The sequence below is a fragment of the Hyla sarda genome, chromosome 2 (genome assembly GCF_029499605.1).
Source record: "Hyla sarda isolate aHylSar1 chromosome 2, aHylSar1.hap1, whole genome shotgun sequence".
In the NCBI taxonomy this organism is placed as follows: Eukaryota; Metazoa; Chordata; class Amphibia; order Anura; family Hylidae; genus Hyla; species Hyla sarda.
Genome location: NC_079190.1, coordinates 26,831,825 through 26,903,913, shown reverse-complemented (window position 1 = coordinate 26,903,913; position 72,089 = coordinate 26,831,825). Strand labels below are relative to the sequence as shown.

At 47.1% G+C, this 72,089-nt stretch overlaps 1 protein-coding gene across 1 annotated transcript; it reads left to right on the top strand.

Moving 5' to 3' along the window:
• Positions 1-28,748: 28,748 nt before the first annotated feature.
• Positions 28,749-63,924, top strand: CHORDC1 (cysteine and histidine rich domain containing 1). Its single transcript, XM_056561427.1, is given in 12 exon segments — positions 28,749-29,040; positions 32,822-32,871; positions 32,960-33,016; positions 36,140-36,300; positions 38,637-38,740; positions 48,506-48,564; positions 51,156-51,226; positions 54,585-54,690; positions 59,948-60,067; positions 61,113-61,175; positions 61,469-61,581; positions 61,583-63,924. Coding segments are annotated over 12 exon segments (1,191 nt in total). The 5' UTR covers positions 28,749-28,790; the 3' UTR covers positions 61,620-63,924.
• Positions 63,925-72,089: the final 8,165 nt, after the last annotated feature.

Below are 72,089 nucleotides of genomic sequence, written 5' to 3'. Positions count from 1 at the left end.
GGAACCCTCTAGAAGAGAGGGAGGAGCATGTTCTGGTCTAGCCTCTCTACTGAGAGGAAGAGAGTGTTTAGATTTAAGCCACTCTCTCAGAGGAGGAAGTCGAGAGTAGCCTCTTGTCTAAGGGGTTGTAAGAGAAAAGTAGCCCTAGATATCTTGGGGCAACACGAACTCTTGCTAAAAATTCAATCCAGGATTTATTCTTATCTATTCGTTATCAGACAGCAGCAAGGAGAGGGGTAAAAAGAAGAGTGCCTGAACAGCAGGGATAGTACACTAGGTTTTAAAGTCAACTGTAAAATGGGCCTTACCGCTTCTATACTAGGACTGAAGGAGGCTCCGGGGCAGGCCTAGTGTAACTTGTCTTCTGTGTCACAAATCTTCAGACCTGCACTCTGCCATTGGGAATTGCAGTACCTTTGTGACAAGTTGATGTGTTTTCTTACCTCTGAGCTTTGCTGTGTTCATGTTACTTTTACAAAAACTGTGAGCCTAGTAGTTACAGCCTACTTCAGGGACAGAGCTACAGGACAAGAGAGCAAGGGCTACGGTAAAAAAAAGGACCAGCTCCGGGAACCCTAGGAAGACACTTACACCTTGTGTAATCCTGCCACAGCTAAGCCTGTTAACTTTTATTTACAAAAACTGCACCTCTCTCCTGGATCAGGGAACTGCAAATACCCCCATCTTGGGTGCAACCTTCTTTATATTGCAATTTAGACCATGATCGGTGAACTACAAGCCTCAGCAATCCCACAGTCCTTCATTGTTCCATCTGCGCTCTTTCTGGGCTGCCGCAATAGACCTGCATTTTTTGTCAATAAACAGGATCCTCCTTATTAAAATGCAGAAAGAAATGCTTTACTTGGAGGAAATACTTGTGTTTTTGCACAGGATTGCAGGATTCGGTATTCACATTATGCCACATCTGAATTTCAAAGCAGTTTAAATGGAATTTAGGGTCATGGTTTATTCCTATCTGCATAAGTCCATGTACAGCATATGTAAATTCTATAGGATTAACCACGCGCTGAGAGACAACCTCAGATTGTATTATGCATTAGTAAGTCATAACACAGGTTTATATATTTTCACTTTACACCTTGTGTTCGCATGGATTTATGAATAGGCCTGTCACGATCCCGGCTGGTAGGAGGTGGATCCTCTGTGCCAGAGAGGGATTGGCGAGACCGTGCTAGTGGACCGGTTCTAAGTCACTACTGGTTTTCACCAGAGCCCGCCGCAAAGCGGGATGGTCTTGCTGCGGCGGTAGTGACCAGGTCGTATCCACTAGCAACGGCTCAACCTCTCTGACTGCTGAAGATAGGCGCGGTACAAGGGAGTAGGCAGAAGCAAGGTCGGACGTAGCAGAAGGTCGGGGCAGGCAGCAAGGATCGTAGTCAGGGGCAACGGCAGGAGGTCAGGAACACGGGCTAGGAACAAACAAGGGAACGCTTTCACTAGGCACAAGGGCATCAAGATCCGGCAAGGGAGTGCAGGGGAAGTGAGGTGATATAGGGAAGTGCACAGGTGGAAACTAATTAAGCTAATAGGAAGATTGGGCCAGGCACCATCATAGGTGCACTGGCCCTTTAAATCGCAGAGACCCGGCGCGCGCGCGCCCTAGGGAGCGGGGCCGCGCGCGCCGGGACAGGACCGACGGAGAGCGAGTCAGGTACGGGGACCGGGGTGCGTATCGCGAGCGGGCGCCACCCGCATAGCGAATCGCATCCCGGCTGGAGGCGGGACCGCAGCGCACCCGGTCAGTGGATCTGACCGGGGCGCTGCAGCAACGAGGATGAGGCGAGCGCTCCGGGGAGGAACGGGGACCCGGAGCGCTCGGCGTAACAGTACCCCCCCCCTTGGGTCTCCCCCTCTTCTTGGGGCCAAAGAACCTGAGGAAAAAAAAGTCAATTTTTCCGTGATGAGGTCCGATGCACATTAGGAGGGGTTCTGTGCGGAAACGCATGAGACAGTCCAATCTTTTATTGTTAATACAATAGATGTAGAGGGGTCTGGCGAGACTGGTCACAGGGACGTAGAACCTGTTGATAAGAGAGGCCAAAAAATTTTTTCCTGCAGATCCGGAATCCAAGAAGACCATAGTAGAGAAGGAGAAGGTAGAGGCAGATATCCGCACAGGCACAGTAAGGCGTGGAGAAGCAGAGTTGACATCAAGAACTGTGTCACCTTTGTGCGGAGTCAGCGTACGTCTTTCCAGGCGGGGAGGACGGATAGGACAATCCTTCAGGAAGTGTTCGGTACCGGCATAGTACAGGCAAAGATTCTCCATGCGGCGTCGTGTCCTCTCTTGAGGTGTCAAGCGAGACCGGTCAACTTGCATAGCCTCCGCGGCGAGAAGCACAGGAACGGATTGCAGAGGACCAGAGGAGAGAGGAGCCGGGGAGAAAAAACGCCTCGTGCGAACAAAGTCCATATCCAGGCGGAGCTCCAGACGCCATCCGGAAGAACGCATGTCAATGCGAGTGGCAAGATGAATGAGTTCATGCAGGTTAGCAGGAGTTTCTCGTGCGGCCAGAACATCTTTAATGTTGCTGGATAGGCCTTTTTTAAAGGTCGCGCAGAGAATCTCACTATTGCAGGACAACTCGGAAGCAAGAGCACGGAACTGAATGGCGTACTCGCCAACGGAAGAAACACCCTGGACCAGGTTCAGCAGGGCAGTCTTGGCAGAAGAGGCTCGGGCAGGCTCCTCGAAGACACCACGGACCTCAGCGAAGTAGGACTGGACTGTGGCTGTGGCAGGATCATTGCGGACCCCATCAAATTTGTCCGGCAGGGACAAGCAGGGGTTAGGAGCGGCCGGTTGCTGCGGAGGAGTTGCAGGAGCCGGCGGAGGAGATGGTTGTTGTAGCTGCTGTGTCTGTGGCAGCAGCTGCTGTATCTGTGACTGAAGTTGCAGTGTCACGGTGGTCAAGTATGCCAGCTGGTGATTTCGCTGGGCAATCCGTTGGGCTTGCTGGGCAATCTGTTGGGCTTGCTGGGCAATCACCGTGGTGAGGTCGGCGACAACTGGCAGAGGAACTTCAGCGGGATCCATGGCCGGATCTACTGTCACGATCCCGGCTGGTAGGAGGTGGATCCTCTGTGCCAGAGAGGGATTGGCGAGACCGTGCTAGTGGACCGGTTCTAAGTCACTACTGGTTTTCACCAGAGCCCGCCGCAAAGCGGGATGGTCTTGCTGCGGCGGTAGTGACCAGGTCGTATCCACTAGCAACGGCTCAACCTCTCTGACTGCTGAAGATAGGCGCGGTACAAGGGAGTAGGCAGAAGCAAGGTCGGACGTAGCAGAAGGTCGGGGCAGGCAGCAAGGATCGTAGTCAGGGGCAACGGCAGGAGGTCAGGAACACGGGCTAGGAACAAACAAGGGAACGCTTTCACTAGGCACAAGGGCATCAAGATCCGGCAAGGGAGTGCAGGGGAAGTGAGGTGATATAGGGAAGTGCACAGGTGGAAACTAATTAAGCTAATAGGAAGATTGGGCCAGGCACCATCATAGGTGCACTGGCCCTTTAAATCGCAGAGACCCGGCGCGCGCGCGCCCTAGGGAGCGGGGCCGCGCGCGCCGGGACAGGACCGACGGAGAGCGAGTCAGGTACGGGGACCGGGGTGCGTATCGCGAGCGGGCGCCACCCGCATCGCGAATCGCATCCCGGCTGGAGGCGGGACCGCAGCGCACCCGGTCAGTGGATCTGACCGGGGCGCTGCAGCAACGAGGATGAGGCGAGCGCTCCGGGGAGGAACGGGGACCCGGAGCGCTCGGCGTAACAAGGCCCATATACATAATACATCATAAAGCTTCCTGCACAAATTACAATCAGCGATGTTGGATTAAAACACGGCGTATAATTCTCTCCTTCTACTTGGTATAAGAAACCTTAAAGGGGTATTCCGGCCTTATACATCTTATTCCCTATCCAAAGGAGCAGCACCCAGCATTCTGTGCCGGTTGCTGATTCAGTCTCAGAAACGCCATGCCCCTCCATTCATGTCTATGGGAGGGGGCGTGACGACCGTCACGCCCCCTCCCATAGACATGAATGGAGGGGCACGGCGTTTCTGAGACTGAATCAGCAACCGGCACAGAATGCTAGGTGCTGCTCATTTGGATAGGGAATAAGATGTATAAGGCCGGAATACCCCTTTAAGGTTTCTTATACCAAGTAGAAGGAGAGAATTATACGGCGGGATCCCCGCAATCAAACATCTTATACCCTATCCCTTTGATAGGGGATAAAATGTATAAGGCCGGAATACCCCTTTAACTAAAAGTGTGGTCATCACTAGGGCAATGATAAGGGTTGTGCTGGGAGTAGGAGTCTTTGATGTTTGTGTCAAATGACAATGTGGTACTAACCCGATGTTCTTTTGTGCAGAACAAAACTTTTTCCAATAATGCAATGGACAGGAATGAGACTTCTGACTTAAGGATTCCAAGAAACAACTGGCTTTAACTTTACTTAATGGGGTACTCCGCCTTTTTTTAATCTATTTTATATTTTTTTTAATCAACTGAGGCCAGAAAGGTAAACAGATTTGTAAATGACTTCTATTTAAAAATCTATATCCTTCCAGTATTTATCAGCTGCTGTATGCTCCCGAGGACCACAGTGCTCTCTGCTGACACCTCTGTCCATGTCAGGAACTGTCCAGAGCAGGAGAGGTTTGCTATGGTGATTTGTTCCTACTCTGGACAGTTCCTGAGATGGACAGAGGTGTCAGCATAGAGCACTGTGGTCAGACAGAAAGGAAATTCAAAAAGAAAAGAACTTCCTCTAAAGCATACAGCAACTGATAGGAAGGATTAAGATTTTTAACTAGAAGTCATTTACAAATCTGTTTAACTTTCTAGCACCAGTTGATTTTATAATTTTTTTTCCAGTGGAGTACCCCTTTAACATCTTTTGCTGATTCAGAAACATCCAGTCACTTAAATACAGCTTTAGATGAGAATGTAGATTTGGTCACTGTCCCTTGAAAACATTTTTAGATTCGGTCACTGTCCCTTGAAAAATTGATTTTTGCAGGTTAGCTGAATATTGGGTTCCTGGAATTACTCTTTACATGTGTATGTAAAATTATGTCCTCGGAAGATGTGTGTGCAGGAATTTAAGGTTCTCTAGCTCCAAATTACTGAAACGACTGGATTAGGATCTTCCCGGGTTGATTAACTGTGGTGTAAGATGCAATATAGGACTCTCCCTTACTCTTTAGGCGGCAAGCTGTGACGGCCCTTCCGACTTGCCGACTGAAAAGCCCGGAACAGAACAGTGAAAGACAGAAGGGTTCTTGTACAACCTATCCTTTCTTGAAAATACTCTCCTTCTGGGAGTTTAAAACAATATAGAGAAATGTATCCCAGCTGGAGGACTGGAACTAGGATGTAGGCCTAGCTATGACTGGAACTAGCTGAAACACATGTGATTCTCACAATCCACTAACTGGTTTAGGCCCTCCCATATTTCCATAAGAGGTGATTTGGACTAGGGACCTGCTCCTGCAATTATTGGCTAGGAAATGACATGTGACCAAACCACCACGTATCTGTACATTGAAATGCAAGATGTCAAAAGTATTAACCCTATGTACACTGGTTACCACAGTGTATGCATGAAATTAAAGTTCAATACAGAAAATATATTGTCAATGCAGAAAATCACAGTTGCAATACTATCCAGTACTTCATTTACTCACTATGCAGCAGCTGCTGGAACTTCTGTACTGGGACACCACAGAAGCTGAATACAAAACTTATGAACCAGACCTAATGGGCATTTTCTGGTCTGTTTTAAGGCACCTATCACCTATCCAAAGGAGGATGCTAGTACTTAGATGTCACGCCTCCTCCCATAGACATGAATGGAAGGGGCGTGGCAGCCCGTGCGTGGATGACTAGGGTGCCGCGACGAAGATCGTGGGGGTCCCCAACGGTGAACTCCATGCAGTGCTGGATGACTGGCGAACACAGCCGCCACACCCCCTCCATTCATGTCTATGGGAGGAGACGTGACGGCTGTGTACTAGCTGTAACGCCCTCGCCCATAGACATGAATGAAGGGAGCGTGGTGTTACGTCACAACCACGGAAGCCCTAGACCTCTGTGATCGTAACGCTGCAGTGCTGGCCCAGAGATCCCCAGGGACCCCCTAAAAGATAGGGGATAACAAGTATAGGGGCAGAGTACCTCTTTAACCATCTGGAGGTATGTACCTCCAGAGTTGTAGTTTTGCAACAGCTGGAGGCACCCTGGTTGGAAAACAATGCACTGAAGCCAGAGGCTGTAACATTAAGCACAGAAACCCTTATGGTCCAAATTCCTCTGACCTAGATTTATTGAAAAAGAGAATATTACAGACTGCCGAGACGTCCGCTCACTTTCTGCCTTAGTTTGTCTGCCGTCATGCCGCCTTCTTATAGTAATTACACTTTTCTTTCTTCCTCCCTTTATAACCGTCCTATTTTTATAGTGGTGTGCTTTATTTTTTATTTTTTTTTGATCCTTTAAGATGTATATCATAATGAAAAAAGTTAAAGCAACTCAACGTACATTAAAAAAAGAAAGAAAAACACAGTCAGTACTGCGCTTTGTCATTGCGGCCTCTGAATTATATAGTGACGCCTGTGGTGGCACGAGAGATAAAATCTGAAAGTTTTCGGCTGTAATAAAGTTGTCTGAATTGGGCTGAATATACAAGGAATTTATTTTGTTTCTAGGACACACATAGAGAGAACTCTGCTACCATCTACTGGACATTGAAAGAATGACAAGTCTATTCCTCTTGAAACAGGCCTTTGTACTGAAAGGGGTACTCCGGTGGAAATTACATTTATTAAACTCAACTGGTGCCAAAAAGTTAAACAGATTTGTAAATTACTTCTATATAAAAATCTTAATCCTCACAGTACTTATCAGCTGCATTATGCTCCACAGGAAGTTATTTTCCTTTTGAATTTCTTTCTAGTCTGACCCCAGTGCTCTCTTCTGACACCTCTGTCCATGTCAGGAACTGTCCAGTGTATGGCGCAAATCAGGGGCGGACACAGACAACAGAGGGCCCCTGTGCAAAGAATGTGCCTGGGCCCCCCTCCCAAAAAAAAAAAAAAAATATGCCATAAAATTGCACTGCAACTCACATTAATCTGCATTAGGTAGGCAGCAGTTCCCCCACATTAGGTAGCATAGTTTCCTCACATTATGTAGCATATATTCCCCACATTAGGTAGCATTGCATAATTTCCCCACATTAGGTAGCATAGCATATATTCCCCACATTAGGTAGCATAGCATATATTCCCCACATTAGGTAGCATAGCATATATTCCCCACATTAGGTAGCATAGATTCCCCACATAAGGTAGTGTAGGATAACCCCAACAAACAAACACACACACACTCTCACTCACCCACACACTCTTACCTTGCCTGCACTACTTACATCTGCCTGAGAGGACTTCCTGGCAGAGGTGCGCGCTATAAGTGACGTTATCGAACGCTCTGTGCTGGACGTCAGCGTCCAGGTGCTTGCGATGACGTCACTCACCGCACGCACCTCAGCCAGGAAGTCCCCATGGGCAGATGTAAGTAGCAGTTTAGTGACTGGGCAAGACTGGTTTCCCTGTCATATGTGCACTGGCAGGGCTGCCATCAGAAATTTCGGGGCCCCTTACACAACTCAAGGCCTGAGACTCCCACCGATCACCTTGGTTGAAGTGGTTCTCCAGCTGTTGGAAAGCTAAAACTCCCATCATGTCTGAAGAGCCTCTGGCAATGGGAGTTGTAGTTTTGTAACAGCTGAAGAGACACAGATTGGACACAGTTTTACCCATCATCACTGCAGAACTTACAAGTGACTACAGCTCTGATGGGACAGTCATAAGAACACACAATGATGTCAGTGACCTGAGTGACGTCTTCTGACTTAAGTGATATCTTCTCTGTAATCTTTTCTTCTTCATCTCGTCCAGAGACCAGGTCTTCCTCCAGCTTCATCTTCTCTGCAGAGTCTGACATCCGGACATCATTGGCTCCTCACTTTGTCAGCAGATCCTCATCCTCTGCATGAAGACAATAATCATTATAACCTTGCCAGAAAGTGTAACCTAAATAAAATACTGCCCCACACTGTACCCTGAATATAATCCTGCCCCACACTGTACCCTGAATATAATCCTGCCACACACTGTACCCTGAATATAATACTGCCACACACTGTACCCTGAATATAATACTGCCACACACTGTACCCTGAATATAATACTGCCACACACTGTACCCTGAATATAATACTGCCACACACTGTACCATGAATAGAATAGTGCCATACACTGTACCCACTAAATATAATACTGCTATTCACTGTACCTACTAAATATAATACTGCCCCACACTGTACCCTAAATATAATACTGCCAGACACTGTAACCTGAATATAATACTGCTGTACACTGTACCCACTAAATATAATACTGCTATACACTGTATCCACTAAATATAATCCTGCCACACACTGTAACCTGAATATAATACTGCCACACACTGTACCCTGAATATAATACTGCTATACACTGTACCCTGAATATAATAATGCTATACACTGTACCCTGAATATAATACTGCTATACACTGTGCCCACTAAATATAATCCTGCCACACACCGTACCCTGAATATAATACTGCTATACACTGTACCCTGAATATAATACTGCTATACACTGTGCCCACTAAATATAATCCTGCCACACACCGTACTCTGAATATAATACTGCTATACACTGTACCCTGAATATAATACTGCTATACACTGTACCCTGAATACTGCTATACACTGTACCCACTAAATATAATCCTGCCACACACTATACCCACTAAATATAATACCTCTTATCCTCTGTGTCCTCATCATTCCTCATCACCCCCATAACCCCTGCCAAACCTCTCCTCAACACTACTATAACCACCCCCGCACCTCTCCTCATCGCTACTATAACCCCCTGCACCTCTCCTCATCACTACTATAACCCCACACCTCTCCTCATCACTACTATAACCCCCCCGCACCTCTCCTCATCACTACTATAACCCCCCCAGGCACCTCTCATCACTACTATAACCCCCCCACACCTCTCCTCATCACTACTATAACCCCCCCGCACCTCTCCTCATCACTACTATAACCCCCCACACCTCTCCTCATCACTACTATAACCCCCCCACACCTCTCCTCATCACTACTATAACCCCCCCACACCTCTCCTCATCAATACTATAATCCCCCTGCACCTCTCCTCATCACTACTATAACCCCCCCTGCATCTCTCACCACCCCCATAACACCCCCCTGCACCTCTCTTCACCCCCATAACACCCTCCTGCACCTCTTATCACCCCCCATAACCCCCCCTGCACCTCTCATCACCCCATAACACCCCCTGCACCTCTCATCACCCCCATAACACCCCCTGCACCTCTCATCACTCCCATAACCCCCCTGCATCTCTCATCACCCCCATAACCCCCCTGCATCTCTCATCACTCCCATAACCCCCCCTGCATCTCTCATCACCCCCATAACCCCCCTCTCATCACCCCCATAACCCCCCTGCATCTCTCATCACCCCCATAACCCCCCCTGCATCTCTCATCACCCCCATAACCCCCCCTGCATCTCTCATCACCCCCATAACCCCCCTGCATCTCTCATCACCCCCATAACCCCCCTGCATCTCTCATCACCCCCTAACCCCCCTGCATCTCTCATCACCCCCATAACCCCCCTGCATCTCTCATCACCCCCATAACCCCCCTGCATCTCTCATCACCCCCATAACCCCCCCTCTCATCACCCCTATAACACCCCCCTGCACCTCTCATCACCCCCATAACCCCTCTCATCACCCCTACAACACCCCCCTGCACCTCTCATTACCCCCCTCTCATCACCCCTATAACACACCAAGCACCTGTTCCCCTGCACCTCTCATCACCATTGTAGTCTGCAAACAACATAGCCCCCATCCAACCCCCCCCCCCCCCCCCGTTCACTTACCCTGCCGGGGTTCGGTGCAGCTGCTCCTGTCACAGTGTTCCACTGCACGGGGAGGATCCGTCGGGAGGCTGCTGGACTGAAGATCGCGCCGGGACAGGTCAGGTGACTGGAGTAGACGTGCGTGCCTGCGCGGGGCATGTCGACTCCCATCAGCCCCTGGCCTGTCCAGCCCTGCCGTACTTCTTAAGGGGCCTGCGCCCTAGAAAGAGCGGGCCTCATAGTCCTGCGGGCCCCCCAGACTATGAGGCCCAGTCATAGTTCTGACAGGTTCCCAGCCAGGAGTCAGTGAGTGACAGTCGCAGTCACTCACTGACTAGCCGGAAAAAAAAAGTACAGGGACGTCCGGGCCTCCCTGAAACTCCGGGCCCCATACAAGTGTATGGGTTTACCCACTGATGGTGGCCCTGTGCACTGGGTCCGATGGTAGGACCGGCCCAGCGTGTAAGGGCGGGCCCCCTCACACGCTGGGCCCCTGTGCAGCTGAACCTGCTGCACAGGCGATATGTCCGCCCCTGGCGCAAATCTCCATTGCTAAGCTCTCCTGCTCTGGACAGTTCCTGACATGGACAGAGGTGTCAGCAGAGAGCACTGTGGTCAGATTGGAAAGAAATACACAACTTCCTCTGGAGCATATAGCATCTGATAAGTACTGGAAGGATTAAGATGATAAGATAAATAGAAGTAATTAACAAATCTGTATATCTTTCTGGCACCAGTTGATTTAAAAAAAATCTGTTTTCCAGCGGAGTACCCCTTTAAAATTACATATAAAACACAAGAGCAGATTGTCTCATAGGGTGAAAAAGTAGCTGTATTGGCACACAGCTCATCACACTGTTTCATACAGTTAGACAGGCACTTGTTTTAGGGCAACTCTAGCACATGTCTAAATCCACAATAGGGCTCTGATGAATTGGGCATATCAGGGAGGATGCAGCTGAGTATTTAGCACTGCTGCCCAATAGAAAGTGCAGGCAAACTTGGAATATATTCCTGGAACAGATACCTTCTCGGTAGAAAAATGCTTTCAAGCATTTTATTGGTCCAAACAGTAACGCATTTCTGGGCGTTCAGGGTACTCCTTCCTCAGACTTAAAGTGTACCTGTCATATCATATAAATAAGGCTTCTATATGTTACTCACTAGGTCATGCACATGCTTTACATGTACTTTTTATGTGTCTAGCTTCTGTTTTTGGCTCACAAATCCCTCTGATCTGCTGCTCACTCATTCTCACATCTACTGCTCAGGAAAGGGCATGTTGGAGGCAAGCACTGAGCCCACCCTCACTCACCATGTATTCACTTCCTCCCTGAGTTTGCTGTGCGTCTCTTCATCTAATCACTGCAGGTTGTTCAGTAACCCTCTATGCTTTCATGCAGTCTGATAGGACAGGAGTGAGCACAGAGGAGGACTAGTCCTGCCCCCTCACTTACTGAACTTTGTCCCAGTCTGTGCTTCAGCTGGGACAAAGATGATGCTGCAGATGGACAGAATTGTGTTTTGGATGGTATGGGGACCCCTAGTGGTCTTTTATATTAGCCATCATTTCAATAAAAAGGAGTTAACATTTTTTTTTTCTTTTTAAGTATCCAGTTGTCCAGATTTACAACATATAAACAGTTTTTGAATCTGACAGTGCCCATTTAAGGACATATGACAAATAACACTGATCTGTTGAACCCTGTTTTTTGTCATAAGTCCTTAAGTCTGAGGAAGCAGCACCCTGATTACCACTAAATTAGTTTACTGTTTGAACCAATATAAATCTCGAGCAGAAGTATTTTACTACCAGGAAGATATCTGCTCCAGGAATATCTTCTACTGTACTTATTATGTTATTGGGTTAAAAAAAGGCACAATTGTTGTAAGACTCACCGCAGCCGACTGGCATTCAGTAGATAGATCCGTGATACCACGGTGGTCTGGAGCTGGAGATGTAGTGGATCCGCTGGACCTGTGTGGCAGATGACGCGGGCCGTACCAGGGAGCGGAGTCTAAGGTTTTCACCAGAGCCCGCCGCAAAGTGTGATGGACTTGCTGTGGCAGGCGGCACCCAGGTCGCTACCCCTGGCACGACTCGACCACACAGGCGGCTGAGGTGAAGCATGGAACAGAAAGGATGAGGCAAGACAAAGTCAGGCTAGCGGTAGGTCAGGGCTGGTGGCACAGGAGCGTAGTCAGTAGGGTAGCAGAAGGTCAATATGTAGGCGGCTGGAATCACAGTCAGGTCACAGAATGCAAGGTCTGGTACACGGCAAGGAAACACGGAATACAGCTTTCTCTCAGGCACAAAGGCAAACAAAGGGGGGAGGAGCAGAAACTTATAATTAACGTGCAGGTGCAAAACATAATTACGGGCGCACTGGCCACTTAAATCTGAGAGCTCCCTAGGAGGCGGGGACATATGCGCCAGAGTTGTGAGGAAAGAGCAGGGGACAGAGGTGAGTGACAGGCTGGGAATCGCATGCGGGCTCTTCCCGCAGTGCGAATCCTAGTCCCGCGGGCCAGAGGAGGAGAGGGGACAATGCGCTCATGGCCGGGACGTGCGGCCCGGAGCGCAAGATGTCACAATTGTCTCAGATAAGGCAAAATATCTGTCACATTGGGTAGTGATAGAGTGCAGCCCTGAAGCCCCACTCCCTCTGTCACTGCCTACTTGCGTACCCGCCCTAATAAGCGGGTCCACAAATACGGTGACGGTCCCTTCCTATATAAGTGATGGGAGTCAGTAGTCAAAATAATAAACTACAAAAAACTGACAAAGGCCAAGAACAGCTGGAGGCACAAAAACTAACAGAAATAACCTAAACACGCACACACAATAATATGCAGTAAACAAGCCAGGAAGGAATGAAGTACAATAGCTGAGTGTCAAAGGAAAGTCAAAAGCCGAGCCAAGAATCACAGAACCAGAACAGTACAGAGGTTGCTAGGTTAGTTACAAGAACTTTCACAGGCAAGGAATGACTGGAAAAGACCTCCTTATAATGCCTTTGCAAGTAACAGGAGGACTCCAATTGGCCACAAACAGAACCACACCCAGAAGCACAGAGGCGTAGTCCCAGCAACCATAGAAAATAAAACTCTCAGGGCAGATTAACCCTACAGGTTCTGACAATATCCAAACTTGACAACTCTCCCAAAATCTCTGGTAGACTTCAGAAAAAAATAAGATCTATCTATTTCCCAGAAGAGCCGACAAGTCTCCTATGCACCCCTTTCTGTCTATATACTCACCTCTAATAGTTCCCACTAAAGCAGGGTGACCCTACAGACAAAGAAATAGTGCTACTCAAAGTTTCAGGCATGGGTACCCTAGTAAATAAACTTTTTTGGGCCCTTTTTTTTCCTCTTAATAAGATCCCTGCACAGGTGCTACTGCAAGCATGGTAGGCTGTGTTGATGTAATCTGTCAACTACTTGGTACTTTACTTTCTTCCTTAGCAGTTAAAGGGGTTCTCCGGTGCTTAGACATCTTATCCCCTATCCAAAGGATAGGGGATAAGATGCCTGATTGCCGGAGTCCCGCCGCTGGGGACCCCCATGATCTTGCACGCGGCACCCCGTTTGTAATCAGTCCCCAGAGCGTGTTCGCTCCGGGTCTGATTACCGACGACCACAAGGCCAGCGGCGTGTGACGTAATGCCTCCGCCCCTGTGTGTGACGTCACGCTCCGCCCCTCAATGCAAGCCTACGGTAGGCTTGCATTGCGGGGCGGAGCCTGACGTCACACAGGGGCGGAGGCATAACGTCACACGCCGCCGGCCTTGTGGTCGCCGGTAATCAGACCCGGAGCGAACACGCTCTGGAGACTGATTACAAACAGGGTGCCGCATGCAAGATCCCGGGTGTCCCCCAGCGGCGGGACTCCCGCGATCGGGCATCTTATCCCCTATCCTTTGGATAGGAGATAAGATGTCTAAAGCACCGGAGAACCCCTTTAAATACAGTGCAAATACATTGGTAACAATGTATGCAGACTTGTGGATATTTAATTGAGTTATGCTTGTACTTGTAGCTTTAGGGCTCGTTCACGTTACCGTCAGTCCCCGTTAATTCATGCCCCTTCTCAAATCCGTTAGAGCCTTTTGCAAATGGCTGTAAATAGATCCCATTGATGTCAATAGGATTTATTTTTACAGTCCTTTGTCAACCGTTTGCACTCGTTTGGTTCCTATCCCGTTATTTTTAGCAGAGACGTCGCATGCAGAATTTTTTTCTCCATCAAATATAACAGATTAGAAACAGATATATGAACTGTAACATTTAAGTCTATGGCAAATGAATGAGCCTTAAAGGGGGTACTCCGCAGCTAGATATCTTATTCCCTATCCAAAGTATAGGGCATAAGATGTCTGATCGTGAGGGCCCCGCCGTTGGTACCCTTCACGATCTCCCTGTTGCCCCCTCGTGACGTCACGCCCTCCCCCTCAATGCAAGTCTATGGGAGGGGGCATGGCATTCGCCATGCCCCTCCCATAGATTTGCATTGAGGAGGTGTGACAGTGATGTCATGAGGGGGTGTGTATGTGACGTCATGAGCCTCAGGTGCCGTAGCCGTAGCAGGTGACGTCACGAGGGGGCCTGGCTACGATGTCACAGGGGGCATGGCCGTGACACCAGATGATTGCGGTGCCGCAGCAGAGATCGTGGGAGTTCCCAGCTGCAGGACCCCCACGATCAGACATCTTATCCCCTATCCTTTGGATAGGGAATAAGATGTCTAGGGGCGGAGCACCCCTTTAATGTCATCCGTATTTTCCAATCCGTTTTCAATCCGTCATAACTTCTGAGCATGCTCAGAAGAGGTGTGAGCAACCAGACAAAAATAAAAATGGACAATGAAAGGGTACAAATGGATTAAAGACTGATACAACAGGATGCCACATGATGACCTCCCTTTGCATCAGTTTGCATCCGTTTGTTATTATGGTCCTTTTAGCAGCAAAGACAGGAGAATAGTGGGACTGGAGACAACGGCCGGGTGAACCTAGCCTTACTTTGGTAAATCCCCTTGTCTACTCCAGTGCTTTCCATGCACCTGGACTTTATATATGTTTTCACAGGATATAGACTGGCTTGGGTATTGCTCTAGCTTATTTCCTTATATGTATAAGTTATGTCCTATTTATCTGAGCAAACTGTGAAGGGTCTTCATGGGTGTGGTCCATTGTGAATGAAGCATTGTGAAAGAAGCATTTTTCATATACGGTTATGGACTTTGCTCTAAGACGACTCTGCTGGGGTTTTCAAAGGATAATTCCCAGACGTTGACTGTCGCTAACTAGGCCTGGTCCATTGGATAACGTACCTAGTTCTCCATTGTGATTGGGTCTGCAGAATTTGTCTCCACCAAATGCTCCCTCTTTGTTTATCCATCCAGCAGGAGTCTTATCTCACACTTACATCTAGAATCTTGGTTTTGTGCTTCCTATCCTGGGAATAGGGGTGGAACAGGATTACTCTTCGCATTAAAGGGGTTGTCCAGTGATTATCCCCTATCAACTTAGTCCAAGTTGAAACAGATTGTTTACATGCAGACGAAAACCAAAACACTGGGGCTTTAGGTAACTTTACTTAAACACAGTAACATCATCCACTGTATGTAGGGACATAGCTTAAAGGACAACTGCAGTGCTAATGAAGTAGTGCTCTAATCTCATTAAATAAGAAGTTATGCAACTTACTAATTGTGCTCCATTACCTTTTCTGCACAGTTTAGCTGCTTTGCTGTCATAGGAAGTTGCTGCCTGGGGCTCTAATGTGAGTAGCGTGTACCTGTTATTCCCTATGGGGCTGTCGACGGTCGACGCTACGTCACAAACTCCCAGGATCCTTCACTCCCCCTGCAGCTCCTCCAACCTCATACATATTCATTAGGCTGTTATGTGCTCTGCTCAAATTGGCTGAGCGCACAGTAGTGGAGTTTCAGGGCTGTGAGCTGAGCCGTTTGGATGTGAGCAGAAACAGAGCCTGTGTCTGCAATCAGCTTCAGCATGGCCGGCTCCCCCCTCCTCTCCCCTCGATCTCCATGGTGACATCTGCCCGGGTGCTAAAGTGTGCTGCTGTCAGTGAAGGCAGTAACCCTTTATGTGCCTGCCTCTCACAACCATGTTAGCTATTGTACTGTGTGTCCCTTTTCTCACTGGCCTCTTGGAATAAAGTTTACAGCAGTGTGCTGCTGAGAGAAAGCATAGCATTCCTGTGGGTCACTGCTACTGAGAGGTCCATAAGTCCACATTGTCCCCTGTCCTCAGTCCCTAAATGTTGCACCATAATCTATACCAGTGTTTCCTAACCAGTGCACGTCCAGCTGTTTCAAAACTACAACTCCCAGCATGCCCTGACAGCCGTTCGCTGTCCAGACATGCTGGAAATTGTAGTTCTGCAACAGCTGGAGGCACCCCTGCAACTCCACACTGTACATTTTAGCTGTGTAAGCTGTTTTCCAGGCAGCCGCAGCTGGCTCTCCTATTGGACAGGGGAGAACATGTGGTGAGGATCGGAGGGGATAACCACAAGGAAAGGAGCTGTGGGCGTCACTTTATTATAATTTATTATAATTTTCTTGGGGGGAGAGGAGGGGGGGGAGAGCAGAAGCTCACAGGAAGCAGGCGCAGGGGTCATGGGAAATGTAGTCTTTATGACATGGCTGCTTACTGCTTTGGGTGGCAATTACCAGAGAACGGCTGGACCGTTTTGGACAAATGAGGTATCTTTGGAAAGGTCTTTTAAGTACCAGCGCTGCAGATGTCCTTTAAAAAGCTCCAATAAGTGGTACTGTGGTAGCCACAGGGTGTTAGGAGAAATACCTTATCACTTCGTGACGCCAGGGCACCGTTATCCTATACACGGTCTGACATTGGAGACAGCTTCTCCTGGGCCAGACTCGGGGAGTAAAGGAACACACCGATGTCAGGTAACCGATAACTGTCTTTACTGAGCAGGGTGCAGATGGTATAACACAGACAGTATGGTGCAGAGTGAGAGGATGCAGCATAACCCCTTGTGAGCCCTGTTTCCTTGCTGGGATTTGTGGTGCTTTCACCAAATGAATTGATACTGACTTGAAAGACAGGTAGATTAATCCTGATAGATAGGGTTCTGTCAAGATCACGTAGCCTTCCCCGCCAGGGCATGAACTCCCATCGTGTAGGTGATCCTTGCAGAATGACGGGATTGAATAAATTTGATCCGGGCCTTCCACAGAGGCCTCTACACACAACACACCCTAACCACACTGTTGCTCAGACTGAGCTCTTACAGGAACAACTCTGAACTGACCTTGGGAAACTAGTCCCCTACTACACTATATGGGTCAAAATTTAGGGGTTCCCATTGGCAGACAGGGTCACATGGGGTTTGCACAGCTCCTCTTTTAAGGGTACAATAACACATTTACAATATATCAGAATAATAACAATAAGATAATCATAAATATATTAATTTCTCAATATAGTGCAAAATATAATTAACGCCAAGATCAGTCTCTCAGTGGGCACAACACATGTGCTACAAGGCTGCCCAAAGCAGTCCGAAGCCACAAGACAGCCATTGGTGCTGGGACACTACAGTACATGTGATGGCCGATGGGAGCTGGGTTAACCTGTGTAGAGTCGGTGTGGTCAGTTGAATTATGGTAGTTCCTGAGATGGGGGATCTCTGAGAGCACTTGAGATAATACCCCCGGTTGGCTTTCAGCAACAGTTAGGTGGTCTGGCCTGAATGGAGGTCCACCAAGGCACTGACAGCTAAAGGGCCCTTGACATTGTTATCCCTTCAGATTCAGAGTCTTGGATTTGCAGTTAAAGTCTCTAAGAAGAGTTGTTGTTTAGTTAGTTGTCTAGGCCTACTAGTATCACGTGGAACCAAACCTGGATATCATATAGACTTAAAGGGGTACTCCGCTGCTTATCGTTTGGGAGAAACTGTTCCGAACGCTGGAGCTGGCACCAGGAGCTTGTGACGTCATAGACCCACCCCCTCATGACATCCCGCCCCCTCAATGCAAGTCTATGGAAGGGGGGCGTGGCAGCCGTCATGCCCCCTTCCATATACTTGCATTAAGGGGGCAGGGCCATGACATCACGAGCTCCCGGCGTCGGCTCCAGCGTTCGGAACAGTTTGTCCCAAATGATAAGCAGCAGAGTACCCTTTTAAAGGGGTACTTCGCCCCTAGACATCTTATCCCCTATCCAAAGGATAGGGGATAAGATGTCAGATCGCCGCGGTCCCGCTGCTGAGGACCCCCGGGATTGCAGCTGCGGCAGCCCGCTACCATTACTGCACAGAGCGAGTTCGGGGACGGAGCAGCGTGACGTCATGGTTCCTCCCCTCATGACATCATGGATGCCCCTCATGACCCCTTAATGCAAGTCTATGGCAGGGGCGTGACGACCACCACGCCCCCTCCCGTAGACTCGTATTGAGGGGGTGGGCTGTGACGTCACGAGGGGCGAAGTCATGACGTAACGTTGCTCCGGCCCCTGTATTGTCCGTCATTACGTGCAGAGAGAACTCACTCTGTGCAGTAATGATAGCACCCTGCTGCAGCGGCACTCCCGGAGGTCGCCAGCAGCGGGACCCCGGCGATCTGACATCTTATCCCCGATCCTTTGGATAGGGGATAAGATGTCTAGGGGCGGAGTACCCCTTTAAGTCTACATGGTCTACATTTTTTTTTCTTCATATCAACTGACTCCAGAAAGTTAAACAGATCTGTAAATTACTTCCAGTACTTATCAGCTGAAGAAGAGTTGTTCTTTTCTGTCTGACCAAAGTGCTCTCTGCTGACATCTCTGTCCATCTCAGGAACTGTCCAGAGCAGGAGAGGTTTGCTATGGGGATTTGCTGCTACTCTGGACAATTCATGAGACAGACAGAGGTGTCAGCAGAGAGCACTGTGGTAAGACAGAAAAGAACAACTTTAGCAGCTAATAAGTACTGGAAGGATTAAGATTTTTTTAATAGAAGTAATTTACAAATCTGTTTAACTTTCTGGAGCCAGTTAATATTAAATATTATTATTTTTTTTTTCATGGGATACCCCTTTAACTCGTACAGGACCTAGGGGGTATGTATACGCCTTCTGTACCTGGGTCTTAAGGACCCAGGGTGTACAGGTACGCCCGTGGGAATTCCGTTCCCTGCCGCGCACCGGGCAGGGATCGGACTGGGGTGACTGCTGATATCAATCAGCAGGCACCCCCCGCAAATGCCGAGAGGGGTCATCAGACCACCCCATGTCGGCGATCGGTGCAAATCGCAAGTGAAATCGCACTTGCGATTTGCGCAATTCCGGGTCTTATGGGTCACGTGTGACCCGATGAACCGGAGATACAAGGTGATCGGGGGTGTAGAATACACCCCCTATCACCTACTGTATCTATGGGGAGGTGGCGATTTCGCCACGCCCTCAGGAGAGCTGCTATTGGCTGGACGATCGTCCAGCCAATAGCAGCCGGCAGGGGAGGGGTTAAACGGCATCCTCTGCAGCGCTGACCGTTAGCTGGGTTCAGTCAGCAGTCAGAGCTGCAAGAGGAGCCAGGGACCCCCCCTCTGCCCCATTGGATCGCCTCAGGAGACCCGAAGACTCCCTAGATCAGGGACAGAATCAACAGAGGGAAAAGTAGGGAAATCCATGTAAATAAAGTTAAAAAAAAAAAAAGTTACAAAAATAACCCCCCCCCCCCTGACCCCCTAATAGGGCTCAAGAGTATACGCCTCATCTTTTTAGCATGACCCGGGCCCTATTAGGGGTTCAGGGTGCTGCGATTTGCCCCCCCTTTTTTTGGGCCGCATCGTTTGTTTGTTTTTTGCTCACATAACGGTGTGTGATTACTAATCACACACCGTTATACATAGTTACACCAAGCACTCACTACACACTCCCCCGCCCCCCCCCCCCACCACACCCAAACCCCCCCAACCACCACCACCCCCCCCCCCCCTGCTCCACTGTAGATAAAAGGCGATGGCTCGCCGGGTATTTTCGGTAGCGGAGGCATACGCTTTTCTTGCCTCCGAATCCGAATCTGCCAGCGAGGACGAGGAAGATCCAACATTCCTGTGTTCTTCATTGTCCTCCTCATCATCTAGTAGTGATGATGAGCCCCCTGCACGGCGGCGGAGACGCCGCCAGGCGAGGCCACGCACCCCCCATGAAAGTGCCCCAGTGGCTGGCACTAGTGCGAGTGGTGATGCCGCTCGTACTAGGAGTCCGACCCCCCCCAGGCGAATTTACCGGAGCTCCCTTCCGGTGAACCTGTCTGGAGACCCCCAGAGGGTTATCAGCCACGGATTCCAGAGTTTGTTGGCGACTCCGGAATCCGGATTGACACGGCTGGGTTCACTGAATTTGATTATTTCAGTTATTTTTTCAGTGACAGTCTGGTCAATCTAATGGTGGAGCAGACGAATCTGTACGCCAGGCAGTTCATCGCCCACCACCCAGATTCTTTTTTGGCCAGGTCCAATGAATGGTACGCCGTCAGTGCAGCAGAAATGAGGACATTTTGGGGCCTCTTGCTGCATATGGGCCTGGTCAAAAAGCCAAGTGTCAGGCAGTACTGGAGCGGGGACATCCTATACCAGACCCCGCTGTACAGTATGGCCATGACACGTAAGCGGTTCAAGGCTATTTGGAAATGCCTTCATTATGCAGATAATGAGGCATGTCCACCCCGAGGTGATCCCGCCCATGACCGGCTTTACAAAGTGAGGCCGGTCATCAATCACTTTGGGGCCAAATTTTTGGAGGCCTACGTACCGCTTAGGGAGCTCTCGGTTGATGAGTCTCTTATCATTTTTAAGGGGAGACTCATCTTCCGCCAGTATATTCCCTCGAAGCGGGCGCGATATGGCGTGAAGCTCTATAAACTCTGCGAGAGTACCTACGGGTAAACTTACAAGTTTAGGGTGTATGAGGGACGAGATTCCTGTATTGAACCCCCAGATTGTTCCCCCACTCTGGGCGTTAGCGGGAAAATCGTTTGGGACCTTATGTACCCATTGCTGGATAAGGGTTACCACGTGTACGTGGACAACTTTTATACCAGCATCCCTCTCTTCACATCCCTTGCCGCCAGATCCACGTCCGCTTGTGGGACCGTGCGGAGAAACCAGAGAGGCCTCCCTCTAAATTTGGTCCAGACGCCTATCCCCAAGGGTGAGTCCCGTGCCCTGACCCATGATAACCTGTTGCTGGTCAAGTATAAGGATAAGAGGGATGTCCTTATGCTGACCATTATTCATGGTAACGGCAGCACCCCTGTCCCTGTGCGAGGTACCACAACAACGGTCCCCAAGCCTGATTGTATTCTGGACTACAATCAGTATATGGGGGGAGTTGATCTCTCAGATCAAGTCCTCAAGCCATTCATGGCCATGCGGAAAACACGGGTATGGTACAAAAAAGTTGCGGTCTACATGGTACAGGTTGCCATGTACAACTCTTTTGTGCTGTACCAGAACGCTGGCAACACAGGGACATTCCTCCAGTTCCAAGAAGAAGTCCTAAAGGTCCTGATCTTTGCTGACCGGGAAAGAGCAGGCCGGACTTCCCAAGGAACTGGAGTAATAGATGCCAGGATCGTCCCCGGCCAACACTTTCCAGGTGAGGTCCCCCACACTGGAAAGAAGGGACGATCCCAGAAAAGATGCAGAGTGTGTAACAGGAGGGGGATATGGAAGGATACCACCACTCAATGTGACACTTGCCCTGATCATCTGGGCCTCTGCATTAAGGACTGCTTCAGGGAGTATCACACTTCCATGGAGTACTAAATTTTCCCTCTTCATTTAAATTTTCCATAATTTGACCCCAATGTACCAAGTCCAGAGTACATTCCAAATTTTAACCCCATAAAACCACTAAATTGCCCAAAAAAACTATTTCATAAAAAAATAAAAAAATAAACTGATAAGACCTCAGGGGGTATTTTTTCCAAAAATGGGTCATGGGTCACTGAGTCACTATCATCGGGGACTTTTTATGTTGCCTCAAATGCGCAGCACTCTCTCTCCACCTGAGCGGGTGCGCATTTGAGGCAACAGGTTAGGGATGGCCACACACACACCATTCCCAGAATGATGACTCAGAGCATAGGGTTTGGGGTGGGCATATTTTTTTTAGTTTTGGCTATGCTCTGGGTCATCATTCTGGGAACATAACCTATTTTATAATTTTATGTCCCACTGTACCCCTTGTTAGTTATTAGTGTACCCCATATAATGCCCCTTGAGGGGGGGTCCCACTGTTCTGGCTCCATAGGCAGCTGTCTAGAAGCTCCAGGCCCCTGACTGCCCTCCTGTTCCTCCGTGACCAGTGAGCAGAACCGATCTACGCCCTGATATGAGGTATGTCCTTACTCCAAAGAAATGTATTTACAATTTATTTATTTATTTATTTTTTTGCTGTTCTGGCACTAAATGTGACTCCTTCTCTTCTAAGCATTGTAGTGCACCAGCAGAGCCCTTGACATCCACACATGGGGTACTTCCATACTCAGAAGAGATGGGGTTACACATTTTGGGGGACATTTTCTTCTATTACACCTTGTAAAAATGTAAAATTTTGAGAAAAACAGCATTTTTGTAAAAAAAATAAAAATAATTCATTTACACATCCAAAGTCGTCAAACACCTGTGGGGTGTTAAGGCTCACTGTACCCCTTGTTACGTTCCTTGAGGGGTGTAGTTTCCAAAATACTATGCCATGTGTTTTTTTTTGCTGTTCTGGCACCATAGGGGCTTCCTAAATGGGACATGCCCCCCCAAAACCATTTCAGCAAAATTAGATTTGCAAAAGCCAAATATGACTCCTTCTCTTCTGAGAATTGTAGTGTGCCAACAGAGCGCTTGACATCCACATATGTGGTGTTTCCATACTCAGAAGAGATGGGGTTACAAATTTTGGTGGGCATTTTCTCCTATTACCCCTTGTAAAAATGTAAAATTTGGGGGGAAACTAGCATTTTAGTGAAAAAAATAAAATAAAATCATTTACACATCCAACTTTAACGAAAAGTCGTGAAACACCTGTGGGGTGTTACGGCTCACTGTACCCCTTGTTACGTTCCTTGCGGGGTGTAGTTTCCAAAATAGTATGTCATGTGGTTTTTTTTTCCTTTTGTGCTGTCCTGGCACCATAGGGGCTTCCTAAATGGGACATGCCCCCCCAAAACCATTTCAGCAAAATTTGATTTGCAAAAGCCAAATAGGACTCCTTCTCTTCTGAGCATTGTAGTGCGCCCGCAGTGCCCTTGACCTCCACATATGTGGTGTTTCCATACTCAGAAGAGATGGGGTTACACATTTTGGGGGGCATTTTCTCCTATTAACCCTTTTAAAAAATTTAAATTTGGGGGAAAACTAGAATTTTAGTGGAAAAAAAAAGAAAATCATTTACACATCCAACTTTAACGAAAAGTCGTGAAACCCCTGTGGAGTGTTAAGGCTCACTGGACCCCTTGTTACGTTCCTTGAGGGGTGTAGTTTCCAAAATAGTATGCCATGTGTTTTTTTTTTTTGCTGTCCTGACACCATAGGGCTTCCTAAATGCAACATGCCCCCAAAAACCATTTCAGAAAAACTCACTCTCCAAAATGCCTCTGTCGCTCCTTCCCTTCTGAGCCCTCTAGTGCACCCGCCGAAGACTTGACATACACATATGAGGTATTTCCTTACTCGAGAGAAATTGGGTTACACATTTTAGGAAGATTTCTCTCCTTTTACCCCTTGTAAAAATTCAAAAAATGGGTCTACAAGAACATGCGAGTGTAAAAAATGAAGATTTTGAATTTTCTCCTTCAAATTGCTGCTATTCCTGTGAAACACCTAAAGGGTTAACAAACCTTTTGAATGTCATTTTGAATACTTTGAGGGGTGCAGTTTTTATAATGGGGTCATTTCGAATATAAAAGCCCTTCAAATCCACTTCAAAACAGAACTGATCCCTGAAAAATTTTGATTTTGAAAATTTTGTGAAAAATTGGAAAATTGCTGCCTTACTTTGAAGCCCTCTGATGTCTTCCAAAAGTAAAAACATGTCAACTTTATGATGCAATCCTAAAGTAGACATGTTGTATATGTGAATCAATATATAATTTATTTGGAATATTCATTTTTCTTATAAGCAGAGAGCTTCAAAGTTAAAAAAAAATGCAAAATTTTAAATTTTTTCATCAAATTTTGGAATTTTTCACCAAGAAACAATGCAAGTATCAACAAAATGTTACCACTAACATAGAGTAAAATATGTCTCGAAAAAACAATCTCGGAGTCAGAATGAAAGGTAAAAGCATCCCAGAGTTATTAATGCTTAAAGTGAAAGTGGTCAGATGTTCAAAAAATGGCCGGGTCCTACAGTGAAAATTGGCTGGGTCCTTAAGGGGTTAAGTTAGATTATTTTTTCCATTTCTGTTTTCACCGTGTTGCTTTAATAGTTAACAAAAGAACAGAATGACAAAGCATCAGGAACAAATGTCTGCAAATACACCGTCAGGTATAGACAGTGCATGTTAAGTAGATTATCACTTTGCACGTTTCTCGCGGCTATTGTAAATCAAGCCCCAGGCCCCAAACCTTGTAAAACTTATCTAGACACCTTTTATGATGGTATATTCATTTTTCATATGGTGTCACTGAAGTTTTTCCAGAAGGAATAGAAGGCAATGTGTCAGCCATCCACTGCATCAGAACTGTTCTGCATGCACGAGATAAAGATCATTTTTATATATTTGTGTGTGACGCCTCCATTGTTCTACATCTAATATCCAAAATTTTCCGTGTATTACCATGAGACCAGACAGTAACAATGAACAGGCAGCCTGGCAAAAGTTGGCTTCTGGTTGGTAACACATGCAGTGTCCATATACATATATTTTTCTTTTTTGTCTGTTGGCTATTATTGTGTAACAACCTGTTAGTTTTTGATATTATGCTGAGAAGCAATTAGATCATTATACAAGATTGTAGATGTGCACCATGTCTGTTTTCTACCTGAATTTACACTGTGTTTTCTATCCCCTCCTTTTTTTTTTGTTTGAACATGTGCTGCACTCTTCCCCACCCCCTCAGCCCAACCCTATATAAGTAGTAGTTAGCTACACAAGTGCCATTTCTTTGCTAGCAGCCTCCCAGTCTGACTGGGAGAGTATGGTAAGTGAGCTGTTACACCTTGTTCACACTGGTGTGGTGCTGTGCAGCGTCTGTTGCTGCCGTGGCGCCGTGTCTGCGGGGAGGTGCGACCCATGGACTGGTTTGAGTGGCATTGGGGCCGCTCTGCCGGTGGGTCGTTCCCCCCCTGTGGGCAATGGTGTCGCGGCGGTGGTGGTCGCCGCCCAGTGCTACGTCATTTTATGCTAGGGACGTTAGGGACCCACTCTAAATAGGTGGCCTTGACGTGGCGAGTGGGCTTGTACTTTTTGATCAAAACGTATATACTAACAACCTGTTAGTTTTTGATATTATGCTGAGAAGCAATTGGATCATTGTGCAAGATTGTAGATGTGCGACCATGTCTGTCTTCTACCTGAATTGCTATTATTATGATGTTTTGCTGTTCTATGTGGTTTGGGCTATCTGCACATTGGTTGCGATATATATCAAATATGCTCCACCCTAGTGTCCAGTCCGCTTTTTGTGGCTTTGTTCGAACAGAGCACGGACTGAACACATCATTCATTTTCCGGTTCTCAGGTATCCTGGTTCCGTTTGGGCTCATTTAGACTACACACTATATAAGGGCCACATGCCCGTACACTTCTTTGCCACGACTAAGAGCCAGTATAGGCTCAAAATGTGTCGGTTGCTTTTCCTTTCTGTGTTTTATGTTCATGGATATCTGATGGTTTTAATCTAATGGAATAAAAGTCAAGTTCTATACATTCATCTCTTCACATTTTTGGAGCAGCTGGAGGCCTGTGCTTCATTGCCCACCCTTCTTGTGTTTTTTTTTTTTTTTTTTTACTCAACACATTTTTATGCCTCACTTATGCTGCTTTAAAAAAAATATGTGAGCTTTTTGGATTTCGTGCCACTTTTTTCCATTTTGTACAACAATTTTCCATTTTGCTGTAAAATGGAAAATTTTTACGACAATTTAAAATTCTGAAAAATTTCAGGTGGGAAAAATGGAAATCGCACGTAATGAGATTGTGAGACGGTTCTGAAGTCCACCGAATGCGATTCATCTAAAATATCATATTCCAAATCCAGTAATGATGTGAGAGCATTCCTAGTAAAAAAAAAGATAAAATCCGTTGGCTGTCCGGGTATGCTGGGTGTTGTAGTCTTGCAACATCTGGAGGTCCGCAGGTTGAAGACCACTGGTATAGGAGGTAGTACTCACCTGTCCCCGCCGCTCCGGATCTGTCACCGCTGCCCTGGATGTCGCTCCATCGCTGTCGCCGCGTCCCCGACGATCCGGACGTATTCTTCCCCGGGATCCACGTTCTCCGTCATCACGTCGCTACACACACCGCTCCTATTGGATGATGGGATGGCGTGCGCAATGACGTGATGACGTCGAAGGAGAGCGCCGGCCATGCAGGGGATCCCGGAGCAGACACCGAGGAGGCAGGTAAGGGCCCTCCCGGTGTCCTGTAAGCTGTTCGGGACGCCGCGATTTCACCGTGGCGGTCCAGAACAGCCCGACTGAGCAGCCGGGTTAGTGTTATTTTCGCTTCAGACGCGGCGGTCAGCTTTGATCGCCGCGTCTGAAGGGTCAATACAGGGCATCACCGCGATCGGTGATGTCCTGTATTAGCCGCGGGTCCCGGTACATCTTGCCAAAACATTAACCTAATATACTTTATAAAAAAATAAATGAATGTATCTCCTTTTTTATATAAATTATGTCTTATAATTTTATTTTATTTTTTAAAAGAACACTAGTGGCCCCACAAAAAGCAGTGGTACATGGCATTGGCGCTTTTCAAAGATAAGAGGAGATCTGGATAAGATGGAGGTAGAGACAGAGGTTGGGATGTGACTGTCAAGGCATGATGAGGGTTGTAGTTTTACCACAGCTGGAAAGCCATAGGTTGGGGACAGTTGAATTAGGCTGGGTCCACACTACGTTTTGTCCCATACGGGAGCGCATACGGCAGGGGGGAGCTAAAAGCTCGCGCTCCCGTATGTTACCGTATGCGCTCCCGTATGTCATTCATTTCAATGAGCCGACCGGAGTGAAACGTTCGGTCCGGTCGGCTCATTTTTGCGCCGTATGCGCTTTTACAACCGGACCTAAAACCGTGGTTGACCACAGTTTTAGGTCCGGTTGTAAAAGCGCATACGGCGCAAAAATGAGCCGACCGGACCGAACGTTTCACTCCGGTCGGCTCATTGAAATGAATGACATACGGGAGCGCATACGGTGACATACGGGAGCGCGAGGTTTTAGCTCCCCCCTGCCGTATGCGCTCCCGTATGGGACAAAACGTAGTGTGGACCCAGCCTTAGAGCGATAGGGAGGAAGGATATAAGGGTGTTATCCGTGATGTTGTCCAATGTTGTCTATGTAAGGTGGGATCTGGAGGCCCCACGAAGAGATAAGCGGCGGTGCATGGCATTGGAAGGGGACACGGCCAAGCCCCTTACTGGGGTCCAGTGGCGCAGCTACATGACGCTGCCATATGGGCCTGATTGCCATAAAATGAATTCATTCATGTATATAAGTTATAAACAATGTGCCACAAGGCTTTTGAGCACAGGGGTCCCACAATTTTAGATGGCGGCCCTGGTCAGGTGCGCTCCTTATGACGTAAACACTTCAAACACGTCCATTGCACTGAAAAGTGACTTCATGCATTGAGTCAATAAAATAATTGCAAAAGTGTTCACACCCTTGAAACATTCAAAGTCCATCCAGATTTCTATATGTAGGAAGCAATATAACCTATCCCAGTGGTCTCAAACTGTGGCCCTCCAGATATTGCAAAACTCCAACTTCCAACATGCCCGGACAGCACACGGCTGTCCGGGCATGATGGGAGTTGAAATCTTGCAACATCTGGAGGGCCACAGTTTGAGACCACTGACCTATGTTCACATTACGGAATCTCTGCTCGTTGAATTCAGGGAGCGGAGATTCCGTCTGGCGGCTGCCGCCGATAATACTTTGGTGGTAGGACAGCGAGGCACAGCGTTGTCATCATTGACGGTTATACAGTGCTTGCGGACTTCCTCACAAAGAATTAACATGTTCTTTTTTTTGCGCGGAACAATTTCAGTGCGCTGAAATTCCGCAGTGTGAACGGGTCTCGCGGAAGACCCGTCCGTTCACACTGATGGGAACGTTCCCTGCGCGGAATTCCGCAGTGTGAACATACCCATAGGGGGAGACTCATCAAAACCTGTCCAGAGGAAAAGTTGCTGAGTTGCCCATAGCAACCAATCAGATCACTTCTTTCATTTTTCACAGGCCTTTTCAAAAATGAAAGAAGCGATCTGATTGGTTGCTATGGGCAACTCAGCAACTTTTCCTCTGGAGAAGATTTGATAAATCTCCCCTGGTGTGGAAGATGTATAAAGTAAGATTCTCTGTTGCCCACAGCAACCAATCACAGCTCAGCTTTCACTTTTCTTTTTCCTCTGGTAAAACGTAATCTGAGCCGTGTTTTTAGGTGGTTGCTATGGGCAACAGAAAGACTCCTCCCTTATGATACAGGTGATAACGAACACTAGACTACAGCGGACGACTTCATCCAGCCCAGACTGCGCATGCGCGTTAAACTCTCGGTTGCGGATGTCTATCCGAGCATGCGCGTTGGCCTCGAGTTCTCGGGAGTGCGCGTGTGCGGAAGGTTCGCGAAAGTTCCCGAGCGGTTTGCCGGCGATTTCCGGAAGAGGGCTCGTGCGTCGTGCGCGTCCGGCAGTGATCGTCCGCCGTGCCTGCTGCTCGCTGTCATGTCCGTGCTGTGCTACAACCGGGGCTGCGGACAGCGATACGAGCCCGACAACAACACCGACGGTGAGAGGCTGAGCCCCCTGTACTGAAGTTGGGGGTGGGCATCCTGTAATGTGTGGTATAAGGGCCCCACCTGTGTGTTATAGGGGGGCCCATCCCCTCTGTATAGTGCTATACCATAGCTGTATACAGGAGGATGCATATAATAGTGTATATTATATTGTTACGCTACTAGGCACAGCTGCATTGGGTTTGGGATGTGTTATACTACTAGACACGGCTGCATTGGGTTTGGGATGTGTTATACTACTAGACACGGCCGCATTGGGTGAAGGATATGTTACACTACTAGACACGGCCGCATTGGGTTTGGGGTGTGTTACACTACTAGGCACAGCCGCATTGGGTTTAGGATGTGTTACACTACTAGGCACGGCTGCATTGGGTTTGGGGTGTGTTACACTACTAGGCACGGCTGCATTGGGTTTGGGGTGTGTTACACTACTAGGCACGGCTGCATTGGGTTTGGGATGTGTTACACTACTAGGCACGGCTTCATTGGGTTTGGGATGTGTTACACTACTAGGCACGGCTTCATTGGGTTTGGGATGTGTTACACTACTAGGCACGGCCGCATTGGCTTTGGGGTGTGTTACACTACTAGGCACGGCCGCATTGGCTTTGGGGTGTGTTACACTACTTGGCACGGCCGCATTGGCTTTGGGGTGTGTTACACTACTTGGCACGGCCGCATTGGCTTTGGGGTGTGTTACACTACTTGGCCCGGCCGCATTGGCTTTGGGGTGTGTTACACTACTTGGCCCGGCCGCATTGGCTTTGGGGTGTGTTACACTACTTGGCCCGGCCGCATTGGCTTTGGGGTGTGTTACACTACTTGGCCCGGCCGCATTGGCTTTGGGGTGTGTTACACTACTTGGCCCGGCCGCATTGGCTTTGGGGTGTGTTACACTACTTGGCCCGGCCGCATTGGCTTTGGGGTGTGTTACACTACTTGGCCCGGCCGCATTGGCTTTGGGGTGTGTTACACTACTAGGCACGGCCGCATTGGCTTTGGGGTGTGTTACACTACTTGGCACGGCCGCATTGGCTTTGGGGTGTGTTACACTACTTGGCCCGGCTGCATTGGGTTTGGGGTGTGTTACACTACTAGGCCCGGCCGCATTGGGTTTGGGGTGTGTTACACTACTTGGCACGGCTTCATTGGGTTTGGGATGTGTTACACTACTAGGCACGGCAGCATTGGGTTTGGGGTGTGTTACACTACTAGGCACGGCCGCATTGGCTTTGGGGTGTGTTACACTGCTAGGCACGGCCGCATTGGCTTTGGGGTGTGTTACACTGCTTGGCACGGCCGCATTGGCTTTGGGGTGTGTTACACTGCTTGGCACGGCCGCATTGGCTTTGGGGTGTGTTACACTGCTTGGCACGGCCGCATTGGCTTTGGGGTGTGTTACACTTCTTGGCACGGCCGCATTGGCTTTGGGGTGTGTTACACTACTTGGCACGGCCGCATTGGCTTTGGGGTGTGTTACACTACTTGGCACGGCCGCATTGGCTTTGGGGTGTGTTACACTACTTGGCCCGGCCGCATTGGCTTTGGGGTGTGTTACACTACTTGGCACGGCCGCATTGGCTTTGGGGTGTGTTACACTACTAGGCACGGCCGCATTGGCTTTGGGGTGTGTTACACTACTAGGCACGGCCGCATTGGCTTTGGGGTGTGTTACACTACTTGGCCCGGCCGCATTGGCTTTGGGGTGTGTTACACTACTTGGCCCGGCCGCATTGGGTTTGGGGTGTGTTACACTACTAGGCCCGGCCGCATTGGGTTTGGGGTGTGTTACACTACTTGGCCCGGCCGCATTGGGTTTGGGGTGTGTTACACTACTTGGCACGGCCGCATTGGCTTTGGGGTGTGTTACACTACTTGGCCCGGCCGCATTGGCTTTGGGGTGTGTTACACTACTTGGCACGGCCGCATTGGCTTTGGGGTGTGTTACACTACTAGGCACGGCCGCATTGGCTTTGGGGTGTGTTACACTACTAGGCACGGCCGCATTGGCTTTGGGGTGTGTTACACTACTTGGCCCGGCCGCATTGGGTTTAGGGTGTGTTACACTACTTGGCCCGGCCGCATTGGGTTTGGGGTGTGTTACACTACTAGGCCCGGCCGCATTGGGTTTGGGGTGTGTTACACTACTTGGCCCGGCCGCATTGGGTTTGGGGTGTGTTACACTACTTGGCCCGGCTGCATTGGCGATGTGTTATACTGCCAGAGCTGGTTTCTGTCTTTTTCTGGTTCTGTGTTCCTTTAGTTGATTTCTTGCCTCCTTCCGTTATGGTTCTGGCCCCTCTGGCTTCCTAGTCGACTTTTTCTGGTCTCTCTATGAGGACCGTGGGTTTAAAATCCCTGCGAAGGATGGTCCCTTCCTTTGGCGGCCCAGTCCATCTCCATGGCTGGGGGGGGATCTTCCAGGAGCTCTATTTCTAGGCCTCGGTTTTCTCTGGTCTGGGGTCCCCTCCGCAGGCCTTACGGAAAAGTGGGTTCGGTCTCAGGACTGATCCCCTTTCGTTAGTGGTTGTTGTTCCCAACCTAGGGGACTGCTATCTGTCCCCCCCCCCCCCCCCCCCCCCCAAAAAAAGAAGAGCGACCAAGAAAAGGATATTTTTTTTGTACTCTCTATAAAATCTCATAGCCTTCATTGGTCGACACCACACCCACCCATTTCTTCATTTATTTTTTGTCTGGATACTCTTTTCCGGTTATTGTTTTTTTAAATTATTATTATTATTATTTTTTTTAATCCGGGATTCTTTTTTATGGTCCTTCAGACATATTTCTTGTTTGCTACTCCTACTGCTTTGTAACAAAACTGATTACCTCGAGTATATCCTGCCAGGAAGGAGCAGACTTCTTTTTCTAGTGTCAGCGCCTCCTAGTGGCAAGAGATTATACCCTTCAGTATAGGTGTCCCCCAATGAAGGCTACACGAGAGGTTTTACCAGAACAAAAAATCTCCTCCTTTTTGCAACAGCTGGAGACATGTTTTTTTGTTTACAGCTATCTAAGGCAGTTTTTCCCAACCAGGGTGCCTCCAGCTGTTGCAAAACTACTGCTGGGAGTTGTAGTTTTGTAACAGCTGAAGGCACCCTTCTTGGGAAATACTAATCTAAAGTGTATGGGCTGAAACACAATACCATATACCACCATTGTCCAGTCCATATATCCCATAAATTACCAGTGTCTTATCGTAGTAAGTGTTGCTCTACAGCCGTGATATCCGGCTGATGCAGAACCTCACTTCCCGGTATACCCTGACAACAGGAGGATGCTGGGAGTTGTAGTGCTGCAACAGCCGGAGAATTCTGGGATGGAGATCCTGACGTTCATCTTCATGGTAAGGCTGGGTCCACACTACGTTTTGTCCCATACGGGAGCGCATACGGCAGGAGGGAGCTAAAACCTCGCGCTCCCGTATGTGACCGTATGCGCTCCCGTATGCCATTCACTTCAATGAGCCGACCGGAGTGAAACGTTCGGTCGGCTCATTTTTGCGCCGTATGCGCTTTTACAACCGGACCTAAAACTGTGGTCAACCACGGTTTTAGGTCCGGTTGTAAAAGCGCATACGGCGCAAAAATGAGCCGACCGGACCGAACGTTTCACTCCGGTCGGCTCATTGAAGTGAATGGCATATGGGAGCGCATACGGTCACATACGGGAGCGCAAGGTTTTAGCTCCCTCCTGCCGTATGCGCTCCCGTATGGGACAAAACGTAGTGTGGTCCTTGTCTCATTGTGTGTTGTTGTTGTTGTGTTGCAGGTTCCTGCACCTATCATCCGGGGGTCCCGGTCTTTCACGATGCTCTGAAGGTACGTGCAGTGTTATGGCGGCGCTCGTCATAGATTATCCTGGTATGCGGCCGTGCTTTGACTTGTCTCCCCTTTGTTTTTGTTGCAGGGCTGGTCGTGTTGTAAGAGGCGGACGACGGATTTTTCAGATTTTCTCAGTATTGCGGTACGTGTCTTGTGTTTATCTTGTGTTGTCTGAGCCATTAAAGGGGTATTCCAGGAAAAACTTTCTATTTTTTTTATTTATTTTTTATTTTATATTAACTGGCTACAGAAAGTTAAACAGATTTTTAAATTACTTCTATTAAAAAATCATAATCCTTCCAGTAGTTATCAGCTTTTTTTTTCCTGACAACAGTGCTCTGGACAGTTTCTGAGACAAGCAGAGGTACCCGCAGAGAGCACTGTGGTCAGACAGAAAAGAACAACTCAGCTTCAGCAGCTGATGAGTACTGGAAGGATTAAGATTTTTTTTTTTTTTAAATATAATTAATTTACAAATCTGTTTAAAGGGGTACTCCGGTGAAAACCTTTTTTCTTTTAAATCAACTGGTGGCAGAAAGTTAAACATATTTGTAAATTACTTCTATTAAAAAATCTTAATCCTTCCAGTACTTATTAGCTGCTGAATGCTACAGAGGAAATTCCTTTCTTTTTGGAACACTGATGACATCACGAACACAGTGCTCTCTGCTGACATCTCTGTCCATTTTAGCAACCGTGCATAGCAGATGTATGCTAAGGGCAGCATGGTGGCTCAGTGGTTAGCACTGCTGCCTTGCAGTGCTGGGGACTTGGGTTCAAATCCTACTAAGGGCAACAATAAATAAAGCATTATTATTATTATAACGTTAGCAGAGAGAACTGTGGTCGTGATGTCATCAGAGAGCATTCCAAAAAGAAAAGAATTCCAAATATGTTTAACTTTCTGCCACCAGTTGATATAAAAGAAAAAAGGTTTTCACCGGAGTACCCCTTTAACTTTCTGAAGCCAGTTGATTGATATATATACCGTATTTATCGGGGTATACCACGCACCGGCCTATAACACGCACCCTCATTTTACCAAGGATATTTGGGTAAAAAAAGTTTTTTACCCAAATATCCATGGTAAAGTGAGGGTGCGTGTGTGCGCGTGTATACCCCGATACACCCCCAGGAAAGGCAGGGGGAGAGAGGCCTGCTGCCGGCCCTTCTCTCCCCCTGGCTATCGGCGCCACTGCCCGTTCTGTCCCCCTGACTATCGGTGTCGGCGCCGATAGCCAGGGGGGAGAGAAGCGGCGCCGACAGCCAGGGGGAGAGAAGGGGCAGCGGCCCCGTTGCCTCCCCCCATCCCCGGTGGCATAATTACCTGTTGCCGGGGTCGGGTCTGCGCTGCTGCAGGCCTCCGGCGTGCTTCCCCTGCGTCGTTGCTATGCGCTGCACGGCGCGGCGCATGGCGTCAGTGCGCCGCGCCGTGCATAGCAACGACGCAGGGGACGCACGCCGGAGGCCTGCAGCAGCGCGGACCCGACCCCAGCAACAGGTAATTATGCCACCGGGGATGGGGGGAGGCAACGGGGCAGCGGCGCCGGCAATGGGTGCCGCTGCCCCTTCTCTCCCCCTGGCCGGCACCGATAGTCAGGGGGACAGAACGGGCAGCGGCGCCGATAGCCAGGGGGAGAGAAGGGCCGGCAGCAGGGCTCTAGACACCAGGAAAGGCAGGGGGAGAGAAGCGGGCAGCAACGGCCTCTCTCCCCCTGCCTTTCCTGGGGGTGTATCGGCGTATAACACGCACATAGACTTAAGGCTAAAAATTTTAGCCTAAAAAGTGCGTGTTATACGCCGATAAATACGGTAATCAAATTTTTTTTTTTCCTGGAATACCCCTTTAACCCTTTGCAGCACAGGTCTCATGAAAGGGCATGATAGGTCCCTGCCCCCTCTTCCTGAAGAGCTTTGATTGCGTATAGGGCCACACCGCTGAAAGCATACCTGTTATATCACGGAAAAAAAATGCTTCTATATGTTCCTCACTAGGTCATGCAGATTCTTTACATGTTTATGTGACTATCTTCTGTGTTTGGCTCACAAATCCCTCTGTTCTGCTGCTGACTTAATCTGACATCCACTGCTCAGGACGGGGCGTGTCCGAGGCAAGCACTGAGCCCGCCCTCACTCACCATGTGTTCACTTCCTCCCTGAGTCTGCTGTGCTTCTTCATCCCATCACTGCAGGTTGCTCTGTAAGCCCCTCCCATTTTCATGCTGCAGTCTGATAGGACAGGAGTGAGCACAGAGGAGTGCTAGTACTGCCCTCACTTTCTGGACTTTGTCCCAGCCTGTGATCTAGCCTGGACAAAGATGATGCTGCAGCCAGACAATATTATGTTCTGGATGGTATGGGGACCCCTAGTTGTCTTTTATTTATTTATTTATTTTTTTTTATTTTTTTATATTTTTTTATTTTTTTTTAGAAGCCACGATTTCTATAAAAAAGAGGGAACATTTTCTTATGCATGCAAGAAAGGGTAATGTTTTACTGTGATGTACAACCTATATAACAAGTTTCTGATTCTGACAGTGCCCTTTGAAGGTTAAAATTCTCTTTTATGGACCTTGATGTTTAACCTAGGCAACTAGGGTGTTAAAGGGGTTCTCCACCATAAGGTGATTTTAGGACGTACCTGGCAGACAGTAATGGACATGCTTAGGAAGGATCTGCGCTTGTCTTGGGGCTAAATGGCTATGTTGTGATATTACCATAATACTATGGGTAGATTTTAGTGAATTGGTATTTTCTTCTTTTTAGTGTGTTCTTTTTTGACTACAAATCCCACAACTCAATCTTCCTCCCTCCCACACATCAGCCACCCCAACCATTGAAACATAAATGAGCTGCATCCATTCAAAAGACCTGTGGTTTTCAATCAGGGTGCCTACAGCTGTTGCATTAGTGGCAGTTGATCTCTCTCCCACCAAGTGATCACTCCACCCATTGAAGCAGACAGACTCCCTGTTAAAAATATTTGGGTGAAAATCGCAGAAGAATTGTGAGAAAACCGTCACACACAGGTACAGACACTACATTACGCACTACACTAACTTTACAGCCCCTGTAGCATAGACAAATAAAAACAATTCCTGGAATACCCCTTTAATGGGTGAGATCTGAGTTATGAATGGCACCTGCTTGTGTATGGAGCGGGGGCTCTGCTCAGGATCCTCCGCTATACAACCTTCCTGCTGTTATGCTGAACTGGCTTGTTAAATGTCTCTCACGATTGTCCTGCCGTTTCTTTTCATAACAGGGCTGCACGAAGGGTTTACATAGCAATGAAAAACCCCCGGAACCTGTGAAGCCCGAGGTGAAAACAACGTCTGAAAAGAAAGAGTTGGCCGAATTAAAGCCAAAGTTTAATGAACACATCATCCAGGCACCGAAGCCTGTGGAGTGCATTAAGAGACCCAGGTGAGTGCTGGGGACGGATCTTATTGGTATACATGGTGCAAAGTAACGTCTTTACCCCCTGAAGGGGTACTCCGGTGCTCCAGCATTCTGAACATTTTGTTGCGAACGCTCAGAGCCGGAGGCCGTGATCGTGACGTCATGCCACGCCCCCTCCATTCATGTCTATTGGAGGGGGCGTGTCAGCTGATCAATCCGCATAGACATGAATGGAGGGGGCGAGGCCATGACATCATGACCACTGCCGCAGGAACCCGGCGTTTGTTAAGAAGATCTGCTGGGACCCCCCCTGATCAGACCTCTTATTATTTTTCTGTATACAGGGATGAATGAGGGTTAATTTTGTTGCACCGTGATCTGTAGTTTTTGATACCCGCGATTTTGCGGTTCTGGTCCCAATCGGCTTCACTGAGCTTCTGGCAGCTGCATTTTAGACACACCAATCAACCTTGATTGTGGCGTCTAAAGGGTTAACGCTAGAAATACCCCTGATTTGGTAATGTCCAGCATTAGCCGTGGGTCCCGTCATGTCATAGACCAGGAGAGGGCAGTGGGTGGCGTACATTTATGGCCTCAGCCCCCCTTAAAGGACATCTGTAGTGCAATATAACGCATCCCCTATCCGAAGGATAAGTTATGGATCGCGGGTGGTTGGAGCGCTGGGGGCCCCCGGGATCTCCTGTACGGGGCCGGGGCAGTATGCTGGAGGGGGAGTTCCGTCCTCGCAAGACGCGGCGGCCGTCATGTACACCATAGAGATACATGGAGAGGACGTGTCTGCCGCGGCTTTCTGCTGGGGATGAAACTTCACTTCCTGCAGACTGCCGCGACCCCGTCCAGGAGATCCCTAGGGGGCCCCAGCGCTCGGACCCTCCTCGATCTAGAACTTATCCCCTATCCTTTGCATAGGGGATAAGTTATTTTGCGCTGGAATACTCCTTTAAGTTAAGAGTACTTCAGCGAAAAATAACTTATCCCCTATCCACAGGATAGTGGATCGCGGGGGTCCCGGCTGCTGGGGACCCCTGCGATCACCGGGATGGGACCCTGGCGCTCTCAGTGAAGAGTGTGTCATCTATCAGTAGACGGCATATGCTCAATTCATTTCTATGGGAGCGCCGATCGCGCCCGAGAGCTCGACTCTTTCCGGCGCTCCCATAGAAATGAATAGCACGTGTGCCGGCTGCAGCAAGCTTCTGAATGCTGCGTCCCGTCCTGATGATCGTAAGGGGCCCCAGCAGTCAGACCTCCCACGATCTGTTACTTATTCCCTAGTCACAGGATAGGCGAATAATTTTTTGGGCGGAGATATCCTTTTCAGTACTAAATACTTGAACACTCAATCACAAAATACCTACCACTTACTGGACTTACCGTGACGTAATTACAGAGGTAAGAATGTTCTGGTTAATAAAGGGGCCACAGAGGGTCCTTCACACTTTCTTTCACTCCTTATACTGTGTAATTTGGAACTTCAGTTGGGTCTGAGAGTTCCTCTCCTGCTCTGTGTATGATACCTGGACGGTCCCATAAACTTATGCTGTAAGTCCGTGCAGGTCACATGACAGAGCTGGTAGAGAATGTGTTAAGTGTGCACTTGTCCCGGCTCGTTCTCTTGATCGGTTATGGTCTCACCACTAAGACTCCGATGTGATCAAAACTTTTGAAATGTCTGTGACATGTCAAGTTTTTTATTTTTAAATGAGTGACACTTTAAATGGATACTCCGCCCCTTGACATCTTATCGCTTATCCAAAGGATGGGGGATAAAATGTCTGATCGCGGGGGTCCTGCTGCTGATCTCTGTGCCAAGATCCTGGCAACCTGAACATTATGTTTAGACATGAATGTCCCGAATAATATGTATTGTCCCGAAATGTGGCACATACAATCTCCACGGCCCTGATGTGAGGGCCCTATCAAGATGTGAGAGAGAAACCAGGAGGGATTTTGCCCTCAGCAACCAATCACAACTCAGCATTTGTAAAGTGAAAGCTGAACTGTGATTGGTTGCTGTGGGCAAAACCTCTCCAGTTTTTCACTCACAGCGCTGGATAAATCTGGGCCCATATATTTTATAAAATACATGCAGTGCAATGGGCTATCGGAGTATTTGCCAAAAAAAGTAAGGATAACTGTACCAAAAAAGACACAATTCGTTTTTCCATGACCCCACCCCAAAATTAGTTTCACAGCCTGTGTCTGTGAGTTACATGCTGAAACGCGTGGTTTCACACTGTCATCACTGTTTACTGTTTGATATGTAAAGACTATTTTTGGTCACTTTTTGGTACAAACTGGGTCACTCGCACCTCATCCCTTCTCCTTTTATCTTTTAGTGCCGACGAGCCCTTATCCCGGTTACAGCTCAAGGTATCGGCGTCTTTGAAGCAAGCGCTGGATAAGCTGAAACTTTCCTCCGAGACTGAGCAGACAGTAACAGGTGAATATTTAGGGGGAACCTGTCAGCAGTTCTGAGGACTATGTTGGGTTCGGTGAACCTATTCAGTGACTGGCAGATTCTTTATTTTTATTTCATAAAATGGTCAATGAGAGGTATTGGGGGGGGGGGGGTGTTTTTTTTTTTTTTTTTTTTTTTATAGTGTCCATTACTCAGCCGGGGCTTAGATGTAGCTCAATACGGCTAACAATAACCCCAGTACTCTCTGCCACAGGTGGTAGTGGGAAGAGCCATGTACCATTAGGCCTAGGGCGTCAAAAAGTGAAAAGAATTTTTGAAAAATTTAGTTTTTTTTTTTTTTCTTACCTGGCTTAAAAAGGAACACCCATGTGTTTTTTTTATTTATTTATTTATTTATTTTTTTATTTTTTTTTTTAAACCTGGCTTAGGACCCCCATGTATTTATTTTTTTATAATTATTTTTTTTTAAGTTTATGGGGTTCCTGCAAGCTGCAGCTCAGCCCAGCCTCTACGACTCCTGAGTATAGAAGGAAAACAAGGCTTTTATGACTGAGAATCAGCTAAGAGACATGTATACTTTGTTTTATGGCCCTATAGCAATGTTTCCCAACCAGGGTGCCTCCAGCTGTTGCAAAATTACAACTCCCAGGATGCCCGGACAGCCGTTGGCTGTCCGGGCATGCTGGGAGTTGTAGTTTTGCAACAGCTGGAGGCACTCTGGTTGGGAAACACTGCCCTATAGTCTATCTGCAGCTCTGGGCACAATATAGAGCTGACAGATTCCCTGTAACTATGGAAGTTTTAGTTTGGACATTTCCCCGTCATCCTCCCCTGCATTACGTCTGTTACAGCGTCCTATGCTCCGGCCCTTACTATCACACACTGTACACTGAAGGATAACTTCTGTAACACATTGTCCCTAGGACGCTGATCTTCATGTTCCCGCATCTATAAAAAGCCCAGGATCCTATTTTCGTCCTGAGGAAAGATGTGGTAAAATAAATTCTTTCCGAGCGCCCGGCAGCTTTCACTGTTGACGTGAGCTGACAATGGCGGGAGTCGCTGACAGGTCTGTACACAACACCTGCTGCTTTTATTAACTCAGAGGTGACTGCTGCGTTGTACAGGGATGTGGAATTCCTATCGCCCGACGCCCGGGACGTGCAGTTCCGGACGTCAGGCAGGTGAATTTTTCCGGCCCTTTGCCCTGATTCGGACTTCAGTCTTGGTCTCCTCTCCATTCATTCCAGTGGTAAAGCCTCTGATGATCACTTTAATTCATAAAGCAGGAGTCAAGGGTCTCCCGTTTTCCTGAGGTGGGGTATCTACCTGTTAGGCTTTTATGCTCCAGATGGGAATATCCCTTTAAAAGGGTACTCCTCCCCTAGACATCTTATCCCCTATCCAAAGGATCGTGGGGGTCCAGCTGCTGGGTACCCACATGATCTCGGCTGTGGCACCCAAGACATCTGGTGTATGGAGCGAACTTCGCTCCCTGTCGGATGACTGGCGATCACGGACACGCCCTGCTGGTGACGTCACAGCCACGCCCCCTCAGTGCAAGTCCTATGGGAGGGGGCGTGGCTGTGACATCACGATGCTCTGGCGCTGCACTCGACGCTCAGAACAAACGCCGAGTGCAGCAGATAGATCGTGGGGGTCACCAGCCGTGGGACCCCCCATCATCAGACATCTTATCCCCTATCCTTTGGATAAGGGGTAAGATGTCTAGGGGCGTAGTACCCCCTAAAGGGCATAGTCGCACATGGCAGGTTTGCTGTGGATTTCCATGCAGACTTTGTTTGAGAAGCATATACAGTAGCATCAAAGTTGAGTGAAACTTCACAAGTACCATCCTGCAGGAAATCTGTATGAAAACTGACCTGCTGGGCGGATTTCAGATCTGCAGCAGTGTCCATCATAAATGTTGTATTTTAAACATACTAGAACAGACGCTTGCATGGCTCGGTAGACCCCGGCACAATTATGATGCATTTAACCCCTTAAGGACCAAGCATTTTTATGTTTTTGCACTTTCGTTTTTTTCCCCCTTATCTTTTAAAAATCATAACCTTTTTCAATTTTGCACCTAAAAATCCATATGATGGCTTATTTTTTGTGCCTACTTTGTAATGACATCAGTCATTTTACCCAAAAAGCTATGGCGAAACGGGGAAAAAAATCATTGTGCGACAAAATTGAAGAAAAAACACTTGGGGGCTTCCGTTTCTACGCCGTACATTTTTCGGTAAAAGTGACACCTTCTTTTTATTCTGTAGGTCCACATGATTAAAATGATACCCTACTTATATCGGTTTGATTTTGTCGTACTTTTGGAAAAAATCATAACTACATGCGCGAAAATCAATACATTTAAAATTGTCATCTTCTGTCCCCTATAACTTTAATTTCTCTATCGGCTCCATTGGGGGGGACACAGATCGTGGGTGTATGCTGCTGTCTCTAGGAGGTGTGACACTATGGTAATAAAAAAAAGGTTGGCTCATCCCAGCAGGATATACCCGCCTCCAGGCCCTGAGGTAATCAGTTTAAGCTTAGTGTCTGAAGGAGGTGGACATGGTCTGGAATTCTCCAGACCAGGTCTTCTGATTTATTGTTTTCCTAGTATAGGGACATGTTAGTTTTATTCCTTTTTCTTTCTTGTTTTCAGGTGGGAACTCGGGGACTCCGGTTCCCTGTTTCCCCATTGCAAGTAAGGGGGCACAGACATTGCGTACATGCAATGTTCACCCCCCCTCGCCAACGGTCATCACCTGGGTTGGTACCTCATGGGTCCGGGTCCCCCTATTCCCCTGCTCGCTTCGCTCGCGCATAGCAGCCAGGTGTAATGCTGGCGACAAAAGCTGACAGAAGACTCCATTAGTTAAGTTCTTCTGACTGAGGTATTACATTTCCCTTTTCTCCCTTAGGTGCGGACTTGCAACCTCTGGAGACCCTCAGTTTTTTGGCGCACCTTTTCAGGTTTATGGGGCTGGCTTAGGCTGGGTCCACACTACGTTTTGTCCCATACGGGAGCGCATACGGCAGGGGGGAGCTAAAAGCTCGCGCTCCCGTATGTTACCGTATGCGCTCCCGTATGTCATTCATTTCAATGAGCCGACCGGAGTGAAACGTTCGGTCCGGTCGGCTCATTTTTGCGCCGTATGCGCTTTTACAACCGGACCTAAAACCGTGGTTGACCACAGTTTTAGGTCCGGTTGTAAAAGCGCATACGGCGCAAAAATGAGCCGACCGGACCGAACGTTTCACTCCGGTCGGCTCATTGAAATGAATGACATACTGGAGCGCATACGGTAACATACGGGAGCGCGAGCTTTTAGCTCCCCCCTGCCGTATGCGCTCCCGTATGGGACAAAACGTAGTGTGGACCCAGCCTTATACTGGGGCTTGACTTTTATTCTGGGGTGAGCAGTGGCATTTTAGGGGGCATACATTCTATGTTTAAACTGTGTGAATCTGTTTTTTTCTACTTCACTTTGTGTGTGTGTGTGTGGGGTTTACTGTGTAGCTATGACTGCAGCGCCTCATATGCGGCTGACAGCCGCGGCGAACGTTCTGGCCAGGTGCTCTGAGCACCGGCTTACTTTCCTTTCGTTCCCCCCCCCCCCCCCCGAGCGCATATGCGGCTGACATGTGCGCTCTGGACAAGGAGCGGGCGCCATTACGGCTTCTTCTCGCTCCCCTCATAGTTCCGCCCCCTGAGCGGCCTCCAATCAGCGCCGGGGGGTCGAATTTAAATAGGGGCCAATCAGATTGTGCCTCTGCCTCAGGCACGCCCCTCTCTGGCTATTGGCTTGCCCATTTTTCACACTAGCTGCACGGAGCTGAGTTCTCCTCCCTGCAGCTGCCAGGGGACACAGTCTGGAGTGAGAAAGTTCCTGTTCTTATGTCTGCCCAGAGCTGTTCCTCCCTCTCAACAGATAACCGGAATGTCGGTGTCTTGTTTTGTCTGTAGCACTGTAATGCTAAGATGCCTAACTCTACTGAGCCCACTTGCTCTGCCTGCTCCACTGCTCCCCCAGACCCCCTGGTACCCCTGGATGCCCTTTTTGTTCCGGTGGATTCAGCCGCCCCTCCAGCCTGGGTTTCTTCCCTGACCCAGTATATGGCTGACTTCATGGATTCCACGGACAAGAAGGTGGAGTCCTTAGCGAAGTTTGCCTCTGAAGCAGCTGGCTCTTCGCTTCTTCCCATCTTCGCCTCGACATGGGCGTGCAAGGCCCTATCTGAGTGGTGCCTATAACTCAGTCAGGGTATCCTAGCGGGATCCCCCCAGAGGATATATCTGCTCTGGCCCTCCAATGCTCTAAGCTGGGGAATTTCTGCGCATAGCTTCCATGCAGTCAACCCGTTGTTCTGCTTTTGCGGTGGGTCACCTAGCTGCTCTCCGCCGTTCTATGTGGCTTAAAGCTTGGAATGCGGATGCCGCTTTCAAAAGGTCTCTCACTGAGCTTCCTTTTACGGGTGGCCATTTTTTTGGCAAGCGCCTTGACGAGATTATCTCTGAGGCGACGGGGGGTAAGGATTCCTTGTTGCCTGAAAACAAGGCGTGCTCCACTTCCCAAAGGAATTCCTCTTCCTTTCGGTCCTTTCGGACCCTTGGCCCCAGCAAGGGGTCTGAGCAGGTGCCTCTGCGGGACAAGAAGGCTCCCTTGTTCCGGGCGCGCCTGTCTTGGAAGTCTGACACCAACCGTTCCGGCCGGTTTGCAACCAAATCCGGCAACTGCAAACTCACTTCCGCATGAAGTGAAGCCCCCACCCTCAGTTTTTTCTCGGGTGGAAGGTCGCCTCTTTTTCGAGACAGCTGGACCACACACATTCAGGACTACTGGGTCAGGGACGTGGTGTCCAACGGTTACCGAATCGAATTTGCCTCCCTCCCGAGTGATCGCTTTTTTCGATCTCTGGCCCCCCGGTCTCCTTCTCTGGCGAAGCAATTTCGAGAGGCTCTCCAGTCTCTGCTTCTCCAAGGGGTTATCGTTCCCGTTTCCTCCAGGGGAACGTTTTTCGGGGTTCCTATTCCATTCTTTTTGTGGTCCCCAAGAAGGACGGTTCTGTACGACCAATCCTAGACCTCAAGCGTCTCAACCGTCATCTTCTCATCCGCCACTTCCGAATGGAATCTCTCCGTTCGGTAGTGGCATCCCTAGAACAAGGGGAGTTTCTTCCTTCGGTGGACATCAAGGATGCCTACCTCCATGTGCCAATATTTCCAGGCCACCATGGGTATCTCCGTTTGCGGTTCCGGAAGGGCATTTTCAATTCGTAGCCCTCCCCTTTGGCCTGGCTACGGCTCCTCGGGTTGTTGCCAAGATCCTTGCGCCAGTGATGGCCCTGTTGGGAGGGGAGTCTCGGTGAAACCCTACCTGGATGACCTTCTCATCAAGGCTCCCACCAGAGCCCAGTCTCTTGAGAATGTGGATGTCAGTCACTCTTCACACTCTGGATCGCTTCGGGTGGATGGTCAACCGGGACAAGTCAGTCCTCTCTCCCACCCAGTCTCTGATCTTCTTGGGACTTCACTTCAACACGGCCTCTGCCCGAATTTGCCTTCTGCCAGTCAAACATCTGACTCTTATGTCAGGAGTCCGTTCCCTTCAGGCTCAGGTACCAGTTTCCATCTGCACTTGTTTGAAAGTCCTGGGTCGGATGGTGGCAGACATGGAGGCCGTACCCTTTGCCCAGCTTCATCACTGCCCTCTTCAGCTGGCGGTTCTTCCCTCGATGGGACAGATCTCCTCTGTTCCTCGATCGCAAGATTGTTCTCCTTCCAGGATCCGTTAGTCTCTGCTCTGGTGGCTCCGCTCCCCCCTTCTTCTTCAGGGGGGGTAATTTCTTCCCCTTCACTGGCAGGTAGTTACAACGGATGCCAGTCTGTCGGGCTGGGGCGGTGTGTTCAGGGATTGGACAGTTCAGGAACTCTGGTCTCCCCCAGAAGCCCTTCTTCCTATAAACATATTGGAACTACGGATGATTCTTCCTTGTCTTTTTCTTTGGGAGTCTCGGCTTCGGTTCCATCCTGTCCGCGTCCAGTCGGACAATGCCGCGGCGTACATAAATCGCCAAGGCGGCTCTCGCAGCTCGGCAGCCATGGCCGAGGGGACAAAGATTCTCATCGGGGCAGAAAGCAAGGTTCCGGCCATTTCGGCGTTTCTCATTCCGGGGGTCTGCGACCTCTGGGGCATTCCAGATGTGGACCTCTTCGCATCGGCACAATCGGAAGATCCTTCCTTTTGTGGCCAAGTCCCGGGACCCTCAGGCTCTAGCCATGGACGCCCTAGTGATCCTTGGGCGGGGTTTGCCCTACCCTACCTTTTCTCTCTCCTTCCGCTCCTTTCCAGAGTTCTGAGGAAGCTCAAAGCGGAGGATGTTTCTGGTAGCTTCAGATTGACCCCGAAGGTCGTGGTACCCCGACGTAGTCAGGCTCCTGGACGATGCTCCGCTGCGCCTTTCGCTTTGTCCGGACCTGCTCTCACAGGGTCCTCTTTGCCACCCCAATTTACAGTCGCTGCATTTGACGGCGTGGCGGTTGAGACCGCGGTTTTGAGGGCCCGCGGGTTCTCTTCCCAAGTCTTTCTCACCATGCTCTGGGCTCGTAAGCCCTCCTCGGCAAAAATTTACCACCGTACTTGGCGGTCTTCTTTTCGCTGGTGTGAAGCTCAGGTCCTGTCTCCTGTGACTTTCTCGGTTCCCGGTCCTCTGGCTTCTAATTCTCATGTCCGGACCTTCCTTCAAGGAGTGGCGCATGCTGTCCCTCCTTACCGGTCACCCTTGGGATTTGAACCTGGCTCTGAGTGCCCTCCAAGGTGTACCCTTTGAGCCCCTTAGAGAGGTGGCATTTCTTCTTGCCATCACCTCCATCCGTGCCATCACCTCCATCCGGAGGGTGTCTGAATTGGCGTCTCTCTCCTGCCGTTCTCTGTTCTGGTGGTCCACAAGGACAAGGTTATTTTTGTCTAAGGTGGTTTCGGCTTTTCATCTCAATGAGGACGTTGTCCTCCCGTCTTTTTGTCCCGCTCCTTCTCATCCTAAAGAGCGTTTACTCCACAAACTGGATGTGGTTCGGGCTGTTAGGTCCTCTCTCTATTACTACTTCGTTTCGTCAGTGTGATTCCTTTTTCGTCCTCACGGAAGGTCGTCGTAAGGGACAACCTACTTCCAAGGCCACCATTTCTCGGTGGATTCGGTCTGCCTTTTCGGAAGTTTATCACTGTAAGGGGAAGATTCCTCCTTTCAGGGTTGTGGCTCATTCTACCCGTTCTTTTGGGGTATCCTGGGTTCTCCAGAACAGAGCCTGGGCCTCGCAGATTTGCAAGGCGGCTACCTGGTCGTTTTTGCACACTTTCTCGATGTTCTACAGGGTTCATACCTTCGCATCGGCTGATGCTAGTCTGGGCCGTAAAGTGTTGCTGGCGGCCGTGGAACGGCCGTCTGTCTGACTGCTTATCTGCCCACCCAAGGGACGGCTTTGGTACGTCCCACGGTCTGTGTTCCCCAATGGAGCCGATAGAGAAAAGGAGATTTTTTTAACACTTACCGTACCATCTCGTTCTCGAAAAATCGATTGGGGGACACAGCTCCCACCCTTTTTTTTCTTTTTTCTTCGGTTCTCTGTCCGAGGGTGTGTTCAGTTGTATTTTTTCTTCTGGTTCTTGGACAGTTTGGGTCGTCTTTGACCTGTCGGTCCTCTCCTATTGCTCTCGAACTAAAACTGATTACCTCAGGGTCTGGAGGCGGGTATATCCTGCTGAGAGGAGCCGACCATAGTGTCACACCTCCTAGAGACAGCAGCATACACCCACGGTCTGTGTCCCCCAATGGATCCTTCGAGAGAGATTTTATGGTAAGTGTTAAAAAATCTCATTTTTTCGGCGTACGGGGTGGTATGAGGGCTAATTTTTTGCGCCGTGACCTGAAATTTTAACCGGTACCATTTTTTGTTTTTGTTCGGACTTTTTGATCGCTTTTTATTCCTTTTTTATTATTTTTTTTTAATAATTTTTATTTTTTATGTATATTTTTGTAATTTTTTTTATGGTATGAAAAGAGACCAAAAATATGCTATTTTGTACTTTGGAATTTTTTTGCGTGTATGCCATTGACCATGCGGTTTATTTTACGATATATTTTTATAGTTCGGACATTTACGCATGTGATACCATATATGCTTATTTTATTTTTTATGGTTATATATTTTTTCTATGGAATTTGGGAAAAGGGGGTGATTTAAACTTTTAATAAGGAAGGGGTTAGTGTGTGTGTGTGTGTGTGTGTGTGTGTGTTTTTAAACTTTTGCATACAATCCCATTGATCTGTGTGCTTTGTGCTCGATTGTGCTCTGTGCTCCATTCAGGAGAAGCCACAGCAGGAGAGATAAGCCCTCAGGCTACCTCAGTAGTGGATTGCCCCCCCCCCCCCCCTGCGATCGCGCTGCGGGGGGGCGATCCACCCCACTGGACCAACAGGGACTGGATACAGGCACCTTTAGACGCCGCAGTCAACTTTGACAGCGGCATTCTAAAGGGTTAATAGCCGCCTGCGGTGATCACCGCATGTCGGCTATTAATACCGGCCCCCAGCTACAGGAATCGGCTGGGGGCCGGCCGGTATGATGCGGGCTCGCGTTGGGAGCTCGCGTCATACCCAGTTAACGGCCATTGGACGAGCATAGACGTCCATGGTCGTTATCGGGTTAAAGGGGTTTTAACAAGTGGTGCACCAAAATGACATTTTTGTGCAGAACCAAAAATGTGGAATGTATTTACCTGAAAACTGAAATCGAAAATGACCTAAAATTACACCTCCCATTCGTGTTGTGCTACGAGGCCGTGATCTACCATCTGTGACTATGTTTCTGGTGTAGATGTACAACTCCCAGCATGCCTTGACAGGCTTCAGATTTCAGGGCATGCTGGGAGTTATAGTTCTGCACCAGCTGCAGAGCCACAGATTGTAGATCACTGCTCCAAAGCACAACTTGTGACTGTGTAGATCAGGGTTTTCCAATCAGGGTGCCTCCAGCTCTTGCAAACCTTCAACTCCCAGCATGTCTGCACAGCCTTATATGAAGAATAGCGCTATGCCTATCTGTCTTATAGGAAGGATAGCCTTATGCCTATCCCTATCTTATATGAAGGATAGCCTTATGCTTATCCCTATCTTATATGAAGGATAGCCTTATACCTATATCTATCTTATATGAAGGATAGTGTTATCCCTATCTTATATGAAGGATAGCCTTATGCCTATATCTATCTTATATGAAGGATAGCCTTATGCCTATGCCTATCTCTCTTATATGAAGGATAGCCTTATACCTATCTCTATGCTATGTGAAGTATATAGCTTTTATGCCTATCCCATGCATGCTTAAACTCCTTCACTGTATTTGCAGTGACAACTTCTGCAGGAAGGCTATTCCATGCATCCACTACTCTCTCAGTAATGTAAAACTTCCTCATATTCCTTAGATTTTTTTTCTAAATGACAGGTATTAACAGTACAGGACATGCAGCAGTAGTTGCTATTTACTACATTTTAGGGACCTGTCTAACCAAACTCCTGTCTCACCTGTCCAGGCACACTGGGAGCTGTAGTTTGGCGACAGCTGGAGAGCCGTAAATTGGGAAACACTGGTCCTGCATTGTACAAATTTCCCAAATTTTAGGAGAACATTAGACCTTCTGTCTGCTTTGCTCCGGCTTGTTCTTTTGTTCTCCTGTTGATTTATAATTTTATCAATGCATATTTTATTTTGTTAAATAGACGAAGATCCAGGAGAAATTAAAATTGGAACCTCCTGTAAAAATGGCGGCTGCTTAAAGGTAAGATTTGATTCTCCTTTATCATTTGCCCCCCCCCCCCCCCAATATGATGCTAACACCATTGTAACAAAATATGGCTATGTATGCAAATCTTTGCAAGGCCAGCCTAAAAAAAAAGCTCAGCATTTTGTATCCAGTGCCTTGCACAAGTATTCAACCTTCTCACACACTTACATGGTATTGTCAAATTATTTACAAATGTGAAAAGTCTTTAATGCATTCACCTCCTTTATGGTAAAACCCCTAACAAAGATCCGGAGCGACCATTTGCGTTCACGAGTTGCATGGTTAGTAAATAGTCCACCTGTCTACAATTCAATCTCAGTGCATACACAACTGTTCTGTGAAGGCCGTAAAAGAAAAAGAACAGCTGCACTCACCGCTAAGTATCGGTAGTAGCGTCCAGGAGTCCGGGATCACAGGCGCAGCATGTCGCAGGAAGCGCTCAGAGACAATACCGGTATTTCGCACAAGGATGTGCTTCGACCGGACGAAGCACATCCTTGTGCGAAATACTAGTATTTTCTCTGTGCGCTTCCTGCGACATGCTGCGCCTGTGATCCCGGACGCTACTACTGATACTTAGCGGTGAGTGCAGATGTTTTTTCTTTTACGTCTATTACATGATTCTGCTGTGAGTTTTCTGCACCCCGCAGATCGGTCCTACCCTGGAAACCCTGACGTCCCGTAGCAGCTGCTAGTCCCACACAGCCAATACCTGGCAGGTGTGTATATGCTAACCCCTATACCTAGGTGTGCTCTCCTCCTATCTCTATCATTGTAGATATTTGTTCTGTGAAGGCCTCAGAGTTTGTTAGAGAGCATTACTGGACAAACAGCAACATGAAGACCGGGGTGGACGTTCAACAAAAATTTCTGATGTGGGGAAGGTTAGCTTATAGGGGTACTCCGCCCCTAGACATCTTATCCCCTATCCAAAGAATAGTGGATAAGATGTCTGATCGCGGGGGTCCGGCTGCTGGGGACCCCCTCCTCCAATACCTGCTGCGGCACCACAGACATCCGGTGCACGGATCAAACGGATGACTGGCGATTCGGGGCGAAGGCTCGTGACGTCACGGTCACGCCCCGCTCGTGATGTTACGGCCACGCCCCCTTATTGCAAGTCTGACAGTCACGCCCCCTCCCATAGACTTGCATCGAGGGGGGGGTGGCCATGACGTCTTGAGCCTCCGGCACTCTAAACGAACGCCGGGTGCAGCATGGAGATTGCGGTGGGACCCCCCATGATCAGACATTTTATCCCCTATCCTTTGTATAGGGGATAAAGGGGTACTCTGTCCCTAGACATCTTAAGTTTTAAACCTTTCACTGAGCATCATGAAATTCATCCTCAGAAAATAGGAATATTATGGCGCTACTGCTAACCTACCAAGACAAGGCCGCCACCCAGACTCACAAGCTGAGCAAGGAGAAAATGTATTGAAGAAACAACTAAGAGGATTATGGTAACTCAGTAGCAACAGTTCCAAGGGGGTGAATACTTATGCAAGGTCCTGTGTATGGTGCTGAGGTCTCCCCTCGGAGCAGATATTTGAGTGCCGTACATTCTGCTCCCTTCCAAGCCAGTGGTCATTTTAGAAAGTATACTGCAGATTGCCACCTTTATATATTATCTCTAGTGGTCTCCAATCTGTGGACCTTCAGATGTTGCAAAACTACAACTCCAAGCATGCCTGGAGAACCGTTGGCTCTCCGGGCATGCTGGGAGTTGTAGTTGTAGTGCAACATCTGGAGGGCCACGGTTTGGAAACCACTGCAGCTACCGTATTTTTCGTCCTATAGGACGCACCTGTGTATAAGACGCACCCAAATTATAGGTGCAAAATCTAAAAAAAATAAAGATTTTTAACCCAATAGTGGTCTTCAATCTGCGGACCTCCAGCCGATGGCTGTCCGGGCATGCTGGGAGTTGTAGTTTTGCAACATCTGGAGGTCCGCAGATTGAAGACCACTGCATAGGAGGTAATACTCACATGTCCCCCGCCGCTCCGGACCATCACCGCTGCCCTGGATGTCGCTCCATCGCTGTCGCCGTGTCCCCGTCGCTCCGGAACGTCTCTGCTACGCACGCCGACGCACGTACGTGATGACGAGGAAGGAGAGCGCCGGCAGGGGATACAGGGGATCCCTGAATGGAGAAGACACCGAGGAGGCAGGTAAGGTCCCTCCCGGCGTCCTGTAAGCACTAACCCGGCTATTCAGTCGGGCTGTTCGGGACCGCCGCGGTGAAATCGTGGGGGTCCCGAACAGCCCGACTGAACAGCTCGGTTAGTGTCACTTTCCCTTCAGACGTGGCGGTCAGCTTTGATCGCCGCGTCTGAAGGGTTAATACAGGGCATCACCGCTATCGGTGATGTCCTGTATTAGCCGCGGGTCCCGGCAGTTGATGGCCGCAGGGACCGCCGCGATAGGGGTGTATTCACCGTATAAGATGCACTGACTTTTTTGGGGAAGAAAAAGTGCGTCTTATACGGCAAAAAATACGGTAGTCTGTGAATCAGTATTATGTAGACACCTGATGACTTGCTGGTTGTGTTATCTTCTTAATGATTTTTTTTTTTCTTTAGACGTTTTCAGGAGCACAGAGCAATGAAGAAGTCTGTCAGTATCACACTGGGGTCCCCATCTTCCATGAAGGGTTTGTAGGATTTCCCCCCCCCCCCCCTTAAATATTGAATTGAATGTGATTTTTTTACAAAGCCTGGTCACTATACATAGCCAAGTAGTGTGCCCCAACGTTGACTGTAAAGGTCAGTGGTGTCCAAACGGTGGACCTCCAGCTGTTGCAAAACTACAACTCTCAGCATGCCCGGACAGCCGCTGGCTGTCCGGGCATGCTGAGAGTTGTAGTTTTGCAACAGCTGGGGTCACACTGGTTGGGGAAACACTGATCAGATGGAATAGATCTAGTATTGTGTACAGCATGTTATACGTTTATTTAACTATAGTAGTCTAGGTATGATGGCTGCCACTAGGTCCCCAGATGTATACCTTGGCCGGGCACTGCAAAACACAATGTAAAAAATAGTCTTCTTTTTTAGCGGCTTCTTTGCTTTTATGGCCTTTGCTATTTAAAGGGGTACTCCAGCCCTAACAAATAAGATGTCTGGTTCCGCCACTAGGGACCCCCGCAATCTGTCATTGCGCACCTACCTTTGTGAGCTCTCCGCAGCGCCGGAGGCTCAGAGTATGGAGGGGGTGAGGTGTGACGTCACACGGGGGCGGAGTTGTGACGTCACCATACTCCGGCCCCGTGGACGTCACAATACACACTCGGAGCCTCCAGCGCTGCTGGGGACCCCCGCGACCAGACATCTTATACCCTATCCTTTTTGATAGGGGATAAGATGTATTGGGGCTGGAGTACCCCTTTAAAAAAAATCTTAATCCTTCCAGTACTAGTTCCTCTGGAGCATACAACAGCTGATAAGTACTGGAAGGATTAAGAATTTTTAATAGAAGTAATTTACAAATCTGTTTAACTTTCTGGCACCAGTTGATTTGAAAAAGAAAAAATAGTTTTCCACCATAGTACCCCTTTAACCTCTTAAGGACCAAGGACGTACCGGTACGTCCTGAGTTCTTTCCCTTTGTATAACGTGGGGCCACAGCAGGTCTATTAACCCTTTGACACGGCATTCAAAGTTGAACGCCACGTCTAAAGTGAAAGCAAATCACTGCCGGTTAGCTAAGGGAGCTGTTCGGGATGTCCCCGGCGAAATCGCGGCATCCCCAACAGCTGTAGGACACGAGGAGGGTCTCCTACCTTGCCTCCTGGTGTCCGATCGCCGAATGACTGCTCAGTGCCTGAGATCCAGACATGAGCAGTCAAGCGGCAGAATCATCGATCAATGGTTTCCTAAAGAAACCATTGATAAACGTAAAAGATCAGCGTGTGCAGTGTTATAGTCCCCTATGGGAGCTATAACACTACAAAAAAAAAAGTGAAAAAAAAAAAAATGAATAAAGATCATTTACCCCCTACCCTAATAAAAGTTTGAATCACCCCCCTTTTCCCATAAAAAAAAACTGTAAATAAAAATAAACATATTGGTATTGCCGCGTGTGGAAATGTCCGAATTATAAAAATATATTGTTAAATAAACCGCACGGTCAATGGCGTACGAGCAATAAAATTCCAAAGTCCAAAATAGTGCATTTTTGGTCACTTTTTACATCATGAAAAAAATGAATAAAAAGTGATCAATAAGTCCTATCAATGCCAAAATAGTACCGCTAAAAACTTCAGATCAGGGCGCAAAAAATGAGCCGTCATATCGCCCCATACACGGAAAAATAAAAAAGTTATAGGGATCAGAAGATGACAATTTTAAACGTATAAATTTTCCTGCATGTAGTTATGATTTTTTCCAGAAGTCCGACAAAATCAAACCTATATAAGTAGGGGATCATTTTAACCGTATGGACTTACAGAATAATAAGGTGTCATTTTTATCGAAAAATTTACTACGTAGAAACGGAAGCCCCAAAAGTTACAAAATGGCGTTTTTTGTTTTTTTTTGTTTCAATTTTGTCTCACAATGATTTCTTTTTTTTTGTCCGGTTCGCCGTAGATTTTGGTGTAAAATGACTGACGTCATTACAAAATAGAATTGGTGGCGCAAAAAATAAGCAATCATATGGATTTTTAGGTGCAAAATTGAGAGTTATGATTTTTTAAAGGGAAGGAGGAAAAAATGAAAGTGGAAAACCCGCCTTGTCCTTAAGGGGTTAAACAGGGCTGCAACTGTTGATTATTTCTGGAAATTATTAGTTAGCCGAGTATTGTTACGATTAATCGGATAAAAACCCGAAAAGGGATAAGGGGACCAGGGAAGGATTAACAGGAGGAAGTGGGGACCGCATTGTGAAGAATTAACGGGGGGGGGGGGGGGGCAAAAGAAAGGGGACAGCAACTAAAGGGTTAACAGAGGGTAAGGGTAAAGGGACAGCACTTGAAGGGTTAACAGAGAGTAAGAGCAAAGGGACAGAAACTGAAGGGTTAACCTAGAAGCCTTGCTGCAGAGGCGAGGAGCAGTTCACAGACCTTAGTGATGGCCGCCCTTCCTGCAAACAGCAGCTAAGTACTGGAAGGATTAAGATTTTTAAACAATCATTTGTTTCCTCCAGAATTCCCCTTAATTGTCCCTGTGGTTGAAAAAAACTATTTTTTTTTTTCATGTCACAGGTCTAGATTTAGTGCTGAGACTGTGTGAATGAACGGGGAGAAGTGCGTGGTATTGCACTTCACTCCCTGGCTCTCGGCAATCTCCTTCCTGCGGCCCCATTATAAATCTGTACACCCACCCGCTTCTCTCCACTCCTTCTCCCGATCACTGGGGGCATCGGCACTGGGGTCTCCTATGAAGACAGGATATATCCAACTGCAACAGCTGGAGGCACACCGCTTGAGAAACACTGCACGTAGTGTAAGATCACAGGGGTCCAACCAGAGGAACCCCGCAATTTTGAGAATGGTGACTTTGTCCTGTGCGCATGTGCACTTCTGCTCAGTGTTTCCCAACCAGGGTGCTTCCAGCTGTTGCAAAACTACAACTCCCATGCTGGGAGTTGTAGTTTTGCAACAGCTGGGGGCACCCTGATTGGGAAACACTGGTCTACTGAGCTGCTGGAAATACACTAGTATGGTACTCGTACGTACAGTACCTTGTGCAGGATTTGAATCTGTATTCAGTCATTTAGTTCACATTAAAATCTGCAGCTTCAAATCCTGCTCATCAAATATGCACAAGATACTCTGTGTCTGAATAGATCCTTATGAGTGTTTTTCCACTTTGGACAGTCCCTGTCAATTAATACAGTAAACTCCATAAGGTACAATATCATCCTGACACAGCTAATAGGGTTCATGCAAGAGAGTGCAGGTGCTGCACATGAATGGCCTGCAGGGGGCAGCAGAAAACAATACTCTAAATACGTTATTGGAAAGTGTTTTTGATGTTGCTTGATCTCTTTAAAATATTTTATTTTGTTAGGATGAAATATTGGAGCTGCTGTAAGAAGAGAACCTCAGACTTCAATACATTTTTATCCCAGGAAGGATGTTTTAAGGGAACACATTTATGGATCAAGAAAGACGACGTAAGTTTAAGCTTTTCACAAATTGAATTGTTACGCACAGTCGTCCTTGCTTGGGTCAGTTCTAGAGCTCTTTCTGATATGTGTGTGTATGTATGTATATATATATAATAATATTATATTATATTATAATATTATATTATATTATATATATTATATTATATTATTATATATATATATTATATTATATTATTATATATATAGATTATATATATATATATATTATATTATATTATTATATATATATATTATTATATATATAATATTATATATATATATATATATATATATATATTATATTATTATATATATATATATATATTATATTATATATATATATTATATTATTATATATATATATATTTTTTTTATATATATATATTATATTATATTATATATATTATATTATATATATATATTATATTATTATATATATATTATATATATTTATATTATATTATTATATATATATATATTATATTATATATATATATATATATATATATATATATATATATATATTATATTATATTTTATATTATTATATATATATATTATATTATATTATTATATATATATATTATATTATTATATATATATATATATATATATATATATTATATTATATTATATTATATTATTATATATTATATATATATTATATTATTATATATATATTATATTATATATATATATATATATATATATATATATATATATATATATATATATATATATATATATATATATATATATTATATTATATTATATTATTATATTATATTATTATATATATATATTATATTATATTATTATATATATATATTATATTATTATATACCGTATATACTCGAGTATAAGCCGACCCGAGTATAAGCCGAGACCCCTAATTTCAACCCAAAATCCCAGGAAAAGTTATTGACTCGAGTATAAGCCTAGGGTGGGAAATACCTCATCCCCCCCTGTCATCATCCAGACCCGTCATTAACATCCTCATCATCATCCCCTTGTCATCATCCCACACATCCCCCTTCATCATCCCCTTATCATCCCACACATCCCCCTTCATCATCCCCTTATCATCCCGCACATCCCCCCTTCATCATCCCCTTATCATCCCGCACATCCCCCCTTCATCATCCCCTTATCATCCCACACATCCCCCCCTTCATCATCCCCTTGTAATCATCCCACACCCCCCCCTTCATCATCCCCACCCCCCTTCATCATCCCCACACCCCCCCTTCATCATCCTCTTCTCATCATTCGCCCTCAGTGGTCTTCAACCTGCGGACCTCCAGAGGTTTCAAAACTACAACTCCCAGCAAGCCCGGGCAGCCATCGGCTGTCCGGGCTTGCTGGGAGTTGTAGTTTTGAAACCTCCGGAGGTCCACAGGTTGAAGACCACTGCGGCCTTCAACATCATCCAGCCCCCCTCTCACCCCCTTTAGTTCTGAGTACTCACCTCCGCTCGGCGCTGGTCCGGTCCTGCAGGGCTGTCCGGTGAGGAGGTGGTCCGGGCTGCTATCTTCACCGGGGGCGCCTCTTCTCCGCGCTTCCGGCCCGGAATAGAGGCGTTGCCTTGACAATGACGCAGAAGTACGTTGGCAATGAACGCACCTCTGCGTCGTTGTCACGGCAACGTGACTATTCTGAGGCCGGGCCCGAAGCGCTTAGAAGAGGCCTCCCCGGTGAAGATAGCAGCCCGGAACCACTATCCCACCGGACGACCTCCTCACCGGACAGTCCTGCAGGACCGGACCAGCGCCGAGCGGAGGTGAGTACTAAAGGGGGTGAGAGGGGGGCTGGATGATGTTGAAGGCCGCAGTGGTCTTCAACCTGCGGACCTCCGGAGGTTTCAAAACTACAACTCCCAGCAAGCCCGGACAGCCGATGGCTGCCCGGGCTTGCTGGGAGTTGTAGTTTTGAAACCTCTGGAGGTCCGCAGGTTGAAGACCACTGCGGGTGGGGGAGTTCACTCGAGTATAAGCCGAGGGGGGTGTTTTCAGCACGAAAAATCGTGCTGAAAAACTCGGCTTATACTCGAGTATATACGGTATATTATATTATATTATTATATATATATATTATATTATTATATATATATATATTATATTATATTATTATATATATATATATATATATATATATATATATTATATTATATTATATTATTATATATTATATTATATTATATTATTATATATATATTATATTATTATATTATATTATATTATATTATATTATTATATATATATATTATATTATATTATATTATTATATATATATATTATATTATATTATATTATTATATATATATATATTATATTATATTATTATATATATATATTATATTATATTATTGTGTGTGTGTGTGTGTGTACCGTGTTTTTCGCCCTATAGGACGCACCGGCATATTTAAAGGTGCAAAATCTAGAGAGAAAAAAGATTCTGCACCCAACAGTGATCTTCAACCTGCGGACCTCCAGTTGTTGCAAAACTACAACTCCCAACATGCGTCCGGGCATGCTGGGAGTTGTAGTTTTGCAACATCTGGAGGTCCGCAGGTTGAAGACCACTGGATAGGAGGTAATACTCACGTGTCCCCGCCGCTCCGGACGTCTTCTTCCCCGGGATCCACACTCTCCGTCACCGTCATCACGTCGCTACGCACGCTGCTCCTATTGGATGACGGGACGGCGTGCACGACGACTTGATGACGTCGAAGGAGAGCGCCGGCCATGCAGTGGATCCTGGCTCGGAGTAGACACCGAGGAGGCAGGTAAGGTCCCTCCCGGTGTCCTGTAAGCTGTTCGGGATGCCGCAATTTCACCGCGGCGGTCTCGAACACCCCGACTGAGCAGCCAGGTTACTGTCACTTTCGCTTCAGACGCGGCGGTCAACTTTGATCGCCGCGTCTGAAGGGTTAATACAGGGCATCACCGCGATCGGTGATGTCCTGTATTAGCCGCGGGTCCCGGCCGTTGATGGCTGCCGGGACCGAGCCGATAGGTTTGTATTCGCCGTATAAGACGCACCAACTTTCCCCCCCCAGTTTTGGGGAAGAAAATGCGTCTTATACGGCAAAAAATACGATATGTGTGTGTGTGTGTGTGTGTGTATAAATATATAATTTTTTTTCGCAGGGTAAGAAGGTGGTTCCCTGCAGACACGACTGGCACCAGACTGGTAGCGGCGTCACCCCTTCATCATCCCCTTATCATCCCACACATCCCCCCCTTCATCATCCCCTTGTAATCATCCCACACCCCCCCCTTCATCATCCCCACCCCCCTTCATCATCCCCACACCCCCCCTTCATCATCCTCTTCTCATCATTCGCCCTCAGTGGTCTTCAACCTGCGGACCTCCAGAGGTTTCAAAACTACAACTCCCAGCAAGCCCGGGCAGCCATCGGCTGTCCGGGCTTGCTGGGAGTTGTAGTTTTGAAACCTCCGGAGGTCCACAGGTTGAAGACCACTGCGGCCTTCAACATCATCCAGCCCCCCTCTCACCCCCTTTAGTTCTGAGTACTCACCTCCGCTCGGCGCTGGTCCGGTCCTGCAGGGCTGTCCGGTGAGGAGGTGGTCCGGTGAGGAGGTGGTCCGGGCTGCTATCTTCACCGGGGGCGCCTCTTCTCCGCGCTTCCGGCCCGGAATAGAGGCGTTGCCTTGACAATGACGCAGAAGTACGTTGGCAATGAACGCACCTCTGCGTCGTTGTCACGGCAACGTGACTATTCTGAGGCCGGGCCCGAAGCGCTTAGAAGAGGCCTCCCCGGTGAAGATAGCAGCCCGGAACCACTATCCCACCGGACGACCTCCTCACCGGACAGTCCTGCAGGACCGGACCAGCGCCGAGCGGAGGTGAGTACTAAAGGGGGTGAGAGGGGGGCTGGATGATGTTGAAGGCCGCAGTGGTCTTCAACCTGCGGACCTCCGGAGGTTTCAAAACTACAACTCCCAGCAAGCCCGGACAGCCGATGGCTGCCCGGGCTTGCTGGGAGTTGTAGTTTTGAAACCTCTGGAGGTCCGCAGGTTGAAGACCACTGCGGGTGGGGGAGTTCACTCGAGTATAAGCCGAGGGGGGTGTTTTCAGCACGAAAAATCGTGCTGAAAAACTCGGCTTATACTCGAGTATATACGGTATATTATATTATATTATTATATATATATATTATAATATTATTATTATATATATATATATATATATATATATTATATTATATTATATTATATATATATATATATATATATATTATATTATATTATATTATTATATATTATATTATATTATATTATTATATATATATTATATTATTATATTATATTATATTATATTATTATATATATATATTATATTATATTATATTATTATATATATATATTATATTATATTATTATATATATATATTATATTATATTATTATATATATATATTATATTATATTATTGTGTGTGTGTGTGTGTGTGTGTGTGTGTGTACCGTGTTTTTCGCCCTATAGGACGCACCGGCATATTTAAAGGTGCAAAATCTAGAGAGAAAAAAGATTCTGCACCCAACAGTGATCTTCAACCTGCGGACCTCCAGTTGTTGCAAAACTACAACTCCCAACATGCCCGGACAGCCGTTGGCTGTCCGGGCATGCTGGGAGTTGTAGTTTTGCAACATCTGGAGGTCCGCAGGTTGAAGACCACTGGATAGGAGGTAATACTCACGTGTCCCCGCCGCTCCGGACGTCTTCTTCCCCGGGATCCACACTCTCCGTCACCGTCATCACGTCGCTACGCACGCTGCTCCTATTGGATGACGGGACGGCGTGCACGACGACTTGATGACGTCGAAGGAGAGCGCCGGCCATGCAGTGGATCCTGGCTCGGAGTAGACACCGAGGAGGCAGGTAAGGTCCCTCCCGGTGTCCTGTAAGCTGTTCGGGATGCCGCAATTTCACCGCGGCGGTCTCGAACACCCCGACTGAGCAGCCAGGTTACTGTCACTTTCGCTTCAGACGCGGCGGTCAACTTTGATCGCCGCGTCTGAAGGGTTAATACAGGGCATCACCGCGATCGGTGATGTCCTGTATTAGCCGCGGGTCCCGGCCGTTGATGGCTGCCGGGACCGAGCCGATAGGTTTGTATTCGCCGTATAAGACGCACCAACTTTCCCCCCCCAGTTTTGGGGAAGAAAATGCGTCTTATACGGCAAAAAATACGATATGTGTGTGTGTGTGTGTGTATAAATATATAATTTTTTTTCGCAGGGTAAGAAGGTGGTTCCCTGCAGACACGACTGGCACCAGACTGGTAGCGGCGTCACCATCTCAATCTATGCAAAGAACTCCATACCAGAACAGAGCTATGTAGAGGCCAATAGCACACAGGTAAGGATGAGTGTATCCAGAAGGCAGAACTAAATATCGGGGTCCTGATCAGCTGAGAGGATGGGCGGAGGGTCCCTACCTGCCTCCGGTTAGTCCTGCTCTCTATCTCTGCAGAAAGTCTCAACAGCCTGCACTGATGGATGCCGATAACACTGATCAATGCTATGGCGCACCATTGTTCTGTGTATGTAATCTGCATGACTGTATGTAAGACTGCATGTAATAGCCTCATATGGGGGACTATAAAATAGTGAAAAAAGTTAATAAATTTGAATTAGCCCCTTCCCTAATTAAAGTTTTAATCACCCCCCTTTTCCTCATTTTTCTAAATAAAGTAACCAAAAATAAACGTGGTATCGCTGGGTGCAGAAATGTCCGAACTATTAATATGTAATATAGCTGCACGGTCAATGACGTAAACATAAAAAGAAAAAGTTATAGGGAACAGATAACTCCTATTCTTTATTTTTTTGTAAGAAAAATAAATATAGAGAGAGATTTATTTTTTAATTTTAAAACATGGATGAAGAATACCTTTAAAGGGGTATTCCGGGCAAAAACACTTTATCCCCTATCCAAAGGATAGGGGATAAGATGTCTGATCACGGGGGGCGCGCTGCTGAGACCCCCGCGATCCCCCTGCAGCACCCGCATTCTATGAGGGTGCTGAATCTCCAGTTTCGGAAACCTCCGGGTTTCCGGGACTGGGGACGTGACGCCACGCCCTCTCCATTCATGTCTGTGGGAGGGGGCGTGATGGCCGTCACGCCCCCTTCCATAGACATAAATGGAGGGGGCGTGGCATGACGTCACGTCCCCAGTCCCAGAAACCCGGAGGTTTCCGAAACTGGAGATTCAGCACCCTCATAGAATGCGGGTGCTGCAGGGAGATCGCGGGGGTCTCAGCAGCGCGCCCCCCGCGATCAGATATCTTATCCCCTATCCTTTGGATAGGGGATAAAGTGTTTTTGTCCGGAATACCCCTTTAAGGTATTCTTCATCCATGTTTTACCTTTTTACATGACTTTTTACTTTCCTCCCTTAGGTTAACATACAGATCGTGTTTGATGGTGAGAAGGAATTTCAGCAGAACCTACAGTTGTGGGGGGTAAGTACCATCTGAGGATGATATCAGTTTCATCTTATTTCTACCTATCTGCACCTATTTATTGAGATGGTATTTTTGTGTACGTCGCCTCCCCTCCCTGACTGGTGACAGTTTTGTATTGCGTCCGCTCTCTTGTCATGTGACAAAAAAAACCAAAACTGAGAACCGAGGCTGCAGCAACCATGTCGTAATATCAGTAAAAAAAAATAAAAATTTGGTTCACACTCTGCATTGAAAATGAGAAGATGCGGATATTTTACCTCCACTGACTTTTTTTGTTTGACTCCTTACAGGTTATCGACGTGCACAAAAGTTACGTGAACCTAACTGCAACCAAGGTGGAGATTTTCATGAAGAAGGCCGAGCCGATGACGTGGGCCCGGCTAGATCTACCTCAACCCACCCCCCCCACAGCAGAACGGCCCGGAGGAGGCGCAGGACTGACCCTGACCGGACAACGGGGTGACCCTGCCTCTTAGTATTACTAATTTTAAGTGATTTGTTCTGATAGCGAAGACTTGAGCGCCGCGCGTTTGTGGGGTTTATTTTCTTATCCATTTCATGTAGGCCTCGCATCTATTTTTCCCGTTGAGTCCATTCCATTCACTTGCATGAGGCCCATGACCAAAAATTTAGTCCACAGAGAAGATGCTGGTACAATAGTAAAGCGGGCCAATCCCCAAAGTAACCAATCGAAATGCCTGCATCCGAAGTGGTCATCATTTCCTTTGCACCAGATTTATGAATGCAACCACTTTAGTTTGGGCCTCTTTTATATTCTTTGATAGCGCCCCTCTTGTCCACGGATTGTATCTTGTATTGCAACTCAGCCCAAATCAATTGAATGATGTGTGAAGTGTCCCTGTCATTAGGAAAAAACGTTTTAGCCCAGGGTCTGACCATAGACCACAGAGATGACCATAGACTTCTAATGAAGCTCATCTTGTGCAGTGAGCCAAGGAGTATGCCAATCTCTCCTGCCCCCCTCCGGCATGTTAGCAGATGCATGACTCCAATTAAAGGTGTACTGCAGCCAGAATTAACTTATCCCTTATCCACACGATAGGGGATAAGTAGCTGATCGTGGGGGGTCTGACCGCTGGGGCCTGCTGTGATCTCCTGAATGGGAACCCCTTGTCTTACACTAGTTGGCACGCGCTCCATTCATTTTTAATGGTGTGTATGCGGTCTAGAGGTAGACGACATGCTTCTGACTGCCGGACGGTGTCCCGTTTGAGAAATCACGGGGGGCCCCAGCGGTCAGATCCCACCCACTGTGATCAGCTACTTATCCCCCCTATCCTGTGGATAGGGGATAAGTTAAGGCTGCAGTACCCCTTCAACGTAAATGGGAGTTATGCAAATTGTGTAACTCTCCTCTGTCAGCTACAAAAGGGCCAGGAATTCATTGAGGTAGATCAGAATACCTCTTTTAAGGTAGGGTCACATGTAGCGCACCCTCTGGATACACTCATATCAGTCACTACCCCGAGCTCCCTGCTGCAGTCAGGTTGGCCCGTTTCTGCTCTGAGCAGATCTGCTCTGAGCAGCCAGAGAGGGCTACACAGCGCAGCAGGGAGCTCTCTATCATAACTGGCATTGGTGCATCCACAGCGTGAAATACGCTGTGGATGCGCTGCGTGTAACACTACCTTTTAAGTGCATAACCGTGGCACTTCTCCTTCCCCTTCTAGAGATCGTGGGGGGGGGGGGGGGGGTTGTGACTGGGCCTCCTGGATCATGTGAAGGATTTCACACCATGGTCCCCATGGTTTACAGCTATGCCCCTGTCTCGAACCAAGCAATCAAAACTTTTAACATGTCTCTGCAACCAGTCAAGTGTTTGCAAATGACAGCAACACTTTACATTAACAGAGTTGAGCTGCAGTACCAGTTATAGACAAGGGGATGGGGGTGCTGTTTCTAGAGAGAAAAAAAAATACGGCCCATTTCTGATCTTTGACATCACCCTTAATGTACTTCTATGAGTTGAAGATACTGTTTCTGTGATGTTTGTTCCGTTCCATGGAGGGTATGTATTTATATCTGTCCACCGATCAGCCATACATCAAGCTGCCATATCCTGTATGATCTGATACCATCCGCAACTATTTCAGAAGTTTGCCCTAGTATCGGAACCTGTCGGGCTAACCTTCAGGAATTGACTGTTTACTGTCTAATACAGTGCTTTCAAACCAGTGTGCCTCCAGCTGTTGCAAAACTACAATTCGCAGCATGCCCGGACAGCCTTTGGCTGTCCGGGCATGCTGGGAGTTATAGTTTTGCAGTAGCTGGAGGTACACTGTTTGGGAAACACTGGCCTAATCTCTCCCACTCCTGACAGGCGCCATTGTTAACAATGAATCTGTTATTACCTTTACCTTGTTTTAATGTTATGGCTGGTCGGTGTATATTCCGTAATGTAGTCATCCTCCCTCATCACATATTTTTATTTTTTTTATGCAAAATTCCCAATTTCATGTTTGAAGCAAATCTTTCAATGCTGTTCAGCCCTAGAGAATGTGTATATATATTATAAAGCTGTATTTTCCATCATCACATAAACATTGTATATAATTTTTTTTTATTATTATACGTATATATTGTGCATCAAAGAAGGTGGCGTGATAGAGCCGGTCCTGTATCTGCTAGTTTAACCCTTAAAGGGGTACTCCACTGGAAAACATTTTTTTTCAACTGGTGCAAGAAAGTTAAACAGATTTGTAAATTGCTCCTATTTAAATATCTTAATCCTTCCAGTACTTATCAGCTGCTTTATGCTCCACAGGAAGTTCTTTTCTTTTTGAATTTCCTTTCTTTCTGACCAGTGCTCTCTGCTGACACCTCTGTCCATGTCAGGAACTGTCCAGAGTAGGAGCAAATCCCCATAGCAAACCTCTCATGCTCTGGACAGTTCCTGACATGGACGGAGGTGTCAGCAGAGAGCACTGGGGTAAGACCAAAAGGAAATTCAAAAAGAAAAGCACTTCCTGTGGAGCATAAAGAACTTCCTCTGTAGTATACAGCAGCTAAGTACTGGAAGGATTGCGATTTTTTAAGAGAAATAATTTACAAATCTATATAACTTTCTGGCACCTGTTGATTCAAAAAGGTTTTCCAGTGGAGTACCCCTTTAAGAGATATTTAGGTGCAATCTTGCCTTTACATGAAATTGTTGTGCTAAAGCCCCATGTTATATAGAACTGTCTGAGTCCACCATGACCTGTCCACCCTTTACTTAAAACAAATTAGCCATTGTGCCCTTTTCCTTGTAAGGTGTGACATCGCAGGCTTATAAAGCAGATAGGTAAGCATGAGATGAGACCAGTGATTTGAAAAGGGGGGAGATAATATTGCTGTTCATTAGATTTATGCCTCTAGGTAAGGCAGCAGAGAGCCTGTTCTTAGTAACAGTAGGTTGTAAGAATGGGCTTCCTGCTGCCTTATCTAAGTCGTGAATGGGGGAGATGGTATAACTGCTCCATTTATGACTCTAATAAGGCAGCAGGAAGCCTGTTCTGACAAACTACTGTTACTGAGAACAGGCTCCCTGCTGCCTTAGGAGTCCTAAATCTATTGAGCAGTAATACCAGCTCCCCCATTCACATCACTGGTCTCTTCCCAGACTAACAGGAGGAGAGTGGGGGAAGAGGGTGAGAGCAGACTTGCTTTCAGAGCCTATGAGGTAACGTCACAGCTTTCAATGGACATCTTTTGACACAAATTCATAGGTTGTTTTTTATATTTCACAAAAAATTCTAATTATGCAAATTCAATACTATAAGATATCACGTTAACGACCATGAACATGTATACACGTCCAGGGGGTAATGTATGTTCCCGCACCTGAACAAGTATACAAGTCCATGTTTCCCGTGGGTACTGCCCAGTATATCCATGAGATCGCGGCAGGAACTCGGCTGTAACACACAGCCAGGACCCTGCCTCACTGCCGGGACTGAAGTAAACTTTGGTCCCAGCAGTTTAACGCTTACAGCCACGGTCGGAAGTGACCGCAAGCTGTAAGTGTGTTTCCAGAGGGAAGGAGCTTCCTGGCGGGCGGGGGCCTGCCGCACTGCCGGGACCGAAGTAGACTTCGGTCCCGGCAGTTTAACCCTTACAGCTGCTGTCTGAAGCAACCACGAGCTGTAAGGAGTTTGGCAGAGGGAGAGGGCTCCCTCTGTCTCTCTCTCCTGTAGCACCCCGCAGTGATCGCGGGGTGCTGCTAGTTATCTGGGCAGCTGGGGGTCAAAAAAATAAAATAAGTGTTAAAAGAAAATTGGTAAAAAAAAATAAATAAAAATACATTTATTAAATAAATATAATGAAAAGTAAAAATGTATAATGTGTAGGATCACACGGCGCACATCCGCAGCATATTACGTGCTGCGGATGCCCGCCAACAGTCACAATAATGAGCTCCCTGCTGCGGCTGGGTAGCTTTGTGTGTCCACTCATAGCGGCGGATTTCCCGCTGGCAGCCATGAACGGACACATTGAGCTACCCAGCCGCAGCAGTGATCTTGCCCTTGTGACTTCCGGGGTCATCCGCAGTGTGAAATATGCTGCAGATGCGCTCTGTGACTCTACACTGCGTTTCATCAGTATATGTATCCGTCAGCATCATGTCAAGTAAAGTGGTGCTGATGTATACTGTAGCAGCTCCATTCATTTCTGAATGAGACTTATGAGACTGCTACAGGACAATGGACACCTGTAGAGATGAGCGAACTTACAGTAAATTTGATTCGTCACGAACTTCTCACCTCGGCAGTTGCTGACTTTTCCTGCATAAATTAGTTCAGCTTTCAGGTGCCCCGGTGGGCTGGAAAAGGTGGATACAGTCCTAGGAGACTCTCCTAGGACTGTATCCACCTTTTCCAGCCCACCGGAGCACCTGAAAGCTGAACTAATTTATGCAGGCTAAAGTCAGCAACTGCCGAGCCGAGAAGTTCGTGACGTATCGAATTTACTGTAAGTTCGCTCATCTCTAAAGGACACCTCTGTAGGTTTGCTACAGTATGTATGTATGTATGTATGAAGCCTAGACACTGACTTGGACTGTGCATAGGGCAGTGTTTTCCACAATGTAAAAAAAATATATAAAATATCAGTGTGTGTAAGCAAGTGTTTTCCATCAATTGTGCCTCCAGCTGTTGCCAAACTACAACTCTCAGCATGCCCGGACAGCTAGGCTGTCCGGGCATGCTGGGAGTTGTAGTTTTGCAACAGCTGGAGACACACTGGATTGAAAACACTGACATAAGGGATACCATGCTGATGTGTGGATTGTCGTTTTAGCATAGCCTTATATTGGCAACTTGCATATCTTAGAGTGGAGTGTGTGTTGTTTGGCTCTTCGTAACATCACAACACTCAGCTTTCACAGGACCGGCCGTTCGACCTCCCCTGAACCAGGACCTAAATGTCAAATTTAGTTTTAAGTACTGTACATCTAAGGATAGGTCTACCACTGCGTGAAGCTCCTCTTAAAGGGCCAGCGCTACATTACACAGGCTTTTCTGACCTTTACCGGTGGCAGTGAGGTCACCACTGACTTTGGGCAGGAAATCTTTATATTTTTCTATAGATCAGCTGTAAGTTATTTCAGAAGAACCATTAAATCTGAAGAGCCGAGCGTCTGGACTGTCCTGCACCCGTTTCTGGTAGGACTGGGCTGTCGGGGTGGGAACGACGTTGGTATTAAGAACCTGTTCCATGTCCTGTTCAATAAAAGATGTTCTTTTACTGAAGTCTCCGCTCAGCCACTTTAGTTTTTTCATTTTTTATTTTATGTCTTTTTTTTATTTACTCATGATACAGTGTAATACGATTCTATTACCTCCGTACGCCGCTTTGTCCCACTTTCATGCACAGGTCCCACACCCGGAAGTGCTGGAGTGTAAGTCTTTTTATTTTGCTGTTGTCTCTGACCTTTCCCAGCATTCCATGCGACCAGAGACAATGTCACATGGTCTCCAGGGGGGTTTGGATATGCTGCAAAATGTTATATTTTGCCGTTCTGCCCAGGCTGCTGCAATTACAATAATAAACCTTAAAGGGGTACCCAGAGGCTGGGATTGTGATGTTACGCCCCCTCCATTCAGGTCTATGGGAGGGGGAGTGTCAACACTCCTCCTCCTCCCATAGACATGAATGGTGGGGATATGGCATCATGACCACTGCCGCAGGAACCCGAAATTTGTTTAGAACACGGAGTGCTGCAGAAGATCGCGGGGGGCCCCAGCAGTAGGCCCGCCCCCCCACAATCAGACCTCTTATGGCTAGCCGCAGAGCTGCCCTTTAACTTACCTCTCCCCGATGCCTCTTGAATCGCTCTCCCATATTCTGGTCTCTGTCTTCTCATGGTCGACACGTCACACTGCTGTTCAGCTCATTTCTGGCCGCATCCACCTCCTGCCTCTGCCAGAGAGAGTCTGTGCAGCAGAGAGACGTGTTGGCCACCAAAAGCAGGGAAAAGACTGGGGCCGAATGATGGGAGAGCGACACCAGTGGCAGCGGGAGGGTAGGGTAAAGGAATACTTCAGTGCAGTAAAACTTAACCCCTATCCAAAGTTTAATATCCCTGGGGGTCTAACCGCTAAGAGCCCCGCAACATCTGGAGGGTCACAGTTTGGACATCATTGTGCGGTGGTTTCTAAACCGTGGCCCTCTAAATCTTGCAACTCTAACTCCCAGCATGCCAAACGGCTGTCCCGGCATACTGGGAGATGTAGTTATACAACAGCTGGCGGTATGCAACTACATCTCCCAGCATGCCCTTCGGCGTTCAGTACATGCTGGGAGTTGTAGTTTTGCAACAGCTGGAGGCACACTGGTTAGAACATACTGAGTTTGGAAAACCTTGTTCGGTTCTGTTACCTACCAGTGTGCCTCCAGCTGTTGCAAAAGTACAACTCCCAGCATGCACGGTCAGTACATGCTGGGAGTTGGTTTTGCAACAGCTGGAGGTTTGCTTCCCCCCATAGGGGCTTCCTGGTACCATAGGGGCTTCCTGACATGGTTTTTGGGGGGCATGTCGCATTTAGGAAGCCCCTATGGTACCAGAACGGCAAAAAAAAAAAAAAAAACACATGATATACTATTTTGGAAACTACACCCCTCAAGGAACGTAACAAGGGGTACAGTGAGCCTTAACACCCCAAAAGTGTTTGACTTTTCATTAAATTTGGATGTGTAAATTATTTTTTTCACTCAAATGCTGGTTTTCCCCCAAATTTTAAATTTTTACAAGGGGTAATAGAAGAAAGGGGGTTACAAATTTTGGGGGGCATGTTCTCCTATTAACCCTTGTAAAAATTTAAAATTTGGGGGAAAACCAGCATTTGAGTGAAAAAAAAAAATTACACATCCAAATTTAATGAAAAGTCAAACACTTGTGGGGTGTTAAGGCTCACTGTACCCCTTGTTACGTTCCTTGAGGGGTGTAGTTTCCAAAATAGTATGCAATGTGTTTTTTTGTTTTTTGCTGTTCTGGCACCATAGGGGCTTCCTAAATGTGACATGCCCCCAAAAAACCATTTCAGAAAAACTCACTCTCCGAAATCCCATTGTTGCGCCTTCCCTTCTGAGCCTAGTGCACCCTTAGAACACTTTACATCCACATATGAGGTATTTCCTTACTCGGGAGAAATTGGGTTTCAAATTTTAGGAAGATTTCTCTTTTTACCCCTGGGTAAAACTGGGTCTACAACAACATGCGAGTGTAAAAAATGAAGATTTAGAATTTTCTCCTTCACTTTGCTGCTATTCCTGTGAAACACCTAAAGGGTTAACACACTTACTAAATGTCATTTTGAATACTTTGAGGGGTGCAGTTTTTATAATGGGGTCATTTATGGGGTATTTCTAATATGAAGTCCCTTCAAATCCACTTAAACTGAACTGGTCCCTGAAAAATTCCGATTTTGAAAGTTTTGTGAAACATTGGAAAATTGCTGCTGAACTGTGAAGCCCTCTGATGTCTTCCAAAAGTAAAAACATGTCAACTTTATGATGGAAACATAAAGTATACATATTGTATATGTGAATCAATGTATAATTTATTTGCTTATAAGGAAAATGAATATTCCAGAGAGCTTCAAAGTGAAAAAAAATGCAACATTTATATAATTTCTTCCAAAATTTTATGAAAAGTAAGTAAAAGTATCGATAAAAATTTACCTTTAACATAAAGTAGAATATGTCACGAAAAAACAAATCTTTGAATCAGAATGAAAAGTAAAAGCATCCCGGAGTTATTAATGCTTAAAGGGACGGTCATATTTACAAAAAAGGATCTACAGTTTAGACTATGTAAACCTGCTCCAGCATGGTCTGACATTTCAGCGTACTTTCGGCCGATGCGACTTCGCCGAAAAGTCGCTATTGATAAATTCAGCACCAATGCATTTTTCTGTCTAAAATAGCCTAGAATGTATCATGTTCTAAAAATCCTCTAAAGCAAAAGTCGGGAAAAAGTCGCACATATTTTGACCGACTTTCTGTGCGACAATTTTACACGGGGGAAAAAAAACAGTCTAAATCCTTTGATAAATATCCCCCATTGACTTATCTTACCACTACTTTTGCTCTAGATTTTAAATTTTCCAAGCTTAGGCTGGGTTCACACCACATTTTTGCAGTACAGTTCCCGTATCAGGTTTTTGATGAAAAACGGATTCCTCAAAACCGGACTAAACTGTATCAAAACGTGTACACAAATTTCAACCCGTTAATGGTTAAAAACCGTATACGGTTTGAAAAATGATGTCCGGTTGCATCTGTTTTTTTAAGAAAAAAAAAAAAGTATAAGTTAACTTTTCACTTCGTTTTGAATAAAGTTTCACTTGTTTTGGATTGAAATTCCAATCAAATAAAATGTGGAAAGTCAAAAACCGTATGGTGCAAACCAGATGGAGCTGTACGCACATGCACTTCTGTACGGTTCCCATTGACTCCCATGTTAAAAAAAAAAATGTATACAGTTTAATACTGTATACCCAGACTAGAGATGAGCGAACTTACAGTATTCGTCACGAACTTCTCGGCTCGGCAGTTGATGACTTATCCTGCATAAATTAGTTCAGCTTTCAGGTGCTCCGGTGGGCTGGAAAAGGTGGATACAGTCCTAGGAAAGAGTCTCCTAGGAAAGAGTCCACCTTTTCCATCCCACGGGAGCACCTGAAAGCTGAACTAATTTATGCAGGATAAGTCATCAACTGCCGAGCCGAGAAGTTTGTGACGAATCGAATTTACTGTAAGTTCGCTCATCTCTAATTGCCATTTTGATATGCGATTGTGGTATGTTAAAAAAAAAAAGTGAAATCTCACTTCATATCCAACCCCCCCCCCTCTTCCCATATCATATCTATCCCCCCCATTTCCCATGTATCCCGATTTGACATCCCTACCATTTCATATCCCCCCCCCCCATATTTTGACTCCCATTTCATGTCTTTCCCTTTTAATTTGGTGCTGATGCTTATCTAGCTCCAGTCCCGTTTGTCTGACGCAGATCCCGTTCTAGTCCTGATGTATTCTGTGCTTCCTTCTTCAAAACACAACCCTTTCCTCTAGAAATAGTAGACAATCACACCATTGGAAGTTTTAGTTGTTTATTAGACCTTGTGCAGCCAAAAATGTGTATTGTATGTAGTTTTTTTTTCTTTTTTTATACATCCATTATCATGGCTCTGTAACTGTATTGCAACTTCTGGCACACTGTGGGTGGTGTGCTTTTTCTGGAGTGATGGTCTCATTGGCCTCCTTACCCTCTACAGTCCTCACAGAAGACAATGGAGATGCTGTAGCTCCTCCTCCCCTCTCACAGATTCAGAGAAAACTGCAGCTGTATCTCCCTACAGATTGATCAGGCCACCACTTTATGCTCTAAAGTGTTTTTTGTGCCTTAAAAAATAAATAAATGGATCCGTAGAACTGGAACTAAAGAAACCATACCAAAATCTGCTGCCAGTCCACAGCAGCACCATTGTTTCACGCCACGCCTACTGCAATAATTCCCACATGTTATGTACATGTGATACTGCAGCATGACTATGGGGACAGACTCCATTAGGAAAATAATATAGGGTTCAGAGGAATCATGGTTAGAACACGGTCCAGCAAAGGCAACTTCAAGTCATTGAGACAGTATCCCTCCCCCCCCCCATGGCTTCTGTTCTCAGCTGGTAATAATATCCAACAAGAGTGTCTCCAGCTGTTGCAAAACTACAACGCCCAGACAGCCAAAGGCTGTTGCAAAAGCAACTAAAAGACTACACGTTAATCAGAACATGGGAGTTGTAGTTTTGCAACAGCTGGAGGTGCATTTTCTGATTAACAGGACTCGTGCACGAAACATGTAGTCTTCCAGTTGCTCTGAAAGTCCATTCTGATGGTCTAAGGCCCACCAGATACAGTCCTAGGAGACCTCAGAGCGTCATGCCGGACTGTTCCATGTCAGTACACTTTGGGGGGGGGGGGGAAGAGAAATAAAATAAAATTAGTGTCACCTTCAGACACAATGAATCCGTTGCAGATTCATCTCTAGTAAACACCTTACAATTTTGATACGTTTAAAAGGGCAACTCCGATTACTATTTTATATAAGAAGCGCTCCAGATTGATGTGTTTTTCCCATATCATGCACATTCACCATCTCTAGTCTTACAGCACCATCTGTTTCATTCCAGCACAGCTGCACCTATATGTTTCATTACTGTAACTCGGTCATGTGATCAACAATCTGAGCCACCCAAAAAAAAAATTACATTGTTTAAAGTAGACCTCCGGTGAACTACAGGATGACTTCATATGTGATCGCACCTGCTTTTTCCAAGACCCCTAACCCTCCAGCTCTATCTGCATCAGGATATACAGTAGTTATACACCCCCACCCCAGCTCCCCGTAAG